The 72089-nt window shown below is 42.8% G+C and overlaps 1 protein-coding gene and 1 long non-coding RNA gene across 2 annotated transcripts; both read right to left on the reverse strand.

Moving 5' to 3' along the window:
- Positions 1 to 8153: 8153 nt before the first annotated feature.
- On the reverse strand, positions 8154 to 50238 carry LOC308095924 (NACHT, LRR and PYD domains-containing protein 3-like). The gene is made up of 7 exons (XM_080443091.1): positions 49043 to 50238; positions 45564 to 45737; positions 43549 to 43722; positions 41891 to 42064; positions 40761 to 40934; positions 9227 to 9400; positions 8154 to 8936 (listed from the first exon to the last, which is right to left on the reverse strand). Exons 1-7 carry the CDS (start codon positions 50215 to 50217, stop codon positions 8804 to 8806), a joined length of 2178 nt encoding a protein of 725 aa, XP_080299217.1. The 5' UTR covers positions 50218 to 50238; the 3' UTR covers positions 8154 to 8803.
- Positions 50239 to 58522: 8284 nt separating this feature from the next.
- Positions 58523 to 62357, reverse strand: LOC308095414. Its single transcript, XR_013934069.1, has 3 exons — positions 62339 to 62357; positions 61849 to 62091; positions 58523 to 58568 (listed from the first exon to the last, which is right to left on the reverse strand). It is a non-coding gene; the product is annotated as an uncharacterized lncRNA (long non-coding RNA).
- Between the last annotated feature and the right edge of the window lie 9732 nt (positions 62358 to 72089).

The following is a 72089-nucleotide window of genomic DNA, read 5'->3' on the forward strand; positions in this document are numbered from 1 at the left end:
GGAACGTGGTCACACACATGAAAAAAAAAAATCATATATGCCAGCAGTTAGCAGTTCTCAAACTATGGGTTGCGACCAAAAGTGGGAAGGTGCGGTGTACAGTCGTGCATGGACAACTGAAAAAAAGAATAACGAAAAAAATGATGACCCCCACTTTATATGCCAGGGCTACTATGACTTTGCAGCCCTGGCATATAAATGTGATTTGATTCATTCAGGTCAGGTAACCTGGAGACTCGTAATGGATACGTTTGTTATCAGAAGCGTTTCTGCGCGCTTTCTGGGACCACAAGGTCGGGACAAAAACCTGTTTGGCCTCACAGATAAAATGGCGAGCTGGGTTAAAAATTGCGGTTGTGGCACTCCAGGATAATCAGCGGAGATTTTGGGGCATTTGGTCTGCTTGATGACATTTTGTAGGAACGGAACGTTACAAAAAAGGATCTGAAGCCCAGCATCTGTACCCACTAGCCACATACAGGGGCTCATTGGACTATTTCGGAACTACCAGAGAGCACGGACAATTGGATCAGCAATAATCGTTATCATAACAATCGTTACGCACAACGCAACCAGCAGCTCGTTATGAGTCAGTCATTGATCTTTCACGTGACACGCTATTGAAAAACAATTTCGTGTCAGCTAAATGGGAGGGTAGTTTGCAAACTCATGCAAACTATATATGTTATCATGCATCCACATCACTTCTACTGCCTGGAACACACCTGCTCTCCTTTTCATATGGCTTTCAGCCTCCATGTTTGCATAAAGCACAACAAATTTGAAGACTAATTGATGCTGACATGATAATGTTGGAGAGTGAACATGGATAATGATAATGCAACCGTCATGTACCATATCTGTCTCTGTGTCTCTCTTCGCGTCTCTCTCTCTCTCTCTCCCCCTCACATACACATACACATACACATACACATACACATACACACACACACATACACATACACATACACATACACATACACATACACATACACATAGGGCCGGACTGGGACCGAAATTCAGCCCTGGCATTTTGGTCCGAACCGGCCCAACACCCCGGGCCGTTTTGTCAACGGGTGGGGGGGGGGGTTCGTTTTGTCAAGGGGGGGGGGGGGGTTTCACTGTTTCAGCCCAGCCCTGCACATGAACTCTGCAGCCGCACTGAGGCCCCTGCTGGAAAGCATCCCAGCCCAAACATTAACGTAACTAATAATCGGGCCGCGCGACCCGGACATGACCGTAATAATCCTAAAACGGGAGCGAAATTTGTTTCAATATGTGATCATCCTCAGTCTGGATTTCAATCAGCTCTTGATTATCAGATCTAAAACATAGCACAAGTAGTCAAAGGCTTATCTCTTTTGATATGTTTAGCCTATGTTCAATTTAGATATTTGCTGCATGTTTCAGTGTTTGTGACCAGGTAGATAGTTTTGAAGACCTTTTTCGATGCAAAGAAAAGCATGCAGGTCTCAATAATGCACACATCATTTGTAGATAAATGTTATGGATGATATGAATATCAACTTGTGTGTCTGATAGAAGCACAACTAATTACTTTACTACTGATAAGTACTAAAACAATCATTTCCACTGAGTAACCATGGTAGCCTTGGTACTTAGAAATTAAACCATTTTCAATGTTGGAAGTCCAGGGACCCACGGTTGGATTCTTGCATCTGTACACATATGGCATACAGAAAGATGTAGCATACATTTTACAGTGCACTTGTGTGACTACTACTACTACTAATAATAATAATAACAATAAAAAATATAGCTGCAAGCAGCAATAAGCGGTTTCGAGGGATAAGGCAGAGGCAGGAAGAGGCAGGCAGAGAGAGAGAGAGAGCGAGAGAGAGAGAGAGAGAGAGAGAGAGAGAGAGAGAGAGAGAGAGAGAGAGAGAGAGAGAAAGAGAGAGAGGCAGTGAGAGAGAGAGAGAGAGAGAGAGAGAGAGAGAGAGGCAGAGAAAGAGAGAGGCAGAGAGAGAGAGAGAGAGAGGCAGAGAGAGAGAGAGAGAGGCAGTTAGAGAGAGAGAGAGAGGCAGAGAAAGAGAGAGGCAGAGAGAGAGAGAGGCAGAGAGAGAGAGAGAGAGGCAGTTAGAGAGGGAGAGAGAGAGAGGCAGAGAGAGAGAGAGAGAGATGCCGTGAGAGAGAGAGAAGAAGTGAACATGCATTAATTAACAAAGTCAGGATTTTTGTTCAGTATATTATATTTGGACTGGTTAAATTGGGGTTTGAACCAGGGACCTATAGACTTGCGGGTAGACAGTGTAAAGGATAAGGATAATTCCTTGAACAGGTCCGTTCATGAAAGTCCTTGCGGTCTTGTTTCCAATGAGGGCCTGTGAGCAATTAGGGGTTAAGAGTCTTGCTCAGGGACAAATTTCATTTCATCGACACATTTGCTGGCCTGGCCTGGAATCGTACCTGGGGCAACCAGGGCCTCTGGCTCCCTAGGCGGGCTCACTAACCACTCAACTATGGCCGCAGTACTGACTGAGCCATTGGATAGACAGAATTGGATTGGATGTGTGGTAAGTTATCATACAGCATGGGTTGCTTATTATATACATACAAGCTCATAACGCGTCACATTGTAGATCGGCTGTATGTGGTTACTGTAGGTGTTGTATTAATAACATCTGCAAAGTAACAAGTAACTAAAGCTGTCATATGCTGTAATTGTAGTAGAGTAGAAGTAACAAAAATGGAAAGTAAAGTAAAAGTACCTAAAAATTGTACTGTGCATTGTAAGCACTGGCATTGGTACTTGAGTAAATGTACATAGTTACTTTTCACCACCATTGAGGAGCCAATGACTGACAGGCTATGTATCACCAGGTGCACTGATTGCTAGAGTGCAGAGGGACATGGGTTGATATTAATGGTCTTAACTCAAAATGTATATGTTACAGGGTGAATGGAGAACCAGGTAGATTGAAGAAGGCGCGTTCGTTTTTACCACCCACCCAGCAATTCTGTAGAAGCAACACTAGAGGGAGCCACAAGCCAGGCTTGTGCACAAACATAATATGGCTGCGACCACACACACACAGTCACACACACACACACACACACACACACACACACACACACACACACACACACACGCGCTCATGCTTTTTTTGGTTTATTGAAAGCAGGACTGTTAAGATACTTTTATTGTGTTCTGGCTTTTGTTTTACTTTCTCCCTGACACACACACACACACACACACACACACACACACACACACACACACACACACACACACACACACACACACACACACACACACACACACACACAGTGATCCATGAAAAGAACTATTCTGTCCCTATCGGTTTACAACTCAAACGGCGCTGAGTCGACAAGTGGAGCATCGGCCGGTCAGCGCGGGCACTCGCGCCTGGAGGCGCGAGGGCGCGCTTCCTCGGCCTCAAGCTCCACTTGTCGGCGCGCCTCCGTCGTGGACAAGCGTGTGCGTGTGCACGCGTGTTCAGCGTTCCCCTAGCGTAGCTTCCTGGTTGCTATGTGGGGGGGAACAACAAAAGACAGGTCCGCGTCGGCACATCAAAGCCCCACCTCTCCGCGTTCTCCTTCTCCTCCTCGGAGGAGGAGGACGGTTTATTTCGCGAGGAGGAGCTCCTCCTCGCGAAATAAACCGTCCTCCTTCTCAGAAGGAGGACGGTTTATTTCGCGAGGAGGAGCTCCTCCTCGCCTCACGTAATAAACCCCCGCCTCGCAGTGCCGCGTCCTCCTTCTCCTCCTCCTCCTCGCGAGCCTCGCTAATAAACCCTATCTCGAAAACCCCTGCCTCGCCCCGAAGCCCCGTGCCTAAAAACGAGCGCTCTGTCTTCAATCTACCTGGTTCTCCATTCACCCTGTGACATATATATCACACAGCTTAGATTTTTTTATTAAATCGGAGGGTGATGTAAAAAAAATCAGTAGTGTAAAAGTTGCACGTTCATTGAATGTCAATGTATAAAGTTTATCGTGTCGGGGTAGCTCAGTTGGAAGAGCTCTTGACTCTGAACCGCAAGGTCATGGGATAGAATCCTGGCAAAGGCAACACTGTTTCACTAACTACTGTAGATCACTGGTTCACAAAACATTTACCAATAAAGTTTTTTTTTTGTCTCCTCGGAATGGAAACTAGTAAAAAATAGTCGATATACAAGCTCACAACACGTTGCTATCTGAAAAGTTGTGAGATTGTAGATCGGCTATTTTCACAAGAAAGTATGTCATACATAAAAAACAACTACTCTCAAAAAAGCATTTCATGTTATTGTTATCTTTAACAATTGCAAATGTATTCATTGATACAGTCTTGTTGTGTGCAATGCAATGATAATGAAGTCTACATGAGGTAGGATTCTAACCAGCAACCCCGTGGTTTCAAGGCAGATGATTAAGCCATTGGACCAACAGACCTGAACTGCTGAAAAGGGAGTTCACACAGATGACACACTTTCACGCAAATTGCTCAGAAATCCTGGGTTTAAATGTTTTTCAAACTGCTCAAAATTGCAGACACTCTAAGGGTGGAGCTTACTGGTCAAAGTGATAGATGTGTTCCTCATGAGTCAAGGCACATGTGTAAGCAGGTTTAATGGCTGTCGGCCAAACGAGGCATGACTTTTGCCTGTTTAAAGTTTGCATTTTCAATTTGCAAATTGCTATAGCGCCCCCCTTTGACCAATTGGAGTAAGATTGGTTTCAGTGATACTTGGAATGACCCTCTACATTATTGCAAAGTTTCAAACAAATGTGAGTCTGCATGAACGTGTTAGGGGCAGACGAATAATTGTCATAAAACTGCAATATTAATTGGCTCATAAAAGCTTCATTTTTTAACTTTTTTGAAAATCCGCTTTGTGCGTTTGTCGGCATAGGTCCAAAGTTCATGTGTAAAACGTTTCGTGCAGATTGCTCAAAGATCCCAGGAGGAGATAGATTTTTACTGTTTGTCATATAATTCAAAATGGTGGGAGATCTAAAGGTCAGAGGTCAAAATGTGAAAGTTGTTAGGCATGAGGAGACGCATGTGTGTATCAAGGTTTCATGGCTGTAGGTCAAACAGGGCATGAGTTGTACCTGTTCAAAGTTGGCATATTTCAATTGAGTGCTACAGCGCCACCCTTTGGCCAATGGTTGTGAGTTTCGGGTCTTCGCCGTTTGGCATAGCCCTCTACCTCTCTAACTATTGCCGAGTTTCGTAAAAAGTGACCACGCGGTTGGGCCAGAACTGAAAAAACGGCGGAAGAAAGCCTACAATCTCAATAAGGCTTCGAGCCTGATAGGCCTCGAAACCTTAATAATAGGCTCTTAATTTAACTATATATATACATTTGGAAACTTTTTGAATTGGAGTTTGCTCACAATGTGTCTTCATAGAAAGACGTGAAACACAAGCCTAAAGTCGCTTATAATAAGCAGACATGGCAACATATAGACAGCGAGAGAGAGAACATAGGCTATACGCTGCTAGACTATAAACAGCTGCAAACAGTGCTTAGATGAAATACAGCATTTAGAGGTTAGATTTACGGGAGCAACACAGTTATTTTATTATTATTTCATCATTAGTATTGGACTAATGGAGAGAAGTCCCTTGGCCAGGCTGAAAGTGAAATGCAAATCATCCATTAAATAGAACAATGATGGTCTGCGGGCCAGTGGTCAGGGTCTCGAGGTGTGAACGGCTCTGTGCCTGGGGGAGAAAGGGGTGAGGCCGGTCAAAATGCCCGAAACATAACGTCTGCGATGGTATATGTGTATCTAATCTCATATTTACCAAACGTTTCAGATTAAAAAAAAAAACAGAGATGATTTGAATCGAATATTTAGGAAAAGTCATGAAAGGGGAACTTTCTCAGAGATTCATGAGAGAAGATAATCCACTTTAATTTAAATTCTCAAAATCGGTCAGATTGATGGGTTATATAAATACTTTGTTACAAGTAAAAGTCCGGAATTCAAAATTTACTTAAGTAAAAGTACAAAAGTATTGGTATCAATATGTACTTAAAGTACCAAAAGTAGAAAGTACTCATTATGCAAAATGCATTTCACAAGTTTTCAAATGTATAAAATGTATACAAATATTTAGAAAATAGCAGATCTACAAGCTCACAATGTGTCGCATCGCGACGCATTGTGAGCTTGTAGATCTGCTATTTTCAAATGGCCAAAATGTATATAGGGCTGAAGTTGGTAATGTATGTTTTGTAATAATAATAATCTACAAAGTAACTAGTAACTAAAATTACAATATTTTCCTCTGAGATGTAGTGGAGTAGAAGTAAAAGTACTGAAACTTTGTATTTAAATACAGTACTTGAGTAAATGTACTTTCCACCCTGCATTTGATAATGTCTGTGTTTGGAGAAAACTTTTTTGCCGTCAGTTGAAATCCATATGAGTAAAATGTCCGGGGTGAATGTTGATCACACCGCTAGAACCCCATTTTATTATAAGTGTATATACATCTTATAACATATCAATAAGTGTGTTTGCAATGCTATTATTACAACTTATATAGCCTTATTCACATGTAATAAGGTTAGTAATTAAGTGCCTTATTAACTGTAAAATATGATAACCTTATTGGCAGTTTAAAAAAAAACATCACCATTTAAAAAACGCCAAAGTGGATTATACACAAAAAAAGATGAGGCGTGTTTCCATTGTGGTCCACTTTGAGACATAGAACAACACGCAACAAACTGTTAAAACAACCATAAAACAAAGATTGGTTAATGACAAATGTTAATTAATGCTTATTACAAGCACCTTAATTGTTGATGGTATTATTATCAACATTCATCCATATTTGTTTGGAGCTGTATTTGTAAAAAAAACAAACACTTAATGTCACGTATTAAATGACATGTATATATACTGTAGGTACAGTGATAAGTGGAAACAGAGAAGCATACAGTAGCACACACTCAATGTAACTCCATTTATATACTTTTAAGGATCAACATTTTGACAAGTTGAAGGTTTTGAACAGTGATCTTCATCAGGGTGTGTAGACTGCTGTACAAACACTGACAGTGGTTTTAATGACAAAGGTTTTGAACAGTGGTCAGGGTGTGTAGACCCCCCACCCTGACATGCACTTGGAATTGTAGGAGTTGAGGCGTTACATTTAGTTTGACTCGATTCCACAGACTAATATTGTGAAAATAGCTGATCTATTTTATTCACCTCTTCCTTGGGTGATTTTTTTTTGTTATCCCACGATTTTGTAACCCTATTTTTTACACCCAGTGCCAATTGTCTATGTAATCCTGGGCACTACCTTCCCTCTGCCAACCTAGGGAGGCCAGGGCCTAGGGTACCTACCCTAGGAGACACGGGGAGAACATACAAACTCAAGGCCCTTTCGCCAACCCCACATCACCGATCGGATTAAAATATCCGATCGGTGGCCATTTTATTTTAGTTATAATGTACTAGAGTGCAATACACCTCCGAGCCGATAGGGTCACGTAGTTGAAAGCATATGAAGAAAATAAGGGGGAAATGGCCACCAATCGGATTAAAATGCTTTTTATTTAACAATTCAGAATATTCGGGTACTTCTGAGGAAACGTACATAATTGTAAAATCCGTAGCCATGGGGTAAGCACTTTATATTTGGAATATGAACGTTCATGTAGATGTACGGACCAAAAAGGGAGAAAGTTTAAATACCAAGTTGAGCTCATCCATGATGGTCGGTCACGATATGACAGTCATGTTTCAGGGCTATAAACTCATACATGATCGGTTTTGCTGTTCTCAAATACATTACCCACAATAAATAAAATACTGGAGCACAGCCTGGGTACTTTGAAGGCAGTAAGCTAATCAAAATAGAAAAGATTGTAACTTCCTCTTGCAATGAACAGCCAACTAATTTCCAAATGGACTGCAGGTTATGTAAAAAAAACGAATACAATTACTAGATCATGATGTACCATGGAATGACAAAAGAACAAGCTGACAAAGTGTAAAAATCAATCAAATCAATCTTTATTTTTATTTAATCCTTTCTGTGCTGTTTCATCATGCTCCTCCTACTTCCTCATCTAGGAATGGAGTCTGGGAGTTGGGGGAAAGATTTAACTGGTCAGTGAAACAATAAATACAGGACCGAGATTTGCCGCTGCTGACGGGGGCGGGTCCGGGAGTTGGGGGAAAGATTTAACTGGTCAGTGAAACAGTAAATCCAGCAGGGAATTAAGGACCACAAGCAGTGACTGCAGGACTGTGATTGGCTGCCCAGAAGAGACAAAGAAGTTACTGCAGGTGCCACCGTGCCCCTCTTGGGTGATATTTGACAATTTGGTCAATGTTTGATTTTTTTTAATAGTATAGTTTGTTCATTACTTTTGATGCAGTAATTGTCAAAAGTAAATAGTGTGCAGATACACTTTCAGTATACTGCATGTTGGTTTGTTTACTGTTGCGTGAGAAAACAATGTTGCACATTAAGCTAATCATCTGCAAATCCCCCCCAAACAATATATTATTTTGGGGTCCTGACCCACAGTCTGAGAACCATTGGTCTATCTGGGTGCGTCTCCACCAACTGAGGTGAGGAAAACGGCACAAGACATGCATGCGTGTGTGCCTGTACAGCACTTGACCAGGTGGCCCAGCAGGTGGGCTGCAGGCCAAGCAAATCATGGTCCTCATTGACACCACATTTAACCCTGTGTGTGCTGCTGACTTACTAATGACACACCTGCTACTGTGACTCTCCTCCCACATCAGCTCACATCACAGCTACAGAGTTCTCACATTGATGTTTTGGACAGTTTTAGACATAGACAACCTTGCCAGACCTTAGCCTGATGGACTCATAATACTCAGTAATTATCTCACAGGATGGTTTGGAGCTGAGATTTTCTAACTCCAATTTGTATTCCTCTGTGAGGTAGGTGCGCCCCAACCTGAAACAAAGAATACAAGAGAATGGAAAATAGAAAAGGATTATTTGTATATTCATGAAGAAAACTAAAGCTAAACACACATTGTTATAGTTATAACATTTTAGAACGCAACATCACTATGAACTGATTCATATCAGTCAGATCAGACTCATATCCATGATGTGATGTCAGTCAATTTGACTGGACCAATCTACAACATATATTTACAAGCCAAAGAAAAGACACCAGGGAGAGAGACAGACAGGCTTGAGGAAAAAGACAGGACTGTGACAAACTTCAGGACTACTGACCAGAGATGCTTCAGTCTACAATGTGGACTCTTCAGTCCAACAAAGAGACGCTTAGCGCCTGCATCTTGCAGCTTGTTACCCTGCAGGTTCAGGTGTGTCAGACTAGAGGAGTTGGAGCTGATAACGGAGGCCAGATCTTCACAGCATCTCTCTGTGAGTCCACAGTACTCCAACCTGAATGGAGATGAACACATGAAAATGTTATTCTGTCTTATTAACTGTCTTTGGTCAAGTCCTTTTTATTTGTATAACACAATTAATACCAGATACACTCAGTGTGCTTCATATTAAAATGACAAATAATTCTAAATAAACAGATAAAGTGCAGCCACTAACCCATCCAAGCACACACACACATAAAGCATTTATAAACCACTAATCCACAATCCAAACCATACATTTCACGTCACTTCATACAGCACGCACACACAAACACACATTCAGGCGCGCACATGCAACTTGCTTACACATGTGCCTTCACTCATGAGGAACACACATCTATCACTTTGACGGGGTCATACCTATGTTCCCCGGACCTATGTTCCCCCACTAAGGTTATGGTTAGGGTTAGGTTTAGGTTAGGTCCTATATTCCCCGCTCTCCTAGGAAAGCGGGGAACATAGAACCTGGGGACAGTAAGCTCCGCCCTTAGATTTTCCGCCATTTTGAGCAGTTTGAAAAACACTTAAACCTGTGTTTCTTTAATGAATTTTGAGCAATGGCTGATTGCTTAACCATCTCCCTTGCAACCACAGGGTCGCCGGTTCAAGTCCCACCTCATGCAGACTTCCATTTCAATTGCATTCCACACAACATGACTGTATCAATGAATCCATGTGCAATTGTTAAAGATAACATGAAATGCTTATTTGAGAGTAGTTATTTTCAATGTATGACGTACTTCATTGTGAAAATAGCCGATCTACAATCTCACAACTTTTTCGATAGCAATGCTTTGTGAGCTTGTAGATCGGCTACTTTCACTAGTTTTGGTACCGAGGAGACATCACATTTCTCTATTGGTAAATGCTTTGTGAACCACTGATCTTAGTGTTAGTGATACAGGGGCTCCGTTCATGACAGAAGGCAAGAGTCCATGATCTTCAACAGACACCATGAAGCCTTAGCGGTGCCGGGAGAGGGATAGTCTGGTTACCTAACGTGCAATCACGCTTCAGCATTTCCTAATTCCCCCATAAGATGGGAAAGCTACACTCTCATTGACTGCTGTTTTCAAATCACACCTCCTCATTTCCATTTAATGGAAATGCTCGATTCTAATTAGCTGGGGAAAAGATGGAGGTGGAGATAAAGAATTTGGAGACACCTGATTCGTTTTTCTGCAACCAACCAGCAAGCGTTCCTTCCAGCTTCTCTCATCTTATTTTTTTCAAGCACAGGTGTGTTGATTGGGCTACAGCTGAACTTATGGTGAACTCTGCTTGCAAGTTGCTATGACATCAAAGGGGCTCCAATGGAGCTGAAACCTTGCCCTTTTCCAGTAAAGCAGAATTTAATAGCAATTATTTCATTCATGTCTTTGTATGTTTGAAAAGAAGATGTGTATATTTTGCAATAAATCTGCACTTTATTTCTACAGCTGTACTTTTGACTTGTTTCTACCAAAGATATCTGTAAAAATAGCAGTCAAGCAAATATATTTGCTTTTGTGTGTGTGTGTGTGTGTGTGTGTGTGTGTGTGTGTGTGTGTGTGTGTGTGTGTGTGTGTGTGTGTGTGTGTGTATGTGTGAGTGTGCGCGCTACACGCTGCATACAACTCAGTCCATAATTATAATATGGTGTATATATATATATATATATATATATATGCATACACTATAATTATGGACTGAGTCATACACACACACACACACACACACGCACACGCACACGCACACACACACACACACACACAGTAGCACAAGACTGTATAATCTGTCACACACTTCATATAAAGATCAGTCCATAATAATTCAGCTCTGTTCATCATACAATTAAAATATCACTACAGTAAAGTATTTAACAATACAAAATATAACCGCTTGGCTGTATGGCAATCTCAACAAGACACTGACCTCTTTGTGTCACTAATTAAATTATATTTGAAAGATTCATATCACTTGGTAAGACTTTGGGTGGGTTAGAGAGATGTTCCGGTCGGGAATCGAACTGGTGACCTTTCGATCCACAGCTCCCCCTTCCTCCTCCCCCACAGCTTCTCCTCCCCCCTCCTTCCCCTTTTTTCCCCTTTTTTCCTCTTCTTCCCCCCCTCACCCAGGCTATTGTTCCCCAGCTTTAGCTCAATGCGAAGAGAGGTAGCCTGTGAGTCCATAAGTCGCTGGTTCGATCCCTGTCCCCAACAATGTGTTGAGGTGATCATCATTTGGAATTCTTAGTTTTACAAATAGTTTCTTGAGGTTAGGTTAGGCGTTGTTTTACTGAGGTTAAGGTTAGTGAGGGTGGGTGTAGAAAAGAGTCATCTAGTCAGTAACCTTCCCCCCATTCCCATGGATTGGATCCCTGGATCACCTGCTCTCACTCGTCACCAATCACACCTGTTTTCACTCACAACTTTTTAGTGGCCTAGTATATATGTCACAGGTAAATTGGCATTCCAGGTAAATTGGAAGCGGAGCGCTTGTTTTTAGGCGTGGGGCGGGGCTGCGATGAGGGGCTTTTCGAGACAGGGTTTTTTACGCGAGGAGGCGCGATGCGGGGCTTTGATACGAGGCGGCGTGAAGAGGAGGTGCGAAGCGGGGCTTTGATACGAGGCGGCGCGAGGAGGAGGAGGAGGCGCGATGCGGGGCTTTGATGCGACGCAGACGGACTGCACATGATAATAGTTATTGTCCATGACGGAGGAGCGCCGACTCAGCAGAGCTTGAGGCCGAGGAGGCACGCCCTCGCGCCTCCAGGCGCGAGTGCCCGCGCCGACCGGCCGAAGGTCTGCTGAGTCGAATCAGCGCCGTCCGAGTTGTAACCCGATAGGGGGAGAATATATATTTTTATGGGTTCATACAGTCTATGGTTACTATCCAGTGTCCACGACGACACACGCACACGCGTGCGCACACATGCGTGCACATGCACACGCACACACGCATGTTCATGCGTGTGGATTCAGTGTGCATTCATTGCCCTCTTGCGTTGTTTCTACAGAATTGCCTGGGGGGGGCGGTGAAAACAAGCGCCCCTTTTCCAATTTACCTGGAATGCCAATTTACCTGTAACATATATACCCTGCCTGTCCTTCAGTTTTGCTTGGCAGCAGCAGTAGTAACAACTCCACTGGAGAGCCCTCTGTCCTGGAGTCTCAGCCGGCCTGGGTCATGCGTCACTGAAGTGAGTTCACTTGTTCATGGTTGCATGTTGCAATTTGTGGGTTATGTGTTGTTTGCCATGAAACTCATAGATAGGTGTGTGTGTGTGTGTGTGTGTGTGTGTGTGTGTGTGTGTGTGTGTGTGTGTGTGTGTGTGTGTGTGTGTGTGTGTGTGTGTGTGTGTGTGTGTGTGTGTGTGTGTGTAATGAACATAGCACATAAGTACTTATTATATAATTCAGGGAAATACAATAATCAGAACAGCGATAATACGGGGCCAGTGAATGCAGAGAGAAAAAAGAAAGAAGCAATGATAAGTCATATGCACAATAAGCCATAGAAACATAGAAGACTGAACTTGAGAGAAAGAAGACCATGCAATTAACATGAGCATTTCAAGCCCTCACTAACCCTAACCTCAGTAAAACAACGCCTAAGCCTATCCTCAAGAAACACTATGTGTAAACTAATAATGCCAAATTATGATCACCTCAATACATTGTCAGGGACAGGGATCGAACCAGTGACCTACGGACTCGAAGGCTGCCTATCTTCTCATTGAGCTAGATATATGGCCTCCCTGACAGTGTCTGTTGATATTTTTTATTTATTTAAGTATTTCCGTCCATTATGAATCAAGCCTCTGTGTCCTGAACTACTCTAGATCACTGGTTCACAAACCATTTACCAATAAAGACATTTTTTGTCTCCTCGGAACGAAAACTAGTGAAAGTAGCTGATCTACAAGCTCACAAAACATTGCTATCTGAAAAGTTGTGATATTGTAGATCGGCTATTTTCACAATGAAGTATGTCATACATTGCAAAAACATACTCTCCCAAAGAAGCATTTCATGTTACATTTTTTACACAGTTGCACATGCATTAATTTATACAATAATGTTGTGTGCAATGCAATTTAAATGAAGTTTGTATTAAGTGAGGCTTAAACTGACAACCTTGACGTTGTAAGGCAGACGCTTTAGCGAGAAGCCATGGCAACAGACCTGATGTAGTGAAAAAGGAGAACAGACAGATGATACCGTTTCACGCAAATAGCTCAAAAATCCTAGCCTGGTAAACCCCCCTCCCTCCGGAAATCTCATTTGCATTTGAAACAAAATGTGTGTCGCAAGCTTCTTCCATTTGACAGAGTCAGGTTACAAAAATCCTGGGTTTAAGTGTTCTTCAAACTTCTCAAAATTGCAGAAAATCTAAGGGCGGAGCTTACTGGTCAAAGTGATACATGTGTTCCTCATATAAAACCTCATTACACTTGTGTCTTGACACATGAGTCATGTGTCAAGACACAAGTGTAAGCAAGTTTTATGGCTGTCGGCCAAACGAGGCATGCGTTATGCCTGTTTAAAGTTTGCATGTTCAAAAAATTGCTATCGCCAATTGGAGTAAGATTGGTTTCAGTGATATTTGGAATGACCCTCTACATTACTGCAAAGTTTCAAAGAAATGTGAGTGATGTATGTTAGGCACAGATGAATAATTTTCATAAAACTGCAATAGTTAAAATCTATCTCCTCCTGGGATTTTTGAGTAATCTGCACAAAACTTTTTACACATGAACTTTGGACCTCTGCCGACAAAACGTTAGTGGCGGATTTTCCATAAGTGAAAGAATGAAGCTTTTAAGAGCCAATGAATGTTTTTAATAGAATTCAAAATGGTGGGAGATCTAAAGGTCAGAGGTCAAAAAAATTGGCGGGCATGAAGAGACGCATACGTGTATCGAAGTTTCATGGCTGTAGGTCAAACAGGGCATGAGTTCTACCTGTTCAAAGTTGGCACTTTCAATTGAGTGCTATAGCGCCACCCTTTGACGAATGAGTGTGAAAATTATTTCTTGTTTTTCATTACCATCTACCATATGGCCAAGTTTCGTAAAAAGCGTATGCACGGTTAAGCCAGAACTGGCAAAAACGGCAGAAGAAGAAGAAAAAGAAGAATAATGCCAATAACAAAACGGAGCCTTGCTCTGCAGAGCCTGGCCCCGTACTTGGTTTATTGTAGTGTTAAATGTTGAATTGTATAATAATCATGTGTTTCTATCTTTCATAGTGTAAAACCATGACCGTGAAGCCTCACCACCTCCTTGCCCAATCATAAAATGCTCATTTGTGCAACGGAACAATAAATGGCTTGAACGGAACTCGGTTGTCCCACATTCTTGTAGATGTGCCATGGTGATGTTCAATATTCTGTGAACCAAAGTAGAGCTCTATCTTACAGTGGGTGAGGGGGGGCATTGCACAAAACATGACCATCCTCCTATAATTTGAGTAATGTCTGTCTGTAGTGGTGAGACCAAAATTTGTTCTGCCGGTTCTCCTCAGTGGCTGGAGCAATTGATCTGAATTTGCACACAGCCATTGACCATTACCATGTGCACGGAACAGCGAAGCCTGTTTTTCAATTTCACCAAATCTCAGCTGTTTATTAACGTTTTTGTGTAAAAGAATGTCGCCATGGTTACGGGGCTGCTCAGCTGTGGGAGGGCCCCGCGAGCTATGGGACGAACTGCCTCCCGGGTTGCCAGATCATGTGCTCCATATCGCTTTTTGCCTATCATGCCTCGAACCCGTTTATTGCTGCTTGCAGCTATATTTTCTACTGAAAGTGGACAGGGGCGTCTTTCCCGCGAAAATGACGTCATCTGGCCGGAAACGGAAATGCACCGGTTTCCTGTTTGGCCCGGAACTACCCTGCAGTAAAAAAATTATTTCGCGCTTATTTTATGGCATTATAGGATTTGAAGATGGAAAAAGAAAGCACAGCTCACAGTAACTAGAGCTCCACTGGCTAAGAGAAACGATCCACAGATAAAACAATTAAAATAACGCTTTTTGAAATGCTTACGCCTTCCGGTGAAAACACATGGAATTCTGGGTAATGCAGGAAGGAACACTAGACCTGCAATGACGGTAGTGACCAGCAGAGGTATTCAGTGTAACGATAGTTCATGTAGACACGGAAGGCAGAATGTTTATATACTTCATTCACACTCCCCGGACCCCCCCCATTCGCTAACAAGCTTATACAGTTGTACTCCTTTAAGTCATACGTTCAACCTCTTGTCATTCTCATTCGCTACAAGCTAACTCACTCACGCCCTCATACCCACAGTGCAACTCTGGCGGTTCATTTAAGCAGCCTCTGTTCTCTGTTCATTCTACGTGCTTCGCTGTCAGTGCCGGTTGTACAGCTGTCAGTGTCAAAATTCTTCCACCTCCCCGGCCTCCTCCCTGGCATCTGGTTGTTGGTGGGATAGTTCTGTAGATGGCGTTGTGTTATGGTGATGGTTGTATGTAGTGCTTACTTGTGCCACTAGTGGGTGAGTGACACTTCTAGTTGTAAATTATAGTACCCAAGGCACTATAGTGGAATCTGGGCTAGTCTAGTTTTAGTGTAGGTTCGACTGCTGGAGCTGTGGGGAATACTTAGTGAGACTCAGACACAAAATGTTAACTGATTGCCGGCTATTTATATTGAAAGATCATAAACATATAAAACAAACAAACATACATACAGGGGAATACAAATAGGTTTTGGTACCAAACACTGTGGCAATTGCTTGGCCACTTTCAATTCTCACAGTTCACTGTGTCTCTCTAAATTGGGTGCACCCTTCTAACTTGAACCTTCAGTAGTCACCTTTAAATTCAAGATAGTTTCTGTTCCAGTTCAATCAAATGACAAAATCAAAATAGGACAATTGCATCAAACAAAACATCCACCCTTTAAATAAAGTAATTATTTCCACTCAGTCACAATTCCCAATTTGAGGAGTATCAGTATCAGTATACGTGTTAAGGGGTCAGAGTTCCAAGGATAAACCAGGAGGGTAGGTATCAGTATACGTGTCAGAGTTCCAGGTGGGTTCCAATACCTAGGAGGTAAGTATCTGGGTTCCAAGTTCCAGGGGAAGTGTGTATGTGTGTGTGAGGGTGAGTGGGAGAGAGGGGGAATTGGGAGTACTGCAGCTGAGAGTGGGGGAGTCTGCAGAAGTAGGCCTACCACACCGTAGAGTGCAGTAGAACTGTCCAGTGATCGCTGTCAATCACTCTCTAGATCCTGGTGGGTTAGCTCGCCATCAATTGGAACGGTCACTGGAAAAGATCCAATCCAACAAAAAACCTGACCTGTCATCAGACAGGGCCAGAGAAATCCAATCAGTATCATAGTATATCTACTGTCTGTTCTCTATTAAGTTCTTAACCATGAAATAACATTACATGATCTTTTTAAATTAAAACAATAAATAAAATACTGTATGCAACACTACGTGCATACTGTGTGGACGGGTAAGCGTGTTACGTCACTTCCTGTACTGTCTGAGCTAGCGAGACGTATATCGTTTAGCTGCGCAAGACACTAACATTGATATTATTGTATTATTGTGATTTAAACACACACTGCCACTGCTAACTACTACCCTATTTCTCTACTGTGTGGCGACTTTATCGCTGCTTGGGCTGATTGTCTAGCTAAGGGACTAACTTTGCCGTTGGTTGTTGGCTTTACAATTATCCTAGCTTTAGCTTTAGCTTAGCGGCTACCCTGGGCTGCTGGGCTATGGCTTCTCACTCCTTCCCCCCCGGTTCCCGTCTCGCTCTCATCCTCTCTACTGTGCTGTTTGCCACATGTATAGTTACAACTCCGACGACTTTATTGAATGTACGGATGTATGTAACAAGTGCTGTGTGTTTGCAGCGCTGGAGGAGAGGCTCTGGCGGCTAGAGGAAACCATAGCTAGCGGTGCTCACTTTAGCCTAGCTCTGCTCCCGTGCAACAGGGAACAGGGGGACATTACCAGTCACGTTCACCGATCGTGACTGATCATAGTCCCCACACGCACCCTACGACCCAAGATGGTTGGGTGACTGCTCCTGGTCGTAAGCGTAGTAATAAACAAAAGCACACGGGACACCAACCACTTCACGTTTCAAACAGATTTTCCCCACTCGCTGCTACACCCGTTGAGTTTAGCAGTGAGACGTCAGCCCCACTCTGTGACACGCCCCCTCAGTGTGTCACTGAGAATACAACTCTGGTTATTGGTAGTTCTATAATGAGAAACGTGAAGTTAGTGACACCAGGGACCATAGTCAAATGCATCCCCGGGGCCAGAGCGGGCGACATCGAATCAGATTTAAAAATGCTGGCTAAAAGTAAACATAAACGTTATGATACAATTGTAATCCACTGCGGTGGCAATGACACACGACTTAAGAGATCAGAGATCACGAAGATAAATATTGAGTCTGTGTGCACATACGCAAAGACAATGTCGGACTCCGTAGTTTTCTCTGGTCCCCTGCCAAATATGATTGGTGATGAGATGTACAGCCGTATGTCTTCATTCAACCGCTGGTTATCAAGGTGGTGTCCAGATAATAACGTGGGCTTTATAAATCATTGGCAAACTTTCGAGGGGAAAACTGGTCTGATGGGGAGAGACTGCATACATCCAACTTGGGATGGTGCGGCGCTCATCTCTAGAAATATAGACGAGTTTATCAATAAACAATGACCACCCAGAGTTGCAGTCCTACACGCTTCTCTGTGCTTCCACCAGAGTAGCCACCTACCCTACAAATCAGAACAATTGAAACTACTCGACCCCCTAGGCATGTGAAACCAAGGGTTTGAGGAGCTGTGCATAAAAACTTGGCACATATCAAAATTAATCAGTAGTGCCACAAAACAAAATTATTAAATGTGGACTCCTGAACATTAGATCTCTACGCTATAAAGGTGTATTGGTAAATGAAATCATATCAGACAACCATCTTGATCTACTTTGTCTTACCGAAACATGGCTGGGTGAGCAAGAATACGTCAGTCTAAATACAGCCACCCCACCAAGTCACACAAATGCTCATATTCCTCGAGACACCGGACAGATTGGAGGTGGAGTTGCAGCCATTTTCAACTCAAGCTCCAGACCCCAGACCCAGGCTGACTTACAAAACGTTTGAAAGTCTGGTTCTCACTCTTTCGCACCCAAGCAGGAAATCATTACAGCCTCTATTATTTGTTACAGTGTACCGCCCTCCTGGGGCCTACACTGAATTTCTATCTGAATTCTCAGAGTTTCTATCACGCCTAGTCCTAGACTCTGATAGAATCATTTTGGCTGCCGATATGAACATCCACGTGGATGTAGTAACCGATAGCCTCAGTAAAGCGTTTATTACATTAATTGAGTCAATCGGTTTCTCTCAGTGTGTAGATAAACCTACTCACAAGTTCAACCATACCCTCGACCTTGTTTTGGTCTATGGTATTGAAATTGAACATCTCATAGTCTTCCCATATAATGAGAACCTCTCCGACCACTATTTAATAACCTTTGATTTTACATTAATTGATTACTCACCATTGGACAAAAATGTATTTGGTAGAAATCTATCCGATAGTGCTGTGGGCAAATTTAAGGAAGCAATACCATCAGCCATCAACTATGGCTGATGGTATATTCCAACACAATTGAAGATCTCTATACTTATAGCCCCTCTCAGGTCGATCACCTTGTTAATAGTGTCACAGGCTCCCTTCAGACAACGCTTGACTCTGTTGCTCCTTTAAGAAAGAGGGTAATAAAGCAACAGAGGCTAGCCCCATGGTATAACAATGGAACTAAAAATCTCAAGCGAACGTCACGTAAGCTTGAAAGGATATGGCGTTCAACCAAACAGAAAGAATCCTGTATAGCCTGGCAGAACAGCCTTAAAATATATAGGAAGGCTCTCTGCAATGCCAGAGCCACCTATTATTCATCTTTAATAGAGGAAAACAAAAACAACCATAGGTTCCTTTTTGACACTCTAGCCAAATTGACAAAAAGTCATGACTCTACTGATCCACGTATTCCTATATCCCTTAGCAGCAATGATTTCATGAATTTTTTCAATGGTAAAATCAATACTATCAGAGATAGTATTGATAACCTACTGCTCTCGGCCCCTGCTGGACCACCCTCCGATGTGGTATCCTCAGAAGTGGCTGTGCGACACAGTGTATATTTGGACAGTTTCTCTCCGGTCGAGCTCTCCGAATTCACTTTAATGATCACATCTTCCAAACCAACGACCTGTCTCTTGGATCCAGTCCCAACTAGATTACTTAAAGAGGTCCTGACCCCGGTTGGTGCATCCCTACTCGATATGATCAATATGTCTCTGGTGACGGGCTACGTACCACAGTCCTTTAAGGTAGCTGTCATCAAACCTCTCCTCAAGAAGCCTACTCTCGACTCAGGCATTTTGGCTAACTATAGACCTATATCGAACCTCCCATTTCTCTCTAAAATCCTTGAGAAAGCAGTCGCCAAGCAGTTATGTGACTTTTTACATAACAATAAGCTATTTGAAGCTTTTCAGTCAGGATTCAGAGCACACCATAGCACTGAGACGGCATTGGTGAAGATCACAAATGACCTCCTGATTGCATCCGATAACAACCTTCTCTCTGTACTGGTTTTGTTGGACCTCAGTGCTGCATTTGATACTATTGATCACCATATTTTGTTACAGAGACTAGAGCATTTGGTTGGCATTAAGGGTGCTGCATTGAACTGGTTTGAGTCCTATCTGTCTGACAGATTTCAATTTGTAAGCGTTAACGATACACCCTCATTACGCGAAAAGGTTAAATACGGAGTCCCACAAGGCTCTGTACTTGGACCAATACTATTTACTCTATATATGCTTCCTTTAGGTGAGATAATTAGGAAACACTCTATACATTTCCACTGTTATGCAGATGATACACAATTATATCTATCGATGAAGCCAGATGAAACAGATCAACTGGCTAAACTTCAAGCATGTCTTATAGACATCAAGAGTTGGATGACCCGTAATTACCTACTCCTCAACTCGGACAAAACTGAAGTTATTGTACTTGGCCCTAAGCACCTCAGAGATAAATTAGCCGATAAGAATTTTACCCTAGATGGTATTACCTTGACCTCCAGGGCCACTGTAAAGAATCTGGGAGTCACGTTTGACCAAGATATGTCCTTTCAATCCCACATAAAACAAATTTCAAGAAATGCCTTTTTTCACCTGCGTAATATTGCAAAAGTTAGGCACATTCTGTCCCAAAATGATGCAGAAAAACTTCACGTGTTCACGCATTTGTTACTTCTAGGCTGGACTATTGCAACGCTTTATTATCAGGCTGCCCAAGTAAGTCCCTAAATAGCCTGCAGCTAGTCCAGAATGCCGCTGCGCGCATACTGACAGGAACCAGAAGAAGAGATCATATCACTCCTTCATTGGCCTCTTTGCACTGGCTCCCGGTTAAATACAGAATAGAGTTTAAAGTTCTCCTGCTCACATACAAAGCTCTCAATGGACAGGCACCAGTATATCTCAAAGAACTCATCGAGCCCTATAAACCAGCCAGAACACCATTGCGTCCACAGTATGAAAAAAATGCTTATGGCTCCAGGAAACCCCCAAAAAGTTAGAACAGGAGGCAGAGCATTTAAGTTTCAGGCACCTCAGCTGTGGAACCTTCTCCCAGTCTCAGTCCGTGAAGCAGACACACTCTGTATATTTAAGACTAGACTAAAAACCTTTCTCTATGATAAAGCCTATAGCTGAAGTGTATAGACTCAGTCACCCTATAGTCATCCTCTCTCCCCTCCCCTCCCCACCTCCCCCCTTTTTCCTCTCTCCTCTCGTCCTCTCTCTTCTCGTCCTCCCTTTGGTGGTGTGGGTTTGTGTCCCATTGGTACAATCGTAATTAACCCTGTACGGATTCACGCTCTAGTAAGGCCTGCCACTAATTCTACAACCGGGGACCCGCTCCCCAGAGTTTCTTTTATTTCCCACGTCGCAGGTCCATGGACTGTCACTACGGACCCCCAGCTGCGGCTCAAGACTGTGACTGCGGACCGGGCCTCTCCATGGAGCACGACCGTGGATTTCTACTACACTGCACTATACCACTACACTATACTGTATATTATGTTAACATTCTTATATTATACCATTATATACTGCATACACACTATTGCTTACTATATTATATTATCATATACTATCTTACACTATTATATTTGCTACTATTGTTATTGTTACTACTTGCACTGTATCTCTTTCTGTCTCTCCTCTGTCTGTCTCTCCCTCTCTCTCTCTTCTTTCCCCCGACACGGTCGAGGCAGAAGGCCGCCACCCTAGAGCCTAGGGTCTGCCTGACGTTTGTTCCAGTTAAGAGGGAGTTTTTCGTTGCCACTGTCACAAAATTGCTTGCTCAGGGTGGGATGTCGGGTCTCTTCTCTACATGTAAAGTGTCTTGAGACAACTTGTTGTGATTTGACACTTTAATAAAATTGAATTGAATTGAATTGAATACTGTATGCAACACTGTGCATTTTTAAATCTTTGTACATACTTTTTAAACAAACATATGTATTTTAAATAAAAACATCTTCACATGAATTCAAATACACTCTTGTATAAAGTGCGATGCAAAATGGCTTACATACATTTTGTAATCAACACTTGAAAACAAACTCAATTTATAACTATTACACAGAATGTGTAATAGTTGACCGTGTAGACCGGCATCTCTCCAGCTTTCTTGATGATGACATAGACATCATCCTCCCACCTGTTTGCTAGTTTGTGCTTACCACGTATCTTGACATTACAGACAAGTACTCTATCACCCACTTCCAGGGTTGACTATGTGACTCGTTTATCAAATCGGTTCTTGTTGCGTTCAGCATTCTTCTGGGCGTTAGAGGTTGCAATCCTGTAACTCTCTTCCAACCAGCACTTCAAGTCACTGACATATTGGGAATAAGACTTTCCACTAGTATTGATGGGTAAACCAAAGGCTAAGTCGATTGGAAGCCTTGGTTGTCTCCCGAACATTAATTCATAATGAGAGAATCCTGTCACCTCGTTTTTAGTGCAATTATAAGCATGAACAAGAGGCTTGACAAAGTCCTTCCAGTGCTGTTTATCCTGTTGACTTAGTGTCCCAAGCATTTGGAGGAGAGTACGGTTGAATCTCTCGACCGGGTTACCTCTGGGATGGTATGGTATAGTTCGCACCTTCTTCATGCCCGTTATCCCACAGAGTTCTTTTATGGTCTTTGACTCAAAGTCAGGGCCTTGGTCACTATGTAAACGCTCAGGAAACCCATAGTGAACAATTACGTTTTTCCAAAGACTCTTTGCTACAGTACGTGCTCGCTGGTTTGGAGTCGGTATTGCTACCGCGTACTTAGTGAAGTGGTCAGTGATGACTAATATATCTTTAGTGTTGGACCGGTCTGGTTCCAAGGATAAGTAGTCCATACACCAGTTCAAGAGGTCTACTGGTCTTTATGTTAATTAGTGGAGCGGCTCTCTCAGGTAGGGACTTGCGAAGAACAACGCTCACAGGTTCTGATCATCTTTTCAATGGCTACGTACATTTTTGGCCAGTAAAATCTGGCTTGTGCCAGATCCACTGTCCGCTCAACTCCCATGTGGCCCATGTCGTTGTGGAGGCTCTTAAGTGCTACTGCTCTCAGCTCCTCAGGAAGCACAAGCTGGAAAACGATATTGGGTCCATCTTGCCTCTTTCGATACAGCACTCCATTCCGCAGTTCCAGGCGGTTCAGCTCACGTAGCAGTAAGGGAAGTTCAGGTAGTTCTTCCCTTACTGCTTCTCTGTGTTTTGCATATATAATGAGTTTTCTCAGACGGGTGGCTGGCATCTCCCTTAGAGATAGGGTGAGAAGTTCGGTCACCCGGGAGAGACTCGGAGTAGAGTCGCTGCTCCTTCGCTTGGAAAGGAGCCAGCTTAGGTGGTTCGGGCATCTAGTACGGATGCCTCCCGAGCGTCTCTGAGCTCTCTGCTGGAACTGTTGCCCCCACGACCCGACTCCGGATAAGTGGTTGAATATGGATGGATGGATGGATAGATCTCAACTTCTCCTCTCTGTGTTCTGTGCTGTCTGTTCTGTGCAACAGTGGCTTTTTTCTGGCTGTCTCCAACCTCAACAGCTGAACTGACTCTAGCTTGATTGGGGGTTTGGTTTGATTAGTGCAGGACTGCAGGTGTGTGTAACTACCTGCCTTTGAAGGTCAGCCTGACCTGATTGACAGCTAATTGGCCAGAACCACTAGACAGAAGTCACTTTAATGTCATGTGTAGCCCACTCCATATCATGTGTGTTACATGTACATTAAGGGTTTAATGTTGTGTTATGTTATAATTGCTTAATAACTGTTATATTTATAACTGTTGTGTCATAACTGTTGTGTGATGTTATAACTGTATTACGCTCTGCTCAGGGGGTTTGTGATTGAAGATCTGTGACATTTTGCACAGGAAATCTTTTAATATCACATGAGCAGAGTCACACCGCCACACTTGAATGCAATATCATTGCATATATGGTAATGGTTAATATGTTAATAAATGGTAAATGTTTCATTAACTGTCTGGTTATTTCTGAGCTGAAGTGTACTACGACTTTTAAGGACCTACACCATGAATTTTTACTTTTCCTTATTTTTTTTGGTCTCCCCTACCTCTCTTCTATCCCAAAAACCGGAGAACGGTGTGTGGAGCGGGTGGAGGGGAGGGGAGAGGCAGTCACGGGCTCTCCCGTGTCTACCCGACTTGACTTTTTATTTTGACTAAATAATCAGTGTATATAGAATAATGTAGCTCCAGTATAGCTAAGCATCAAACCATGAAATAAACGATCTGTCTGTCTACCTGCTCTGGCCGTGGAGTGAACGGGACTCCTGTCTCCTCTGCCCCGACACAGCAGCAGCTGAGCGGGGAGACCAGAGCCGACGGACCGCAGAACCAGGAAATACTGCCACATGACTTTTGAGTGGTGCCAAGCACTCCGAGAACTGACCGAGTGTGTTTGTCTGTACAGTATGTCCGTATGTATGAGCACGGCAACAACAGCCGCAGCTGATTGCAACACAAAGTTGCAACGAGTTACACTAATTAAACACTAACAGGAGACAGTGCAACACATGCACCACTTAAAGACATGCGCGCACACACACACACACACACACACACACACACAGGCTGGCTCAGCGCACGTGCATGTGAAGCGCGCATGTGTGCGCGCAAACACCTGTGCAACACTACTAAAAAGACCGATCTACAATTTGAGTAAAAGTACTTTAAGTACTTAAAAGTAACTAAAGTGACTAAAAAGGTAACTACAGTGGGTAAAAAGTAATCAAAGTCAGTAAAAAATACTTTAAAGTAAATACATCGAGTAAAAATACTTGAAAGTACTTAAAATTTGTAAAAAATACTAATCACAAAGATGCAACCAGTTACACTAATTAAACACTAACAGGAGACAGTGCAACATACAGTATGCGCCACTTAAAATATTCTATACATTTTTTATCCATGAATAGGTTATGTAGTAACTAAATATAGAGTTATTTCTCATCTACAGCTGCTATTTTACATTTTAGATTTCAAAATGGCCTCCTCTTGGCCTGTTTTGTCTCTGCTTTTTGTTTGGTGTGTACGCAGCATAAAAGTTCATGTACTCAAGTACTGTACTTATAGGTGCAATTGTGAGGTATTTGTAATGTACTCGAGTATTTCCAATTTCCAATACTTTTACTTCTACTCCACTACATCTCAGAGGCAAATATTGTACTTTTACTCCACTACAAGTATTTGAAAACTTTAGTTTCTAGTTACTTTGTAGATTTTGATTGTTATTACGAAACATACAGGAACCACTTCAGCCCTATATCGGCCATTTGAAAATAGCCGATCTACAAGCTCACAATGCGTGGCGATGCGACACATTGTGAGCTTGTAGATCTGCTATTTTCAAAAGATTTGTAAACATTTGAAAACTTGAAATGGCACATTTTGTATAATGAGTACTTTTACTTTTGGTACTTTAAGTACATTTTGATGCAAATACTTTTATACTTTGACTCAAGTACATTTTGAATTCCGGACTTTACTTGTAACAGAGTATTTCTACATTGCGGTATTGATACTTTCACTAAAGTACTTTAGTGTGTGTGTATGTGGGGGGGGGGGGGGGGGTTATTATAATGAGCAGGAGTAGCTGGGATGAGGGTGGGGCGGAGAAAATAATTAGCCAAATCAGGAAAATGTGGTATTGCAGCTGAAAAAGCTTTATAAGCCTGATACAATTGCGTTGAGAATGAGTGTATCTGAGTGGTGAATTAGGCTCAAACCTTTTGAAAACTTCTGTGTTGAATTGGCTGTTTTCCAAAATGTTAAAAAAATATATATTTGGAAAATGTTTTTAAGTAAATAAAAATATATATGATTAGAACATGCTTAAATATTTGACAATTAAGGTCTAATATTTCTAAAATTACTACAAAACCTGTATATCTAGTCATTTTTTGACATAAACCAGGACAGGACTGATGTGTTCACGTCTTTTTGTGCCAGTAAGAAGTCGGGCCGCAGCATTTTGGACCAGCTGTAGGCACCTGAGAGATGACTGCTCTATGAATTGCAGTAATCGAGTCGTGAGGAAATAAAGGCATGAATAGCTATTTCTAAATGTTGCCCAAGGAGATAGGCCTTAACCTTGGCGAGAAGTCGGAGTTGAAAGAAGCTGGCTTTGACGACGGAACCGATTGATTTTTGGCAGAGGAGCATATATTGGATACGAGGGTGTCCAGGGTATTGGGGGCAGAGGTCGTGCTAGACCGGTAATTGCCGGTTTCTAGTCGAATACTCCATGATATATTCACTTATGGGATATCAGCGCCCTCCGGCGATGCACAGAGCTACATACCATAAACTCCCGAGCCATCCATTGGCTGTGACGGGTATGTCACGTGTCCAGAACCGGCGTAAGGGTATAAAACCGGCACGAGACTAAGTAAACGCCCTCTTTCAGCACTCTGCAGCTAATGCGACACGCTAAAGAACCTACTAAAAAAACATAACTATCAATTTACTTTCCCAGTTTAAGAAAAAACAGCTTTGGCCCACAGCGGTGGTACCCGTACCTACCCAAGGGTTTTTTCCTAAAAAAGTAATTTAAAATAGCAACTCCCGTAGCTATTTCTTCTCTTCATTTTCTACAAACAAAGTTTTCCTCCTTGTGTGCTAAACACCGGTTAGCTCCCTAGCTTCACAGCTACAGTTAGCTTACCGTCTTCGTCTGTTTTGTTGGCCTAGCCTAGCCTAGCCTAGCATCTACCCGACGCTTGCCGCATGATGGAGGAACCACGTTCTTGCGGGTTGATGGACTGCCACCAGCTGATCGCCGGAGACGACCCACATGGCTTCTGCATATCGTGCCTCGGGCTCCAGCACGCCTTTTCGGCGGTGCATTTCCCCAACGCACCAGGGCACTGTGAGGACTGCGTCTTTTTCTCCTCTCTAAATCTCCACGCCCGTCTGACCAAAGCCAGGCCACATCAGCCGTGAATCACGGCAACCCAGCAACCGCACGGGCTGCGTCTGATGGATCCAGTCAGATGCAGCCTGCTAGCGGCCCTTCCCCTCCTTCCTACCCTCCCCCACCGCAGGCCTACAGAGATGGCGCCTCATCTCCAGTGGACAGCGACTACTCTGTCGACGTGGACAGCATGGACGAGGGGGAAGACGAGAGCGGACTCCCTTCTTACCAGGAGGAACGAGAGGAGGCTCGCTCTTCTGACCCAATGCCTATCATCCTCCCCGAGGCCTCCGGAGATCACCTCGAGCTAGCCTGGCCCGCTAGGCAGGAGCTAGAGTCCGACCCAGCTAAACGTGACGACTCGGTGTCGGCGATTGTGGACCGGGCGCTGGTCAGGTGTGGCCTCGTGCGGCCGACGGAGGAGCGGGACGCTTCCTCCGCTCCTGTCGCCGAATACCAGGGGATGGCTCCCCAGGATGCCCGCCCGACACGGTGACCCTGTCCCCTGAACCTCTCTTCACCAGCCCCAAAGAGAAGGCCCTTTCGGTGGCCGTTAAGAAAGCTTATAAATCGGCAGCGCTGGCTGCGCGCGCCATGAACATGGTGGCTATCCTCCACGGCTCGACAGCCAAGCACCTGGAGGAACTAAAAGCGAGGGCGGAGTGGAAGGACGACGCAGAGGAGCTAGAGGCCCTGCAGCAGCTCACAATCCGGGTCTCAGCCCACGCCACCGCCTGGATCGGCAGGTCCATGGCGGACTGTGCAGCCATTGAACGAGCGAGGTGGCTCGACCTCGCTCGTTCAATCCGAAGTCGCCGACGCGAGAAAGAAAGTCATGGCGCTCCCCCTGGACCCAGGGAACCTGTTCCTGGGGGCTTCAGAGTTTCTCCGCACCTCCACAGAATCTAGGAAGGACAGTGTCATGGACGGCTCCCCGAACAAAAAGAGACTTTGTACATTCCATTGCAAACCTGTAAATGTGCCAATTTTTTCTGTGTTGAAAGAAATAAATGTGCCTCATGTTACAAAACCGCTCTTTATTTCACCTGCCCTAGGGGGTTGGAGCAGCGTGGTCCCCTTACCGGAGGCCATTCTGCTCCAACACTCTCAAATCATAAGCCCACAATGCCTGGTTTGCCCGAGCGGAAATCCAGACATTGCTGGGACAAAGAATGTGCATGCATTAAATCTTTTGAAGGTAATAAAAAAATCCATTGACGCCTTTGTCCACAAGAGGGCGCACAAGCGCCAGTGGAATAACGTCACGCCGGTGCGGCCTCCCGTCCTGCAGAGGGCGCCAAAGCGCCACTGCGGGACGGAAGGCTTTTTGCCTAGAACAACAGACCTCAGTTGCCACGGTGATGGAGGAACGAGAGGTCCCAATGATTTACCAGCACAAATGCACTATGCCTCGTTCGCCTCTGGAGGGCGACAGATCTCCTCCTACGCGGAGGGCAACTCTGTCGACACCTCGGGTGAGACCAACAGGCTCAGACAAGATGGCGCCGCTGTTGGCGTCGCCGGTTCCCATGACAACGGTAAAACGATCCCCACTGCTTCCAGCGAGCGCTACAAGTTTGGCACAGCTGTTTCCAGTAGCAGCATCGCCGGTTACCATGGCAACAGGCACGCGACCCCTAATGCTTCTAACGGACACCACGAGAAAGGCACCGTTAGTTCCAGTAGCAGCGTCGCTGGTTCCCATGGCAACCGACACACGCTCCGAGCCGATGACGTCATTCCCCAACCCGCTCGCTCGGTGTATAGAGCAATGGAAGAAGTGTCAACCGAACCCTTGGGTATTACGCACGATACAGAAGGGTTACAGGTTACAATTCTCCAGCAAGCCCCCCATGTCAGACAAAGTTGTGTTTTCTCGTGCGACGGGCCAAGCAGCCAGCACTTTAAGAGAGGAAGTTACCTCTCTTGTGAGCAAAGGCGCTATCAGAGAGTTACTCCCGAATCAGAACCGACTGGGTTTTTATTCGAAATATTTTCTGGTGAAAAAGAAGGGGGGGGGGTGTTCGACCCATTTTGAATCTGAAAGGTCTCAACAAATTCTTGACGGTTTTCAACTTTCGAATGTTGACAACAGCGGGGCTGTTGCGGACGGTGCGTCAGGGCGACTGGTGGACGAGCATCGATTTGAAAGATGCTTATTTCCACGTCCCAATTTACCCCCCGCACCGGAAGTTCCTGCGCTTCGGTTTCGAGGGGAAGGTGTACGAATACATGGTCCTCCCCTTCGGCATGTCCTTAAGCCCCAGGGTGTTTGTGAAATGCACCGACGCAGCCATAGCCCCGCTGAGGCGGAGGGGAATCAGGCTGTCGACTTATATCAACGACTGGCTTCTGGCTGCAGGCTCGAGGGAGGAGGTGATGCGGCACACAGAGGTGGCGGTCTCTCACCTGACCTCGCTAGGTTTCATTATCAACACCCAAAAGAGCGTTTTGGTACCATCCCAGCAGACCACCTTCATAGGGATCGCGCTGGACTCAACCACGCTCATGGCACGTCTATCTCAGGAAAGGATAGACAGCTTTCTGGCATGTGTGAGGTCTTTCCTTGTGGGGCGCCGTGTCAGCTACAGGCTGTGCATGCAGGCGGCAGGTCTCATGGCTTCGTCTATACACCTGATCCGACTGGGCAGGCTCCACATGAGACCGTTTCAGAGGTGGATGCGGAGTCTCAGAATTCCGCTCACCATGGGCTCTCGGAAGGTCCTGGTGTCTCCATGGTGCGTGGTTTCACTCAGACCGTGTTCACAAGCAACTTTTCTGTCCGAATGGGTCAGTATAGGTGCTGTGTTATCAAGGAAGGTCATCACTACGGACGCCAGCCTAATGGGGTGGGGTGCAGTCCACGAAGGCCATTCAACCAGGGGGGTGTGGGACCTCAGTCTACAGATGGCCCACATCAATTACCTGGAGTTACTGGCGGTGTTTCTCGCTCTCGAGCACTTCGAGACTCGCATCCGTGGTTGCCATGTCATGATCAGGACAGACAACACCACGACCATGAGCTATGTCAACAAGCAGGGAGGCTTGGCCTCCCAGGTGTTGGACGACCTGGCGTGCAAGATAACGCTCTGGGGCGACCCACGCCTCGCTTCGATACGAGCGTTTCATGTGCCAAGCCTCCTGAACAGCGGGGCGGACCTGCTGTCCAGGGGCAGGCTGTGGTACGAGAACTGGTCCCTCAGTCCGTGGGTGGCAGGCTTGATCTGGGCCAGGTTTGGCCGGGCCCAGATCGACTTGTTTGCCTCCAAAGAGAACGTGAAGTGTTCTCGTTTTTTCTCGGTGACGAGGGGGGACTCTTCTCTGGGTCTGGACGCCCTAGCACACAGTTGGCCGGACGTACTGCTTTATGCGTTCCCGCCATTGAACCTGATCCTTCCAACGCTGGAGAGGGTCAGGCTCCAGGGACTGTCAGTACTGCTAGTGGCCCCAGCATGGGGCGTTTGGAGGTCAGAGATAACTCCTCTCCTCTACGCCGAACCTTGGCCCCTCCCCCTACACAGGGACCTGCTGCGGCAGGGAGGGGGAGAAATATTTCACGAGCGGCCTCAGGACCTAGACCTGTGGGTTTGGCCCGTGAAAGGGAGACTTTGAATTCATGCGGCTTGCCTCCTGATGTGGTGGCTACCATCCAGGGTGCAAGGGCCGTCTCTACGAGGGCTGCATACGACATCAGATGGGACATGTTTGTGTCATGGTGTCTGGAGCAGTCGCCGCCGGTGGTGGCTTTCCAGGCCCCGGTGCGCAGCATCCTCGTTTTTCTGCAAAGCAGGTTGAACCAGGGTCTGGCTTTCTCAACGGTCAAAGTTTATCAGGCGGCCATTTCCGCTTGTCACCAAGGTTTCGATGACAAGACGGTTGGCCAGCACCCTCTGGTGCGTAGTTTTATGAAAGGGGCCAGGCGGGCTAGGCCGGTTACTAGACCTCTTTTCCCGACCTGGGACTTGGTGGTGGTGCTGGATGCACTGTGCCTTCCCCCGTTCGAACCTTTGGAGTGTGCGATTTTGAAAATCATTAGTCTCAAAACGGTCCTGTTGGTGGCTTTGTCCACTGCTAAACGGGTCAGTGACTTGCATGCACTCTCGGTGAGTCCGGAATGCCTCGGCGGAGGATAGGCGGTTGCACTGTCTCTGCCCGGTGAGAGCCTTAAAACTCTACTGTCAGAAAACAGCGGCCAGCCGTTCGTCAACACAGCTGTTTGTCTCCTTTGAAGGTCAAAGGGGGGCTGTGGCCAAGGCGACGCTTTCTAGATGGATTTTGGATGCCATTAGGCTGGCCTATGTCAGTAATGTCACTCCGGTTCCGGATGGTCTGAAAGCTCACTCTACTAGAGTCGTGGCTACGTCCTGGGCCCTCTCCATGGGAGTTCTGGTCCAGGAGATATGCGCGGCTGCGAACTGGTCGTCCCCGTCAACCTTTGCGGCCTTCTACAGCCTGGACGTGACGGCGTCTTCAATGGCGCACGCAGTTCTGGGTGTGGCAGCTGTCTCTAGTTAAAAGGCGGGGGCGGTTGGACAGGCATGGTCCTGTTCTCTCTCCCCGGGTGGTAGGGTCCCAGGGGAGGGGGGCTCTGTTTCCTCGTGTTTGCTTATGGGACAGACTAGTGTCTGTTCATTAGTGGAATGAGGCAGACTTGGTCTGTCAGGGTTTACCTGTTTGCTTTTGGGACAGACTAGTGTCTGTTCATTAGTGAAATGAGGCAGACTGAGTCTGTCAGGGTCTACCTTTTCTGTCTATTTCCCGCACCCTGGCCCGGTGGGCTGGGGCGCCGGTAGGGCCGAAGGTCACGCCCGAGGGGCGGGGCAGAGGGGCGTGCAGGACTGTGAGGGTTTTGTATGACTATAGCCCAGGGGGGTTTATATAATCCCATAAGTGAATATATCATGGAGTATTCGACTAGAATTTCGGTTTCCGGTTTCTTTAGAATACGGAGTGATATATTCACTTATGGGATTTCAGCGCCCTCCGGCGATGCACAGAGCTACATACCATAAACTCCCGAGCCATCCATTGGCTGTGACGGGTATATCACGTGTCCGGAACCGGCGTAAGGGTATAAAACCGGCACGAGACTAAGTAAACGCCCTCTTTAACAACAGCTCTCTGCACGCTAATGCGCACAAAAAGGGGTGTTAGGTGAATATATCACTCTGTATTCTAAAGAAACCGGGGTTACCTACGTAACCTCGAGTTTTGACCGATTTTTTAGGGCAAAGACCGGTAAATAAAATTCCCGTCGGACATCCGGACTGGTAAAACATAAAACACGGCCATTCATTATTATCACCGCACCGCACATCAAACACATTTCAAATCAGTCTGTCATACAAGCTCACTGTTGCAGACACTTTGCCTCTAGATGTCGCTGTCGGATTGAGTGTAGTAGAGTAGACTTGTCACGTGCCGAAAATAGCAGATCTACAAGCTCACAACACATTGCGCACCTGACGTGTTGTGAGCTTGTAGATCTGCTGTGTTTGGAGCGACTCCAGAAAGCGACGTTACGTCATCAAAACACCGATCACGTGCCTAAAATAGCAGATCTACAAGCTCACAACACATTGCGCACCTGACGTGTTGTGAGCTTGTAGATCTGCTGTGTTTGGAGCGACTCCAGAGAGCGACGTTACGCCATCAAAACACCGGTCAATGGCATGTGGTGGTGGTCCGCTGGTGGTCCGCGTAGACTACACGATTAAGACAATTTAGAATGGCGAAACAATCGTCTTTTAGTGCATTTTTCGGTTGCAAAATGAACAGAAAGAATGAAAAGCAGCCCCGTTTATCTGATGCAGAGCAAGAAGAAGTAGAAGATGAGCCCCCTGCGGCTGCAATACCTGCGCTGCCTGCAGGAAGCAAAAGAGGTTTCAAGGCTGAATGGAAAGAGACATACAAATGGTTAAGATGTGAAAAACATGATGGCGAAGTTGAGAAAATGTTCTGCTCGTACTGTGAGAAAACTGGTAGGAAGAATGGGTTCACAAAGGGATCTTGAAACATGAGATCTTCAGCGCTTTCTGAACACAGTAAAGGTAACGACCATATTGTTGCTGTGGAGTTAATGCGCCAGCAGCAGTGTTGTTTTTGGCAGGCATTTTAGATTTAGTCTTAGTCTTAGTCTTTTGGACGAAATGCTTGTTAGTTTTAGTCACATTTTAGTCATTTCTATCCTTGATAGTTTTAGTCTAGTTTTAGTCGACGAAAACTCAAAAAGGTTTAAGTCTAGTTTTAGTCGACGAAAACTCAAAATGGTTTTAGTCTAGGTTTAGTCGACGAAAACTCAAAATGGTTTTAGTCTAGTTTTAGTCCACGAAAACTCAAAATGGTTTTAGTCTAGTTTTAGTCGACGAAAACTCAAATGGTTTTAGTCTAGTTTTAGTCATTGGTTTTAGTCAAACAAATAAAATAAAATAATGTATTTAAACTAATTTAATTAGGTCAATATACATATTGTATTTAAGATATGACTGCTAACAGTATTATCATAAAATATATCCCATTTTTAGGGGATAACACAATTAGTCTAGGACCTGGCTAAGATATGTATGCACTTAATTTAGGAGAGAATATCTCAACTGTTCTTGGCTAATATGACCCCAGGGAACAACTTAGGAACTTTGACTAATGCTCTATCCGGGACGAAATACCCGAAAATGACCACGCCCTTTTTAAAATGACCATAACCGGTGCACTATTTCCAACATGGTAAACCGTTGGAGCTACAGATTTACTGAGATGCTCAAAATGTTCAGAATACTATATATATATATATGTGTGTAAGAACGCTCCCCCCTCCCCACTTGTTCTGTAAAGAACAATAGGCAAGCAATTGAAGCCATGGCCATGTAAATTAACATAAGGTGTCCTCTTCTACGTCGTCAAATACTGCATAAAAAGAGCCACAGGTAAAAAGCTTCTGATTTTTTTATTTATTATTATTGTACAAGTCTCTTCAATAAAAAAAGACTAAACTGAGTTCATTGTCTGAGTTTCATTGTTGAAGGTATGCCTGCATAAAAAGAATGTTGTGTACAGTGATCTATAGCTGAAACCTGAGAACAATGGGCACACATTAGCTAACAGAAACAAAAAATGTAAATGTTATTGGCCGTTCTCATGAGAACATTATCATAACCACACACATTACCTCACACATTACCAGGTAATGAATTTAATTGTTCTATTTCAAATTCTACTTAAAATGGTTTATTATAATAATAATAATAATAATAATAATAATAATAATAATAATAATAATAATAATAATAAGACAAGACAAGACAAGACAACAGATTGAAAAACAATGCTGTATAACTGAATTCGTGTGAGCGTGCATGTGCGTCCGCAACTGGTTCCTGCCCACCTCAAGTCACCATTTGACCAATCTTGCCCGGACACCAAAATGAGTTCGACACCCCTGATTTAACTCAATAGAATGAGTAGAACTCATTCCTAATGATACAGCTAGTACAGTATGTGCAACAATGCTCAGCATAAAATGTAATACTATATAGTATTACTATTCTATACACCATTGATTAGTATGATATCATACTAGTCAAAGGTGCATAGAATTGTTTATAATATGTTTATATCACATTATGGTCTTGGTCTTACAACAGCAATAGCTTTACTGGCACCTGCAAGATCCAGTAAGGTTCACAAGTCTTAGTAATGGAGTCCCAGTACCAGCCCAACCTATTGAAATCTCGGATATTTTGTTGGACGGAGGTTGTCTGATCCAATAGAAGCTGGTCTGAAGCAGGTTTTACATGCTGAATCATGCAGCTTGGGTGAGAGGAATGTTCGTGAGGAACTGAGAAAAGCCACTGTCAGGATTCATCAACTCTGCTTTGGCCACAGCTCTTGCTGTATATGATGATGACCATACACTCCAATCTTTGGACATGGACATTGGAGTTGATCTTTTCAGGCTCCAAGGTGAGGGTGACCAGGGTTTCTTTGAGATACCTGCACTCCTTTTCCCATAGTCAGGGAAGGCTGATGTTGGTCAGATGGTACCAGGTCCCTTGAGAACCTTCCTCCCACCCAAGTGTCAGAACCTGGGAACCTTACTGGACCCATCTGGCAGATGCCAGTAAAGCGTGCGCTATTGTCCTCCTCTGTGGCTGCAAAAGTCATTTGGTGGACACAGCAAATGCTGCAAAGCTGGAGTCTGTTGCACTGTGTGTGTGTGTGTGTGTGTGTGTGTGTGTGTGTGTGTGTGTGTGTGTGTGTGTGTGTGTGTGTGTGTGTGTGTGTGTGTGTGTGTGTGTGTGTGGTGCAGTACTGTATGTATCAGTTATTGCAGAGCTGTTCTGTTGTTGTAGTAGACAAATTCCTAGCAACCATTTGTTGTTTAGCAATTAACCTTTCTGATTCTAATTTAAACATATTGTTCAAATTCCATACACCTTTGACTATTATGATAGTGTTCAATGTATGCTGAGCTGAGTTTGATCTTAATTTGATCTCATTCCTACAACTACTGTATACACTCAATCTGGATGAAACGTTACATAACATGTTTGGTATAGTGGCCATATTTGTAATAAGCAAGTGAGTGATCTAGATGGATTCAATCATAAATATGAGCATTCCAATGTGTTTCTAATGCTCAAAAAGCATAAAGTAGACACCAAGTTTGCCAAAAATGACAAAGATTAAGGTAAGTAAAACTAATTTTCAAAACTAATATTCCTTTGAAATATGTAAAATAGAGGTCCAGCCACATCCAGTCATAAAGATACGCATTCCAACATGTTTCTAATTGTCAAAAAACATGATTCAGACACCAAGTTTGCATTTATAGCTCATCTGGTTCAAAAGTTGTAGCCAAAACCGTTTTTAGCTGTTCTGTCATAACATTTCAAATTAGAAATATTACACGTTTCCCTAAACATAAGTATTCTGAACATTTTGAGCATCTCAGTAAATCTGTAGCTCCAAGGGTTTAGCAGATGTTAGCAGAAGTAGTGCACCGGTTATGGTCATTTTAAAAAGGGCGTGGTCATTTTCGGGTATTTCGTCCCGGATAGAGAATTAGTCAAAGTTCCTAAGTTGTTCGCTGGGGTCATATTAGCCAAGAACAGTTGAGATATTCTCTCCTAAATTAAGTGCATACATATCTTAGCCAGGTCCTATACTAAATAGGATACAACGTGTGTTACAACACATACTGTAATTCACACAAAATACTGCATGTTCGGAAAATAGAATAGCCTAGATCAGGTTCTCATTATCAACTTTTTTTTTTACCAGTACCAGCCAGAAAATATTTGTCTCTCCAAGTACCACCATTATGACTGATGTTAAAATACAGTAGCTTACACCTGCCCCATCCTATTCATATGCACAATTCACACAGGAGGCAAATGTATTCCTACTAAAAATGTTGTATTTTTGACAGTTGTGTACATTATGGTAGCACTAAACTGGCACTTAAACTCATGCAGTTGAAAGAAAAACGTCTTAATAGCTTAATAACCACATGGTACCCTCTTTCTAAGCAATGGAAAAATTAGAATGTACATATACTGTACTGTACATAGTGTATGTAAGAACTAGGTATATTAAGTTACTGTACTGTTGAGTTCCAAGGATTTACTCGTCACGTCACAGTCATAGGCATGATGCAAACAACCATTGAACCCCTACTTCACTGACGTACCCCCTTTTGCACTTGCTTTCACTTGCCCCTGTCCAGCCAAAAAAGCCTGCATGTTTTACTCATAACAATCCATAGCCTTGATACAAGGCTAAACAATCCAAGTTAGCTTAAGCCATTGGTTCTCAAAGTGGGGTCCGGGGACCCCCAGGGGTCCTTGAGGGAGTTCCAGGGGGTCCCCAGCTAAATGATGGATAGTTAGGAACCAAATGGACCCTTATGGGTCTGTAACTCTGAGAGTGTACAAATGGAACCAAATGGACCCTAACGGGTTCATTTGGTTCCATTTGTACACTCTCAGAGTTAAATGAACATTGATTTTACAGTATGAATTGGGGTCCCAGAGATAGAAATGCCATAAAATAGGGGTCCGTAGTAGGGGTGTTCGATATTGAAAAATATACTATCACGATATTTTTCAATATTTTTCATGTTCGTTTTTAGGATTATTATTATTGTATGATTATTAATAACATATGATGATTAATTATATTATATGATTATAACATTTTATAAGATATGATCATGGGGCACGTATAATCATTATATTATATAATATAATGAATCATCATATCTTATTAATTAATGTGTTCACAGACAGACAGGTTACATACAGATAGATAGATAGATAGATGGATATAATATTCGTTTTTATGCTGCTGATAGATAGATAGATAGATATAGATATAATATTAGTTTTTATGCTGCTGATAGATAGATAGATATAGATATAATATTCGTTTGTATGCTGCTGCTGATAGATATATAGATATAATATTAGTTTTTATGCTGCTGATAGATAGATAGATATATAGATATAATATCAGTTTTTATGCTGCTGATAGATAGATAGATGTAGATATAATATTAGTTTTTTATGCTGCTAATAGATAGATAGATAATATTAGTTTTTATGCTGCTGATAGATAGATATCTATTCCTTTTTATCCAGCTGTTGCATCATGTGACATTCAGTGTAGGCTGCTTATGGTGAGTTAGTAGTGTAACAGACTGCTTCAGACAGAACATCTGACAGTCAGTGGTGGAATGTAACTAAGTACATGTACTTAAGTACAAATTTGAGGAATTTTCACTTTACTGGATTATCTTAAATGTTCAGTACTTTTACTTCTACTCCACTACATCTCAGAGGCAAATATTGTTCTTTTACTCCACTACAATTTAGTTACTTTGTAGATTTGTATTATTACAAAACACGCATTAACCACTTTATCCCTATATACTTCAGCTATTTGAAAATAGCCGATCTACAAGCTCACGCGTGGCTTTGCGACCCGTTGTGAGCTTGTGAGTATTTCTGCATTGCAGTACTGATACTTTTATTCAAGTACTTTTTCCACCACTGCTGACAGTAGCCAAGTAATATTACACCTACCTACCTACTAAGAGTAGACTAGCAGGTCACACAATGGATCATTGATATGCATATGCATCCAGCCAGGTCGGTCATTCCTATGTTAATTCATGGTGTTGATAAGCTTTTGTAAGCGAGGTACGAATTGTTGTTTTTAATCGATACGCGAAGTCCGTCCATGTGCGTGCGTGCACTCTTTATGCGGGGACGGGACACCTTCGCTGTTTCACCTGCGTTTGGTTAAAAGTTATATCGAGTGACGTTCGAACATTGCAAACTTTGCAATTAACTTTAGTTTGCACCGTGTCGGTTTTGGAATATCCAAAGAGCCTGACTCTCCGTCCATTACTGCTGTTGTGCAGACTGACAAGACAAGAGCTGCGATCGCCTCGCTGCCAAGAAGAAAGGGGGCGGGGACTTTGGGAGCATGTGTGATGAACACAACAGATCTTCAAGCAATCAATGCGGTCCGGACGTGCGGTCGAGACGCGTTGTTAGCTTGTAGATCTGCTATTTTTGGCAAACGAAACCGTCGTACTACAGAAGTATAAATGAAGGAATAGAACTGCAAATCATAGACTGTGCACTCAAAGGATCTCAATGGAAACAAGACCGCAAGGACCTTTTTTGGACCTTTTAAGACAAGTATTTTGCCTAATAAAATAAAATTGAAATATTGAAATAATATCGCTATAATATTTTGATCTCTTCATGCATTTTGAACGTCCCACCCAATACAAATTTCGTCTCGTCATCGTCTCGTCGACGAAAACACACATTCGTCTCGTCATATTTTAGTCATCAAAGTGCTATGTTCAGCACGTCAACGTTACGTTTTCGTCATGAAAAAAAGGGGCGTTGACTAAATCATATCGTCTTCGTCATCGTTGACGAAAACAACACTGGCCAGCAGGCAGCGATGAAACAGCACTCTGATACGGCTTTACAAGCGTCCAGCAACACACTCGATTCGCAGCTGAAAGTAGCTTTCTACATGACCAAACCTGATGTTCCCTGTCATCAATTTGAACCACTGACTGAGCTGCTGAAAGTTGTCAAAGCCCCTGATTTCTTAACGGCAAAGGGCATTTACAAACACTACGACTCCTTTGATGACATGGAAAAATCACTGGAGTCTGTCATTATGAAAGAGATGGATGAAAAAATACAGAAGAGTGACTTCATCGGTGTCATAATTGATGAGACTGTCAATATAACAGTGGATCCAAAACTGATTATCTGAAACTGGAAAATGCAGGGAAAGTTGAGACCTGTTTTCTTGGGAATTATACTGTTGAAGCTGGATATGCACAATGCATATATGACATGGTAGTGGGTGCACAAGCAATTTATTTTTATATTAATGAAATTAATAGGCCTATGTATGTTATGGCCTCTGCTTGATAAAATCAGCATTGTTGTCTTGAATTGCCTTCGTTACGTGCCTTTGCTGTCAATGTGAAGAAAAATACAGAATAAAGGCCAATAAGAAAATATGTGAACATTGTTATTCAAATGTGTTAAAATTAACAAATGCAAAATCAAAACAGCTTGTTTTGATGATAAAATCATTACACACGCACAGCTACACACATAGCTATACGCACATCAAATGTGCACCTGTACACGGTCTAGGCCTAATTAATCTGGTTGTGCAAGATGAAGTTCTTATATTCCTTGATTTTCAAATAGTTTTCTATCAAAAATATAGTAATAGGCCTACTATGCTGTATCATAATATGTTGTTAGGCTGTATAGCTACATGCACCTGCATGTCAATCATGCATCGAAAATGGATGACCGTTTTTTTATTCAAATGTCCGGTAAACTTTAATCACGTCGGACAGCCTGTCCGGCCGGAAAAAATCCTAGCGCGACCCCTGATTGTGGGGTGTGACGGTGTTGTGGCCAAATAATATGATCTCAGTTTTGTTTTGGTTGAGTGTCAGGAAGTTGTTGTCCATCCAGGTTTTTACATCCTGTAAACAGTCGAGTAGTGGTTGAAAATAATTGTTTGAGTCCAGTTTGATGGGTAAATAGATCTGGACGTCATTGGCGAAGGAGATGTTATGTTTGGGGTCATATCTATGTTCCCCGGGTTCTATGTTCCCCACTAAGGTTATGGTTAGGGTTAGGTTTAGGTTAGGTCCTATATTCCCCGCTCTCCTAGGAAAGCGGGGAACATAGAACCTGGGGAACATAGAACCTGGGGAACATAGGTACGGTCCCGTTATGTTTAGTGAAAATGGACCCGAGGGGTAGCATATACAGCAGAAACCCCACAGGACCCCACATGTGAGGGGGGCCGAGGGTGATGAGAATTCCCCCAATTTGACAGCCAAGGTCCTAACATACAGTGCGACTTGAACCAGGACAGGTCGGTGCCTGTGATACCAACCTGGTGTTCAAGACGGAGAATCCTGTGATCAACAGTGTCGAACACCGCTGAGAAGTCAAGGAGCGGGGGTACCATAATCAACAGTTAAAATTAAGTAATTAAAAACCCTAAGGAGAGCCGTCTCGGTACTGTGGCCTGGTTTCAAACCTGACTGGAATTTCTCGTGGAGGTTGTGGGTGATTAGTTTGTGTTTTTTAGTTTTTATCACGTGATGTCAGTCAATTTGACTGGACCAATCTGCAACATAGATTTACAAGCCAAAGAAACAACACCAGGGAGAGAGACAGACAGGCTTGAAGAAAAAGACAGGACTGTGACAAACTTCAGGACTACTGACCGGAGATCCTCCAGTTTACAATGTGGACTCTTCAGTCCATCACAGAGAGGCGTAGTGCCTGCATCTTGCAGCTTGTTACCATGCAGGGAGAGGTATGTCAGACTGGAGGAGTTGGAGCTGATAACGTAGGCCAGATCGTCACAGCATCTCTCTGTGAGTCCACAGTCCCTCAAACTGAATGGAGATGAACACATGAAAATGTTATTCTGTCCTATTAACTGTCTTTGGTCAAGTCCATTTTATTTGAATAACACATTTCATACCAGATAAACTCAGTGTGCTTCACATTAAAATAACAAATAATTATAAATAAACAGACATACAAAGTGCAGCCACCACCCCATCCAACCACAGACACACTTAAAGCATTTATAAACCACTAATCCACAATCCAAATCATTCACATTTCACTTCACTTCATACAACATGTACACACAAACACAGGTACTTATGCACACACGCCCTACATTAAGACCAGACACCAGCGCACGCACGCTTACACACGCACGCACACGCACACGCACGCACACACACACACACACACACACACACACACACACACACACACACACACACACACACACACACACATACACACACACACACACACACACACACACACACACACACACACAGTGGTGGAAAGTAACTAAGTACAAGTACTCAAGTACTGTACAAATATTGGGGTATTTTTTACTTTACTGGAGTATTTTTAATTATCAATACTTTTACGACTACTTTACTACTGTACATCTCAGAAGCAAATATTGTACTTTTACTCCACTACAACTGTGTTATTACAAAACATACAGTAACCACTTCAGTCCTATATACTTCTCTGCAAGCTCACAATGCACCACAATGCCACGCGTTGCAAGCTTGTAGATCTGCTATTTAAAAAATAGACAGGCAGATGTGGTACATTTTACGGAAAAACTAATTGATTTTTTGTTTGGTAAATACATGAAGTCTGAACATTTTGGAAGGTGAAAATGTATTAGTTTAATTAGTTTATGTACTTGTGAACAATCTGCAACATAGATTTACAAGCCAAAGAAAAGACACCAGGGAGAGAGACAGACAGGCTTGAAATAAAAGACAGGACTGTGACAAACTTCAGGACTACTGACCTGAGCTTCATCAGTTTACAATGTGGACTCTTCAGTCCAACACAGAGACGCTTAGCGCCTGCATCTTGCAGCTTGTTACCCGGCAGGTTCAGGTGTGTCAGACTAGAGGATTTGGAGCTGAGAACTGAGGCCAGATCTTCACAGCATCTCTCTGTGAGTCCACAGTCGCTTAACCTGAACGGAGATGAGCACATGAACATGTTATTCTGTCGCATTAACTGTCTTTGGAAAAGTCCACTTTATTTGTATAACACATTTCATACCAGATAAACTAAGTTTGCTTCATATTAAATAAATAATAATAAATAAACAGATATACAAACTGCAGCCATCCAACCACAAGCACACATAAAGCATTTATAAACCACTAATCCACAATCCAAAACATACATTTCACTTCACTTCATACAGCATGCACACACAAACGCACGCACGGGTCGCACGCATGCACACACATACACGCGCATGCACACGCACATGCACATACAAATGCTGTTGGTGAAATGGAACATTCTGCATAATGAGTACTTTTACTTTGAGTTTTTAAGTCTATTTTGATCCCAATACTTTTACTTGTAACAGAGTATTTCTACATTGTGGTATTGATACTTTTTTTTGTAAGTGATATTTTTGGGTTAAAACAAAAAGTATTTTGTTAAAAGGTTAAAGCACTATATTCTGATATTAATCATTGCTATAGAGTGTTTGTTCAGTAACAGGAGTCTCCCCGTCTCTCCAGCTCTTTAATAAACAGAAAATATATTTTCCGGTAGGTGTCAAAATCTCAGCCAATCAGGAGAAAGCACCCATTTTTAAGCTTCATTTTTATAGTGTTCCAGTTCCAATCTTGCCTGCTCATTTCTTAGTGTCATCACTTCCGATTTCACTTGTTTAATCTATATCCTGATTGAGTTCTCTATCCTGATTGGATAAAATTGGAAATGAAACTGAAACTGAAACGAAAATGCATTTTCTGTTTTATAAAGAGCTGGAGAGACAAGGGGACTCCTTTGACTGAACAAACACTCTATAGCAATGAGTACTATCAGAATATAGAGCTATTTAACACTTATTTTAACCAAAGAAAATCACTTACCCTACCTTTAAGCTAACATTTTGAGTACTTTTTTCCACCACTGCATGCACAGAAACGCACACGCACGCATGCACACACGCATGCAACTGACCACAGGCCTGGGAAAATAAGATGTTCTTCTTTTAACCACAGTTAAGCATTACATTACATTACAGTCATTTAGCAGACACTTTTATCCAAAGCTACTTACAATAAGTGCATTCAAAACAGGTAGGCAACAAAACTACTAATCACCAGAAGTCTTAAGTGCATACAGAGACAAACAGACAGACAGACAGACAGACAGACAGACAGACAGACAGACAGACAGACAGACAGACAGACAGACAGACAGACAGACAGACAGACAGGCGTGATACATTTTACGGAATGTTTTATGAAGTCTGAACATTTTGGAAGGTGAAAATGTATTAGTTTAATTTGTTTGTGTACTTGTGGACTCATATCCATCAAGTAATCAATCTGCAACATAGATTTACAAGCCAAAGAAAAGACACCAGGGAGAGAGAAAGACAGGCTTGAAATAAAAGACAGGACTGTGACAAACTTCAGGACTACTGACCCGAGAACCTTCAGTTTACAATTTGGACTCTTCAGTCTAACACAGAGACGCTTAGCTCCTGCATCTTGCAGCTTGGTACCGTACAGGTTCAGGTGTCTCAGTCTAGAGGAGTTGGAGCTGATAACGGAGGCCAGATCTTCACAGCATCTCTCTGTGAGTCCACAGTCCTTCAAACTGAATGGAGATGAACACATGAAAATGTTATTCTGTCTTATTAACTCTCTTTGGTCAAGTCCTTTTTATTTGTATAACACTCTGTTACGAGTAAAAGTCTGGAATTCAAAATGTACTTGAGTAGAGACACTATCAGAGTGTGTGGGGGGGGGGGTTGGGGGGGGGGGGGTATTATAATGAGTCAATGATGTGGGCGGGGAGTAGCTGGGATGAGGGTGGGGTGGAGAAAATAATTTGCATACAAACTGGCTAAATAGCGCCACGTGCCAAATCAGGACAATGTGGTATTGCAGCTGAAAATGCTTGATAAGCCTGAGACAATTGAGTTGGAATGAGTATATCTGAGTGGTGATTTAGGCTCAAACCTTTTGAAAAACGTTTGAGGGACATAAACAATATGATATTAAATATCAATTATTTTTTTTAATGCATGGTGTAGATCCAGAAACACACACACACACACACACACACACACACACACACACACACTCACACACACACACACACACACACACACACACACACACACACACACACACACACACACACACACACAGTATAGTGGTTAAACAGATGTTGATGCTATTATTATCACATTTTCCTGGGGACCCCCTGGAACCCCCCTCAGGGACCCCTGGGGTTTTACTTTATATTATGTGCTATGCTGGTCATGGAACAAGGATGGTGTCTTGTAGGCCCACATGGACTGGGCCCCTAATTAATAAATACATTAATACAGACAGACAGACAGACAGACAGACAGACAGGATAAATGGAGAGATTATGCGGAAAAACTACTAGATTGTTTGTTTGGTAAAAATAAAATAAATACATACTTCACAATACAGCATGCACACACACACACAAACGGACGCACACGCACGCACGCACGCACGTACGCACGCACGCACGCACGCACGCACGCACGCACGCACGCATAACTGACCACAGGCCTGGGAAAATAAGATGTTCTTCTTTTAACCACATTAACCCAGGAGTCCATATTTTGGGCACATGAAAATGCTTAATGGCCACGGACCTCCATCTGAAAATATTTTGTGCCATTGACCTCCATACATGGTTTATTTTGTTAAAGTTGCAACGTGGTGTGAGCTTGTAGATTTCAAATAGCCGACATAAAGTTAAAGTGGTTGAACAGTTGTTGGTGCTATTGGTACTACACAAGGATGGTGTCTTGTAGGTCCTCATGGACTGGGCCTCTAATTAATAAATACATGAATAATCTAACTACATTTTAATCTATTAATTTTGTAATTACCAATTAACATATTTCTCTGTCAGTGAATACGGACGGACAGACAGACAGACAGACAGACAGACAGACAGACAGACAGACAGACAGACAGACAGACAGACAGACAGACAGACAGACAGACAGACAGAATTTTTGCGGACAAACTACTCGATTTTTTTGTTTGGTAAACATAAAATAATTATGAAGTCTGTAATGACCTATTAACATATTTCTCTGTCAGTGAATACAGACAGACAGACAGACAGACAGACAGGCAGACAGGCAGACAGACAGACAGACAGACAGACAGACAGACAGACAGACAGATAGACAGAATTTTTGTGGACAAACTACATGATTTTTTTGTTTTGTAAACATAAAATAAATATGAATTCTGAACAATTTGGAAGGTGAAAATGTGTTAGTTTAATTAGTTTGTTTATTTTTGGACTCATATCCATGACGTGATGTCAGTCAATTTGACTGGACCAATCTGCAACATAGATTTACAAGCCAAAGAAAAGACACCAGGGAGAGAGACAGACAGGCTTGAAGAAAAAGACAGGACAACTTCACGACTACTGACCTGAGCTTCTTCAGTTTACAATGTGGACTCTTCAGTCCAACACAGAGATGCTTAGCGCCTGCATCCTGCAGCTTGTTATCCTGCAGGTCCAGGTGTGTCAGACTAGAGGAGTTGGAGCTGATAACGGATGCCAGATCTTCACAGCATCTCTCTGTGAGTCCACAGTCCCTCAAACTGAATGGATATGAACACATGAAAATGTTATTCTGTCTTATTAACTGTCTTTGGTCAAGTCCTTTTTATTTGTCTAACACTTTTCATACCAGATAAGCTTGCTTCATATTAAAATAACAAATAATTATAAATAAACAGATACACAAAGTGTAGCCACCACCACATCCAACCACAATCACACATAAAGTATTTATAAACCACTAATACACAATCCAAACCATACATTTCTCACACACACACACACACACACACACACACACACACACACACACACACACACACACACACACACACACACACACACACACACACACACACACACACACACACACACACACACTGGTGTAAAGTAACTAAGTGTGTTAATTACAATTGTGAGGTATTTTTTTCTTTTTCTATATTTTTACTTCTACTCCACTACATCTCAGAAGCAAATGTTGTACTTTTACTCCACTACAACTATGTGAAACATTGATTTACTAGTTACTTTCCAGATTATTAACACATTGAGTGCCAAAACCGGGAATCTCCGGTTTTGCAAATATACCCGTATTTATTTTTTCCACACGGGGCGCTGTAACGCAACTTTGGAATCATTCACGGAGTCTGTGAAAAATGTAAAGGCCGGATGTGGATCCGTGCCAAAAAACCTACCTCCCGTCCTCTCCCATTATAACTCCTTGATAAAAAGCTCAAAATCTCCATAACTTTTTTAACGTGATGGAAACGAGCCGTTTTCGATGGGTGATCACTCTGCAATGGCGGATCGTGTTCGAAATATTATTGTTCCAGGCGATAGTCGGGACCCTCCACCATCGTGCACGCACCCTTTGTTTACATCCGCGTCCTCGTTGTGGCGACTACAGTGCTAAACAGTGCAGCGTAAACGGTAAGAATGCCAGCACTAGATGTACCCTGTTTTAAAAAACCTCATTAAATGTGTTATTAAAAAACATACAGTAACCACTTCAGCCCTGTACACCTGTACTTTTCTACAAGCTCAAAATATTTGTATACATTTTGATAACTGGCAAAAATGGGACATTCTGCATGAGGAGTACTTTCACTTTAAGTATTTCCACCACGGCATACATGCACAAAAACACACACACTCTGCTGTTGTAGGTGTTGAGTGCCATATCAAACAATCTGTAAAAACTGTGGCTGCCCAGCTGTCAGAGCTGTTCTAGACCAGTGTTGTTCTCAAACCTTTCATGTCAAGTAACACCAAATTAAAAAGTAGTTTTTCCCCAACATGTTTTGAAAATATCTGATCTACAAGATCTATAGAGTGTCGCATCGCAACACCTTATAGGGTTGTAGATCTGCTATTTTGATGCTAAACTAATTTTGCTGGGGACGATATGGAACCTCCTCAAGGTCCCCCAGACCCCAGTTTGACCATTGTTCTGGAGCATTTTTTAAACAACTGGGCAGCCATGCAGTCCTTTCATGAGGAGGAGGAGGGACTAGGACATGTGGGTGGTGCTAAGGTGAAAACCAGGTATACCTAGGGCGGATTCAGACTATGGTCCCGGGTGCGCACCCCGGACCACTTGGCAGATATTGTGGTAGTGTGAATGTTGCGTATCGTTCCCCGGAACGGATCCGTACCAACATAAGGAATTGGACTGCTAATCATATATCATTTATATATTTGTATAACTACACATTATTTTAGCTGGGTTATACCTTCACATAGTTCTACTTGAATGTTGACAAGAAATAATAATCCCGCTAGTGTTTGAGTAGCGCAAGCCGTGGAAAAAACATAAACAACTAGAAAATGTGCTCCTCGGAGCACAAGTCTCCGCCAGCAGACCCGTGCTATTTTAATCAAATGAAATCACTAACCCTATCTTTAACCATAGTTCTCTAGGAATGTTCTAATTCTTACTTAAAATAGAACATGTATCTACTGTATCTAATGAGATACAGTAGGGTAAAATATATTTCCATCTCCTGTCTAAGCTATTTATATATTTATATTACATATTGTGATGTCACGTGAAACTGACCAATGTTAGGTGTTCTCAGAGGGACACACACACGCACGGACGGGTGAGGTTTCAAAGACCAACGCACACACTGCTTTGGTTGTGTATTGTTGTTCTGTTATTATTATAGCTCAAGACAAGGTCAGGAACACAGTCAAACTTTATTATTCACTCTAAACTCTGACAAGTGACTCTTCTTCTATGAATGACATTCTCTATCAATCTAAGGGACATTGAGGAGAAAATGTGAAAGTTGAATTAATAATTAAAGCTAAAAGCAGCGATGACCTGGCCCTCGGCGTTCTGTCTACGATACAAGCCTGTATGGCAATCAGCTGAAAAGTTAGGCTACATAGCTTAAGTGATCACAGCTTGTACCTATTGGCTGTCTAAGTGCACTTAGCATGTTTCGGAAGTTTAGCATCCAGGGAACTTGAATTATGGCTGTTTAATGCCCAGCCTATAGGAACACAAAGGGGGCGGGGCTTAAGCAATTTCAGCCTGTCCCTGTTGGCCATACTAAGTGGACCTAGGGACTTTCTAAGTTTTTGATGCTGGAAACTGGAGTTATGGCTGTTTAAAGCCCAGCCAATAGGAATACAGAGGGGCGGGGCTTAAGCAATTTCAGCCTGTCCCTGTTGGCCGTCTGAGTGCATCTAGGAAGTTTCGTAGGTGTTCAATGCTGGGAACTGGAGTTATGGCTGTTTAAAGCCCAGCCAATAGGAACACTGAGGGGGCGGGGCTTAAGCAATTTCAGCCTGTCCCTGTTGGCCGTCTAAGTGTACCTAGGGAGTTTTGTAGGTTTTCGATGCTGGGAACTGGAGTTATGGCTGTTTAAAGCCCAGCCAATAGGAATTGTAGATTGGCTATTTTCAGTTCCTGTTTGGCGTTGAAGTTTGACGCTTCGCCATGGTCACACCGTTTTACGAAAATTCTAGCTTTTGATAACTTTTCATCGTTAAGGTCTTTTGTGTATGCTGACCGAATTTGAGCCGGATCCGACAATCCGCCTAGGAGGAGTTTGTTAAAGTACAACCTGTGAAAATGGTGTGAAATGCACAGAAACGCCACTATAAATTCAAAATGGCCGACTTCCTGTTTGGTTTAGGTCATGGCTCCAAGAGAGTTTTTTGTAAGTCGGGACATGATACAGGTGTGTACCAATTTGCATGCACCTACAACAACTACGGCTAATATTAATAATATGTATGAAAACAATAATTGATACAGTAGCATACAAAGTATAATGCAATAACATGTACTTGATTTTGTCTGTTCTAATAAGTTGATATTGACATGACTACTAACTCAGCCTTTATGCAGTTCCTCAAAGCTGGGATCAGTCTCCGTAGCCCCTCCAAAGATGTTTTGTATGTGCTCAGCTTCAACTCATCCAGAACCTCCTCTGACATCTGCAGCATGTAGGCCAGAGCTGAACACTGGATCTCAGAGAGTTTCTCTGTCTTGTTCTTTGACTTCAGGTATTTTTGGATGTGCCGATATACTGACTGGTCCTTTATCTCCAACAGACAGTGGAAGATGTTGATACATCTGTCAGGAGAGGCATCAGTGTTCATCTTCTTCAAGTTCTGGATGACTTTCTGGACGCTCTCTGAACTGTTCTCTGTCTGACCCAGAAGGCCTCTTAACAGATGCTGATTGGACTCCAGTGAGAGGCCATGAAGGAAACGGACAAAGAGGTCCAGGTGGCCGTTTTCACTCTTCAGAGCTTTGAGCATGGCTTTCTTCAGGAGGCCTTCCAGGGACCTGAGCTCACCCTTGGATAATTTCAGACATGTCTGCTGGAAGAAAGACCCATCATGCAGGAATCCTTCCAATACCTCCATGTTTCTCTCTGTGAAACAGTGGAACAGGTAAACTGCAGCCAGAAATTCCTGAATGCTCAGATGAACAAAGCAGTAGATGGGTTCTTCCTTGAAATCACAGAGATCTTCTTTTTTGAAGATCGCTGTGCACATGGCTGAGTACAGTGGAGCTTCTTTAACACCAATTCCACATTTTTCCAGGTCTGTTTTGTAGAAGATGAGGTTACCTGTCTCCAGATGTTCAAAAGCCAGTCTGGCCAGCTTCAGAAGATCAGTTCTACCAGCCTGTGTCTCATACTTCTCCCCATCCCTCCTTGTCTGAATCGACAGGAAGCGGCAGTACATCTCAGTCTGGGTTTTGGGCAGCTCTTCTCTCTGGTCTGTCGTCAACATGTGCTTCAGAACTGTGGCAGTGATCGAACAGAAGAGTGGGATTTCACACATGATGTGGAGGCTCTTTGATTCAGTGATGAGTGAGATGATTCTGTTGGCCTGGTTCTCATCACTGAATCTAGTCTTGATGTATTCCACCTTTTTGTCATCAGTGAACCCTTTCACCTCTGTCACTATGTCAACAAAACGAGAAGGGATCTGTTTGGCTGCTTCAGGACGTGTGGTTATCCAGATGTGAGCACAGCGAAGCAGCTCCCCTTTCATGAGGTTTACCAGTAGGACCTCCAGTGAGGTGGGTCCAGAGCAGTCATGGTCAGTATTGAAATCTAGTGTCAGCCGACTTTCATCGAATCCATCGAGGACGAACAAAAGTTTGAAGAGACTCTTGTCGTACCTAGTGATACCTGACTCTTGCAGCGTTGTGAAGATGTAATTAAGAGCCTCTTCCGGGATGCATTTGGCTGCGTCGATGCATTTGTGAATTAGCTGTGCCAAACTAAACCTTTTTCCATGCAGAAGATTTAGCTGGCGGAATTGGAAGACAAATATGAGATGGGGAAGTTGCATTTCTGTTGTTGCCCAATCCGAGATAAACTTGTGCACAAGGAAGGTTTTGCCAACTCCTGCGATACCAATGGACATCACTGTTCTTATAGAAATGTTTTGTCCAGAAGGCGATTTAAAGATTTCACTGAGTTGGATCTCCTGGCCTGCTTTCTTCATCCCCATCTGTGTGACCTCATTTTCACTGCAAACTTCTGTGCCCTCAACTTTTATGATGCTGACATATGTGTAGTTTTCAAATTCCTGCCTGTCCTTCATTTGGACTGTCCCTTCAGGTACACACGTAAAGGGCTCCTCAACATTTGTTTTGAACTTGTTTTGGTAGAATGACATCCAAAGTTGTACACTCTCTTGTGTTTTCACCAGCAAATCTGTGAGAAACAAAACAATTCCTTTTGATATTGGTAGACATTGTAGAAATGTTTATTTTAAGTTGATGAATAACAAAACACACTTGAATCTGAATGTAAAATCTCCAACTTGAACACTAACTGGTATTTTGAATTTTTGTCATGTTATATAGCATAGTATTGATGTTTATAAGACATTATTCCATTTAATAAACATGTTGGTAATGTGTTATGACATTACATCACTTCTCTATGTGCCTTTATAACTGACTAAGTTATGGTAGTTATAATGTGCTGTTCCACTGAGCATAATAATACATTATGACAAGCAGTAATAATACATTATAAACGTGGTTATAAGTCGTTATACATGAATATAAACATTTATAACAAGCATTATAATGCCTTATAAGGGCATTATAATGTTTTATAAATGAGCTTAGAAAGCATTATAGAGGCGACCTTCATAGAAAGTGTTACCAATTTGTTTTTACGAGACTCCCGAGACCCCTTGTGTGTAATGAGGCGATCTCCATGAGGACGACGATCAGGGATAATATTCCATGATTTTTCAAACGTCAGTAAAATCGTTTGTTTTCGCTGGCAGTAGAGTCACACTATAACACTATTAATCTGGCAAGAGTTAAGGTTCCCTCTGTAACTTTCCAGTTCCAACCCAGATTTGAATCCGGGTCTCATGCACAAGTGCAGCATTATATATTGTTTTACCACTGAGCTAATAGAGCATGTCTGCTTGCTCAGGAGAGGAATTGAATTTTGACCTTCAGGCAATTCAACCAGTCATGTCAATGTCTAAATAGAAGAGCAGGGAGACCAGATACAACCACCCCAATTGTATAAGTTATGTTGTATTAACATACTCTACCATAAAGATTGGACAAAATAGCGTTGCAATCACAGCAAAAGTTCTCATTACTCATTACTAGGAATTAGAAAGCGACACATTTTTCGTTTGGTAAATGTACTGTCGGATGTATTAGATCTCCTAGATAATGTGTAGACAAAACTCTTATTTGCATTTCAAAACTCTTTTAGATCGATACAAATCACACTAGAAGTAGCAGTTGCGGTTTACTTACGGATGCAGTTGAAACGTTCAATCGTTGGATTTCAAATCATCAATGCAACAGATACATTGTTACACCCCTACTCCCTTCCATCATGTGAATAAACTTGCTATTACTGCTTTCTAGAGTGTTTGCAGTTAAACCAGTCAATCAATGTACAACAGACTTTTCATCAGTAACATTTCTCTACCCAGATTAACTCACCAGAAGCTTCATTGCTAGCTGAGTCTTCTGATGGAAGTACAGGTCCTGCATAAGGAAGAGGAGGATTATGAAGTTGGCTCTGTGAGTGGACATTACATGCGATCCTTGTAATTATCCAGTGAGAATGACATTCATATATTGGCAGTAGAATTACCACATTTACCTTGTGAACAATATGTATGTTGGCCTGTGGGGCTTAAACTGATGCTGAAGTTGAATGGAACAATAGAAAGAGGAATTTTGATTTATTTTCATTTTTTAAACTAAGGTTCCAATTGTCCTTAAAGGAGTAGTTCACCAAAACAAATTACTTATTTTTTATCAATTACACACCCCATGAAGTCTTGAATTCATGGAGATGTTCTTAGTTTATGTCGCATTCATAAAGCAATAATTTGATGACCGGGTCTTTGGTCAATAGGGGACTCAGTACCGGAGGTGATCAATTTATTGGCTTAGGAATGCGACAAAAACTAAACAATCTCCATGAATTCAAGGCTTCATGGGGTGTGTAATTGATAGGGGTGAACTACTCCTTTAATGAAAGGCTGATTTATTTTTGTGAGTTTTCTTTCATGACAATACATTGTATTTAAATGTTTACTACATGTGTACACTATATATGTTACACTACATGTGGAAAATCGGTAAGATTGAGAAAGGAGCCCTCGTTTTTCGGCACACTCGGCGCGAGACGGAGCGAGCGGGGAGACGACGAGCCCTCTGCTAAAACTTGAGCGTAGCTTAGCCACCAGGGCGTCCTCCACGGGGGGCCGGGCTGGGACGGAACCCAGAGGAGCCACCGAACCAGGTTAACCGCGTTAGCTTAGCGGTTTAGCTATATTCCACAAAGGGTGAATTGTAGACAATTGATTGAAGAAGATCCGAGCATAAAAACTGCATTCCAGCAATATAGCCCAGGCCTGGCGTCACACCTCTAGCCCAGCAGGGCAAAAGCGCCCAGAGCACCAATCCCACACTTCTTCTCCAGCATAGAAATGCTGTCCTAAATGGTCATAATTATAGGGCATAGCAGTTTTGGCCATTTTATGGTTCCACTAAAACAAAAAAACATATTTTTTTCCCATAGAGATATCCAAAAATATTTATATCAATTATTTTAAGCCTAGAATCAAGCCATCCAGGCTCCTGGTGAATTATGACCATAAAATATTTGACTCTGGGAAAAATAAGTATTGAAAACCGCAAAACAAAGGGTATTTATTAAATATAGCATATTGTATAGTTAAATATTCTCTTTTTTTTCCAGAGAATCAAATGTTTTATAGTCATGATTCAACAGGAGCCTGGATGGCTTGACTCTAGGCTTAAAATAATTGACATAAATATTTTTGGAAATCTCTATGGGGAAAATGAATGGGCTTTGGATCGGTGGAACCACAAAATGGCCGCCACTGCTATGCCCTATAAGGATGTGCTAAAGGTAAGACACACCACAAGACATTGGCCGTCCCTTTGGATCCATCAGTGACGTGGAGAGGGGGGACGTGCTGCATGGGCAACAGCCTGTCCTCTTAATTACCCTGCCCAGGCTATCATCCTACGCCCCTTATCCTACACCCGTCCCCCCCTGCCCCCCAATACCCAAACCCTGGAGAGGACACTCCAGCTTCGCCTTCGGTGTCGACACAACACAGGAAGCAGTAGTCACCGGTTATAAGCAAATGCTCAGTTGGCGCAGAGCATAGCGCCAGGGACTGTTTCCGACGGTGGGAGGGATCATTGTATCCCATTGGACAGCTACCACCCACCTTAAGCTGGGCAGCGCTCAGCCAGTAAAGTGCTGTCCCGCCACGGTCTGCCTTCCTCATTGGGTGGATGGGGATTAGGAGAAATCCGACAAGCAGACTGAAAACATAGCACTCGGCAACAAAATAAAAACAAAACAAAAGAGACCAGCTCTAAAAGTGGGATGTTGGAACGTACGGACAATGATGACAGGCCTTTCTGAAAACCTCAAAGACACTAGCGACGCCAGGAAAACAGCCGTCATTAACAAATAGCTACAGAGACTCAAGGTAGACATAGCCACCCTTCAGGAAACATGCCTGGCAGACTCTGGTTCACTGAGGGAGAACGATTACACATTCTTCTGGCAGGGGAAGAGCTCCACTGAGCCCATAGGCCATGGAGTAGGCTTTGCAGTGAGAAACACCTTGCTGAAGATGATCAAACCAGCCAGCAATGGCTCAGCACTCCTCCTTACTCTCCGCCTCAACACCTCTGAAGGCCCAATCACCCTTGTCAGCGCCTATGCCCCCACACTTGTCTGCTACATCTGAGGTTAAGGAGAGTTTTATGAGAGCCTCACAGTCACCATCAGGGGCGTTCCCAGCCAGGAACAACTCATCCTCCTTGGCGACTTCAACGCCAGAGTGGCAGCAGATCACGACTCATGGCCGTCATGCCTAGGACAGTTTGGTGTGGGCAAGGTGAATGAAAATTGTCAAAGACTACTTGAGTTCTGTGCGTATCACCATCTATGCATCACCAACTCGTTCTTCCAGACCAAGCCCCAGCACAAGGTTTCCTGGAGACACCCCCGCTCGAAGCACTGGCACCAGCTGGACCTGATCCTTGTCAGGCAATCCTCCCTCAGAATTGTGCTTCTCACACGCTCCTACCACAGCGCAGACTGTGACACGGATCACTCCTTGGTGTGCTGCAAGATCAGGCTAAGAAATTCCACTGAATCAAGGCAAAGGGAAACCCTCACATTAACACCAGCAAGATGTCTCAACCAGACCTTGTAGAAAAGAGAAAGAGAAGTTGGGGCCTCACCATTCAGTGAGACTGCCACTGCAAAATGGGAAACTCTGCGGGACATCATACACCGCACAGCCTTGGTCACCTTTGGGAAGATGACCTGTAAGACCAATGACTGGTTTGAGTCCAAGTCGTTTGAGATGACCCCTGTCATAACAGCCAAGCGCACCGCCCTCATGGAATATAAGCGGTCACCAAGTGAGAAGAACCTGCAGTCTCTCAGGGCTGCAAGGAGTAAGGTCCAGCAGACTGCCAGACGCTGTGCCTACGAGTACTGGACACAGCTCAGCGAAGCAGCTGCCTTATCAGGAAATATCAGGGGGATGTACAATGGCATCAAGATAGCGCTTGGACCAGCCCAGTGCAAGACAGCTCCCCTCAAATCCTCCACAGGAGAGACACTCACAGACGAGGGCCAGCAGATGGAGAGATGGGTGGAACACTACTCCGACCTCTACTCCAGACAAACAATCATGTCTCCCTCCGCCCTCGATGCCATTACATGCCTACCAACTATGGAGGAATTAGATGCAGAACCAACCTTAGAGGAGCTCAGCAAGGCCATAGACAGCTTGGTCGCAGGGAAGGCTCCAGGCAGCGACGGAAACCCCCCCGGACCTGAAAAAGCGCTGCAAGACCACCCTACTGCCTCCACTGTATGAGGTCCTGTGTCAGTGCTGGCAAAAAGGAGGTGTACCACAGGATATGAGAGATGCAAAAATCATCACCCTATATAAGAACAAGGGTGAGCGAAGTGACTGCAACAACTACAGAGGCATCTTCCTCCTCAACATTGTTGGCAAAGTCTACGCCCGAGTCATCTTGTCTCACCTACAAAAGCTGGCCGAATGTGTCTATCTAGAGTCCCAGTGTGGTTTCCGAGCTGGAAGGTCAACGGCAGACATGATCTTCTCCCTTACGCAACTTCAGGAGAAGTGCAGAGAACAGCAGATGCCCCTGTTTATCGCTTTCATTGACCTAACTAAGGCTTTCGGTCTGGTTAGCAGGGAAGGACTTTTCGAGATTCTTCCAAAGATAGGATGCCCACCAAAACTGCGCAGCCTGATCATATCCTTCCACAACAACATGAAGGGGACAGTGCAGTTCAACGGTAGCTCCTCCGAGCCCTTTGGCATACATAGCGGTGTCAAGCAAGGCTGCGCCCTGGCTCCCACACTATTTGGCATCCTCTTCACTCTGCTCCTGAAGCATGCCTTTGGTTCTGCAACAGAGGGGGTCTACATCCACATAAGATCAGATGGCAGTTTTTTCAATCTCACCGACTCAGAGCAAAGACCAAAATCCGCACAGCTCTAATCAGAGACATGCTGTTCGCAGATGACGCAGCTGTTGCAACCCACACTCAGCACGAGCCTCAGAAGCTGATGGACCACTTTTCCCAGGCCTGCAAAGACTTTGGACTGAGCATCAGCCTGAAAAAGACAGATGTTCTAGGACAGAACACTGAGGCCCCACCAGTCATCACCATCGACAACTATGAACTAGATGCTGTCCATCAGTTCACCTACCTCGGGTCAACTATCAGTGACAACCTCGCCCTGGACATTGAAATCGACCAGAGGATTGGGAAAGCAGCAACAACACTCTCCCGTCTCACCAAACGAGTGTGGAAAAACACAAAGCTGACAGTTAAAACCAAGATGGCAGTGTACAACGCCTGTGTTGTCAGCACGCTACTGTATGGCAGTGAGAGGTGGACAACCTATGCCAGGCAGGAGAGAAGACTCAACTCCTTCCATCTGAGAAGCCTCCACGCATCCTGGGCATATCCTGGAAAGACAATGTGTGCAACACTGATGTTTTGACACGTGCTGGTCTCCTCAGCATGTATACACATCTCAGACAGCGCAGGCTGCGCTGGCTGGGCCATGTGCATCGTATGGAGGACGGTCGCATTCCCAAAGACCTCCTCTACGGAGAACTGGCATGTGGGAGGAGAACAACAGGTCGTCCCCACCTGCGCTACAGAGATGTCTGTAAGAGAGACATGAAGGCCTTTGACATCAACACCAAGTCCTGGGAAACTCTTGCATCTGACCGCACAAAGTGGAGAAGTACCATATACCAACACCTCATGACAGGGGGGAAAAACCTGTCAGACGCAGCGACAGACAAGAGGGCCCGAAGAAAAGAACGGAACAACGAAGACAGACCAACAACCACATACATATGCGATCTCTGTGACCGAGACTGCCACTCCCGCATAGGGCTCTTCACTTCAGTCATGAGAGACGCTGATCCGGACCAGACCCGTAGGATGTGCGAAAAACAGGTTCGATAAACAGGTACACTGCATAGTTTTAACAGACTACGGGGAGTTTGTTTACGTGATCCTCCTCCTCGTTCACTGCGCAGCGCGCTCTACTCATGCTGTGAAAAGGCAGCACTGGAGAGGAGAGGGGGGAGTTGTTTGTTTTTGACGGACAGTTTGAGGATCCAATGGAGTTGGGAGTTTTCGTCAGAGGCGCTTTTTAATACTTTTCATTGGTTCAAATGTTTTGATTTTTTACACAGACGTAAAGGGTGTTCAATAGCGTTGATTTATGAAAAAAAAAGAAGATGAAAATGGAGTTAGCTGGTTCGTCCTGGACACCGACGATATATATATATATATATATATATATATATATATATATATATATATATATATACATATATATATATATATATATATATATATATATACATATATATATATATATATATATATATATATATATATATATATATATATATATATATATATAATATATTAACCTTAATGATAGGCATATTACTGCCTATCATTAAGGTCCCCTCTGTCACTTTCCAGTTCCATCCCAGATTTGAATCGGGTCTCATGCACAAGTGCAGAATTATATATTGTTTTACCACTGAGCTAATGTCTGCTTGCATGTCTGCTTGCTCAGGAGAGGAATTGAATTTTGACCTTCAGGCAATTCAGCCAGTCATGTCAAAACAGACAGGAACTAAATGTCTCAATAGAAGAGCAGGGAGACCAGATACAACCACCCCAATTGTATATGTTATGTTGTATTAACATACTCTACCATAAAGATTGGACAAAATAGCATTGCAATCACAGCAAACGTTCTTATTACTCATTACTAGAAATTAGAAAGCAACACATTTTTCGTTTGGTAAAATGTGTTCTGACCCTGGGGTTGGTTAATGTCTGTACTGTCGATGTACAAACTCATAAGGAGGTCACAGATTTATTAGATCTCCTAGATAATGTGTTGCTTCATAAACATTTCAACATAAAGAGACAAAACTCTTATTTGCATTTTAAAACTATTTTAGATCGATACAAATCACACTAGAAGTAGGTTTGAGCGGTTTACTTACGGATGCAGTTGGATTGTTGAATCGTTGAATTTCAAATTGAAGCATCAATGCAACAGATACATTGTGACACCCCTACTCCCTTCCATCATGTCAAAGATGTGAATAAACTTGCTATTACTGCTTTCTAGAGTGTTTGCATTTAAACCAGTCAATCAATGTACAACAGACTTCTCATCAGTAACATTTCTCTATACCAAGATTAACTCACCAGAGGCTTGATTGCTAGCTGAGTATTCTGATGGAAGTACAGGTCCTGCATAAGGAAGAGGAGGATTATGAAGTTGGCTCTGTGAGTTGACATTACATGCGATCCTTGTAATTATCCAGTGAGAATGACATTCATATATTGGCAGTAGAATTACCACATTTACCTTGTAAACAATATGTATGTTGGCCTGTGGAGCTTAAACTGATGCTGAAGTTGAATGGAACAATAGAAAGAGGCATTTTGGATTGTTTTCTTTTTCTTTAACAAAGGTTCCAATTGCCCTTAAAGGAGTAGTTCACCCACAAAATGACTTATTTTCTATCAATTACACACCCCATGAAGACTTGAATTCATTCACTATATATTATACAGTACATGTGGAAAATCGGTAAGATTGAGAAAGGAGCACTTGTTTTTCGGCACGCTCTGCGTGAGACGGAGCGAGCGGGGAGACTTTGAAACAAGCGAGCCCTCTGCTAAAACATGAGGGTAGCTTAGCCGCCAGGGCGTCCTCCGTGGCTGGGCCAGGCTGGGACGGAACCCAGAGTAGCCACCGAACCGGGTTAGCCGCGTCAGCTTAGCGGTTTAGCTATATTCCACAAAGGGTGAAGTGTAAAAAATGTATTGAAGATCCAAGCATTAAAACAGCATTTCCAGCAATATAGCCCAGACCTGGCGTCACACCCCTCTAGCCCAGCTGGGGAAAAGCACCCAGAGCACCAATCCCACACATAATTATAGGGCACAGCAGTAGCGGACATTTTCTGGTTCCAATAAAAAAAAAGACCAACATTTTTTCCCATAAAGATTTCCAAAAATATTTATATCAATTATTCTAAGCCTATAATCAAGCCTTCCAGGCTCCTGGTGAATCATGAACATAAAACAATTGACTCTGCAAAAAATAAGTATTGAAAACCGTAAAACAAAGGATATTTATTAAATATGGTCATGATTCACCAAGAGCCTGGATCGCTTGATTCTAGGCTTAAAATAATTGATAATGGGCTTTGGATCGGTGAAACCACAAAATGGCTGCCACTGCTATGCCCTATAAGGATGTGCTCTCAAGGTAGGACACACCACAAGACAGATTAAGCTGACTGGTTAATAACATATAATGTATGAAATCAGACAGAGAGTGGGCGTAAGCATGGGGGGATCAGCTGTCAACCCTTTCATGACTTTTACAACTTTAAAGGCTCAGACTGCCAAAGACAACTTTTACGATGTTTTTGTTTTCAGTCATTTTCACCAGATGGCGCTGTTCTCTAACACACAAATGACCATTTTCATCCTCAAGTCACAAAGATCCAGGAGATCACGTGTTCGAAAGATCTCCACCACCATTCCCTTCCTGCTGAGCATATCTTTTTTGAGGGTTTGAGGCCTATAAGGCTCGAAACCTCTTTGAAACTGTAGGGTTTTACTATTCTGGCCGAACCGTGTGGTCACTTTTTACGAAACTTGGCAATATGATAGAGGGCCATACATCTCGGCCAAGGCCCGAAACTCAAAACCATTGGCCAAAGGGTGACGCTGTAGCAATCAATAGAAAAATGCCAATTTTGAACAGGTACAACTCATGGCCTGTTTGACCTACAGCCATGAAACTTTAATACACACATGCGTCTCCTCATGCCTAACAACTTTCACACTCTGATTCTTCACCTCTGACCTTTAGATCTCCCACCATTTTGAATTATATGAAAAGCTCCTCCTGGGATTTTTTAGCAATCTGCACGAAACCTTATACACATGAGCTTTGGACCTATGCCAACAAACTGGGGAAGCGGATTTTCCATAAGTGAAAAAATGAAGCTTTTATGAGCCAATGAATATTGCAGTTTTATGAAAATTATTCGTCTGCCCCTAACACAAACATGCAGACTCACATTTGTTTGAAACTTTGCTGTAATGTAGAGGGTCATTCCAAGTATCACTGAAACCAATCTTACTCCAATTGGCCAAAGGGGGGCGCTATAGCAATTCTTTGAAAATGCAAACTTTAAACAGTTAAAAGTCATGCCTCGTTTGGCCGACAGCCATGCAACTTGCTTACACATGTGCCTTGACTCATGAGGAACACATCTATCACTTTGACCAGTAAGCTCCGCCCTTAGATTTTCCGCCATTTTGAGAATTTGAAAAACACTTAAACCTAGAATTTCTGAGCAATTTGTGTGAAACTGTGTCATCTGTGTGACCTCCTTTTTCACCGGTTCAGGTTTGTTGGTCCAATGGCTGGTTGCTTAACCATCTGCCTTGCAATCACAGGGTCGCCGATTCAAGTCCCACCTCATGCAGACTTCATTTCAATTGCATTCCACACAACATGACTGTATCAATGAATACACGTGCAATTGTTGAAGATAACATGTAATGCTTATTTGAGAGTAGTTATTTTAAATGTATGACGTACTTCCTTGTGAAAATAGCCGATCTACAAGCTCACAACTTTTTGGATAGCAACGCTTTGTGAGCTTGTAGATCGGCTACTTTCACTAGTTTTGTTACAGAGGAGACATCAAATTTCTCTATTGATAAATGCTTTGTGAACCACTGATCTTAGTTTTAGTGAAACAGGGGCTCGGTTCATGGCAGAAGGCAAGAGTCTATGATCTTCAACAGACACCGTCAGGCTGGATGAAGCCTTAGCTCAATCACTAGTGACAGCCTGTGAGTCCAAAGGTTGAACGTTCGATTCCTGTCTATGGCCATGGGTTGAGGTGTCCATGACTCATGAGTGAGGTCCTTAACCCTGGATTGCTAGCCACCATCCCTCAGCACTCTGCTCAGCTATTGAGAATGTCTTATTGTGCTATTGTTCCATATCGCTTTTTGCCTATCATGCCTCAAACCCGTTTATTGCTGCTTGCAGCTATATTTTCTCCTTGCATTTTTGATGAGACATGCTATATTCAACAAGCGACCGGGGAGTCGCAATTACTTTTTTTTCTTTCTCGCGGAAGCAAAGTGAAACCCTCCGTGTTTAGCAACCGTCAGGGGATCGACCATACTGGATAAAAATATTCTGTGACTAGTTGAAAAGGTAAGGAATTAATTGTTTTAGGATATGCGTGCTTACCCCTCGTTCCAGTCTATAAATCCTGCCACCATAATTCCAGGTGTCTAGTAATGTACCTGGCAGTTGTTCTTTTAAATTAAAGTAATGACACTTCTATAAATACATACACACACACACACACACACACACACACACACACACACACACACACACACACACACACACACACACACACACATATGTGTGTTTATACATACATAAAATCAAAGTATTATTCACTAGTACTTCTGAGCTTACCAAAACTCTCCAACAGGTTGAGTTCGTGTTGTTTAAGGGCATTGTAAAATTGTACTTGGACGCGTGTTCCCCCTGGAACTAGCAGCTTTGTGTACAATCTCCTCATTTGGTCCTGTGCCGTTTTCTCTGCTTGAATCCCATTATAGAGCTCAGGATGGACCATGGTTCCTAGACTGTCTAATATAGGCATGACCATGGAAACCCTTTGAATCAACTGAGCCTTCTGATGGGTCACGAAAAGTGCTGTTTGCAAGAGAAAAATAGAGTGGTTGAGATAAATGTGGTTGAGATAAATGTGTCACAGAAAATGTCATATCACTGAAAAATACAGCATTCTGCATTCATTCCCCTTCTCTATATCATCCCCACAGCATAACAACTGGTAGCCTATATTTATAGTTTTGGAATAAGATACAGAGTATACACCCTACCAAACAAAAGGTAGCACTACGTCAAGCAGTGAACTATTATTAATAAGAAAGAAAATCACCTAATGCTTCATCCATTTTTTCCGAAGTCAAGTCGTCACCATCCTGTTGTACACACAGTTTTGTACATAACAGTCATGTTATTTCAATCACATCATCCCGAGCAATATTAAACAACTGTATAATATAATGGACTACTTTCATTACCGTAAGTAATTAAATCCTTTCAAAGAAATTGTTTTGTCAAATGATACATTTGCAGTGGCCATGTAGTGACTGGGATAATTGACATTTATTGAGAAATAAACCCCCTCACACCCTGATGCAAAGCGGAGGGGTCTATCACCTTGTCCAGTTTAATTCTCAACAATGGCCAGCTCACTGTCAATTATCCCTTGCTTATGTATTGTATGGTTGTATTGTATTGGCTACAGTATGTTCAAAGACATATCTATCATTCACCTTAAAAAATAGATCTGTAATGTGTGTGTAAATATGAAAATTATGTATATCAAGTCAAGTTGGTCCAGCATTATTTGACACAGGAAAAATCGGTCAAACTTACCATAGTGTTGTTCAATCAAAGCAGCTGATTACAGATAATGTAATGTTCGTCTCCAATGTTCATAACGACCCTGCATCACCAGATCAGCATCTTGTCTTTTCTGTCAAGACTGAAATGATCATAAATAGATTGTTAATATCTTTGTTTCTAAAAAAAACTCTCACTTAGTCAGGGAGAGAAAAGAGAAACAACTAGAAAAGTGTGCTCCTCGGAGTTTAGGTCTCTGCCAAGCCGGGTTGCCTACCCAGGGCCCTGCAGATTTTGGAAGGCAGTCATAGCCAATTGGAATGGGATCTGAAAAATCGTACTCATGCATCTTGACCACATGACCTCAGAGATAATGTGTACCGATTTGTGTGAGTTTTGGACAAAATCTGACGGACGGACGGACATAAGCGGAAATATATACAGTACATTACTCTCCGGTCTTCGGCCGATCGGCTTAGTGGATACAAAGATGAGAAATGTCTTTGTTGTTTGAGAAAACAAAGCTAATCTGTGTTTGGTCTCAGTTGATATTGGTGATTGGCAGAGGCAGTTCTAGGCGGTGGCCATGGGCCTTGGGCCACTGCTCGAATGAGAAACCCATTGAGGTGCTGCCAGCCCAGGTGCCACCCTATTACACACTTTGGGTATTCGGAAATACGCTCCGAGAGCGCAAGCACAACAACAATGAACGCCGCGGCTTCTTTAGCACTACTCTATAGATTATTCAACACACATCTAAAACAGGTTATAATCAGACTCCATCTGGGGCCCCAGAGTGGGTTCACACAAGTCAGATTTAAGACTTTTTTTATGCCACTTAAAAATTTAATTTAAGACCAATTTATCATTATCAAAAAAGTACTCAATGACACCAATTACTCAGATTAAGGGTCAACTTTGTCATATTTAATAGAGTTCACCCTAAAGGGTGAAAACAATACACAACTAAAAAAGATCTCCACCAGGTCAGGTAGGTTATTGTGGGCCAGCAATGTTCGGAATTCGCCAATCAGGATGGAATATGAAAAATAAAACGGATCCATCTTGATCACTTGACTATAGAGATAATGGCCCCGATTCATAAAGGGATTTACGACCATATTTTGTACGTACTGGCATTTAGGACAAATCCTACACCTGCAGTCGGATTCATAAACGTTTTTTGGTCAGCCCCGAGGCTGTCTTACCAGGGCTGAAATGTGCGTATGTCTTTAGAATGCTTTATTCTTCATGCCAAAATCAATTACAACAGTGGCAAACCTCAAATAAAATATATATGTGACCAACATTTGTCAACACATATATATAAAAAATAAAAAATAAATGTCAAACGATGTATTGCTTGTAGCCTATGCATAATATAGACATGATGTAGATTCCACCGCTTTTTATTTATTTTCTAGGCTATCAGTTCCATTTAGAGCTGAATTATATAGGTCCCTCAGTGTGTTTGCCTGCGGGCCATCTGAGCCAAAGTGTCACGTAATAATGAAAATAGGCTATCATGCCTTAATGAAACTGCGGAGGGACTGACGCACCAGTGTCCGTGCCGCGGTATTAATTTGTAGGCTAATAGCCTACTGTAGACTACTCTACTGTATATTGATCACATGAACGCCACACACAACAGCCTAATAAATGTTACCATCTGATGAGGAAACTATAGTGATGAAAGCTGTGTCCAGAAGATCCATTCCCCATTCAGACGTAGGACAGTGATATATTAATCAAAAATGTACTAATTTAATCAATAAGTAATCAATAAGCTCTGGTCCATAATCGAATAGCAGCGTTCCACTTGTATGCCCTGGATTTATTTTCAACATCATCTTTTTACCTGGTAAACGTGAGCAATGTTATATCCTTTCCAGGTTATTAGTCTATTATTTGCTGGCGGGGTTAAACCTTGTAAACATTACACATTACGTTCAGCTGATCCATCGTGCAATAGTGGGACTCGCTTCCAGACAGATCAGAATGATGTTCAAGTTCTCTGTCAGTGTCAAGGCAATGCGCCCGACAGCTGTAAGTTTGGACGAGAAGTTAAACTTCTGCAACTCCGGTGTTGCCAGATTTTGTGAGAGAAATAAGCAACCAGGTCTATGAAAATAAGCCCAAAAGAAGCAACTGGCACTTAGGCCATTTAAGCACTTTAATTAAACCGTTGTGAGCTTGTAGATCTGCTATATTTAAAAAAAAATCTTGTAATAAAATGTGGAATATTTGGAAGATTTTTTAAACATTCTAACAACACAAATCTGCCTCCAGCTGGCACAAAACATTTTCAGATGGGGCTTATAGGGATAAATTAGCCTACATATTAACTTGGGGGTCCATGACATAAAAATATTTGAGAACCACCGGTTAAAACAATTGAACAATTGTGAAGCAAGCCCAAATAACCAACTACACTTTAGAAGCAAGCCCAAAAAACCGCACCCCCACTCTGTTACCAATATTTAAAAGCAACTTTACAGAAAAATAAGCGCAAATTCGCTTATAATAAGCGGACATGGCAACGCTGTGCCGTAAAGTGACGTTAAAGTTGGATGCTGTTGGATGCAGACTTCGAGATTAATCAGCTCCTACACCTGGTCATACGCACGTCTCTGTGATATACGAACCCCTTTGGGAATTGCACGTCCGTTTGTGACTACCAAAATACAAACTCCTTTACGAACTTTATTTACCCCATATTTACGACCCTCGTTATGAATCGGGGCCAAATGTCTACCTATTTGTGATGTTTGGACAACATTTGTAGGTAATAGTAATATAATGTATCCTTTTTTTGCAAAAATCGGCTTCCTGGTGGCGCTATAATAAGGCAATGTTAAAAGGGTGGCATTTGTTCCTCAACGTAGTGCGAATGTGCGTGCAAAGTTTCAACGCAATCGGACGCTGCGTTCATGATTTGTGGCATTTTGTCCAAAACGGTCCGTCTTGATCACATGACTATAGAGGTCGTGTGTACTGATTTGTGTGAAATTTGGATAAAAACTGAAGGAGTAATATTAAAAAAATTGCTTTACATAAGTCAGCCTCCTGGTGGCGCTATAAAAGGCAGATGTGAAAAATACAAGGAAAAGGTTTTTCCTAGGCCTCTAGGGAATGAGCATACAAAGTTGTGCACAGATCGGTGCAGTTATAGGTAAAAACAGGAATCGGCCTGTTATAGCGACACCATGAGGCTGATTTGAAGAAAAAAAAAGTTTTTTGTCCTGGGCCTAGTGGGAATGTGCATGCAAAATTTCAAAGAAATTGCACGCTGTGTTCATGATTTGAGGCATTTTGTTCAAAACCGAGCACTCCAGCAAACTTTGGAAGCTAATATTCATTCTTTTAAGGCAGATGTACTCCACATGTACTACTATTTTAGATTCCATTGCTCCTTTTAAAAACAAACACCCCAAAACCCTCTCTGAACCATGGCTCAACGAGTCCACTCATATCTTACGACGCACCTGCAGGCGGCTCACTGACAAACTCCTTTTCTCCCTTGAAATCTTTCGAAACTCCCTCTCCGACTATCATAAAGCAGTTAAAGCTGCAAAATCAGTGTGTGTGTGTGTGTGTGTGTGTGTGTGTGCGTGCGCGCGCGCGTTCATGCGTCCGTGGGTGCGTGCTTGTGTGTCAGAATAGAGTGTTGCCTTTTAGTTGGTGATATTTATTGATTTATTTTCCATTTTCAAATGTCAAATGACCTCTTCTGCTGTCACTCTGAGGATGGTGCTGAAATTAATATGGAATTAATGAAAAGAAAAGTGTGCTCCTCGGAACGCAGGTCTCCACCAGGACGGTAAAGTAATTAAAATGTACTATTTGCTATGGATAAATAGGGCTTCTGCTAATTCAGTGTTGTTAATATAATACATATAATGTTATTTCATTATATTTATGTTGAAAAAAAATTATTAGTACGATTTTATTCCCATCTAAAAAAACATGCTCAACCAAATGGTTGAATTGTCATTTAGTGGTTAAGGCAGTGGTGCTGAAATAATAAATGGACCAATTTGATGATCTGAGTGATGAAGAAGATGACCAAACAGATGATGCTGATCAACTCTCACAAGCAGAAGAGACTGGGGAACATTATGGGAGACATTGGCCCCGATTCATAACGAGGGTCGTAAATATGGGGTAAATAAAGTTCGTAAAGGAGGTCGTATTTTGGTAGTCACAAACGGACGTGCAATTCCCAAAGGGGTTCGTATATCACAGAGACGTGCGTATGACCAGGTGTAGGAGCTGATTAATCTCGAAGTCTGCATCCAACAGCATCCAACTTTAACGTCACTTTACGGCACAGTGTTGCCATGTCCGCTTATTATAAGCGAATTTGCGCTTATTTATCTGTAAAGTTGCTTGTAAATATTGGTAGCAGTGGTGTGCGGTTTTTTGGGCTTGTTTCTAAAGTGTGGTTGGTTATTTGGGCTTGCTTCACAATTGTTCAATTGTTTTAACCGGTGGTTCTCAAATATGTTTATGTCATGGACCCCCAATAGTTAATATGTAGGCTAATTTATCCCTATAAGCCCCATCTGAAAATGTTTTGTGCCAGCTGGAGGCAGATTTGTGTTGTTGGAATGTTTAAAAAATCTTCCAAATATTCCACATTTTATTACAAGATTTTGCTAAATATAGCAGATCTACAAGCTCACAACGGTTTAATTAAAGTGCTTATAATGGCTTAAGTGCCAGTTGCTTCTTCTGGGCTTATTTTCAGAGACCTGGTTGCTTATTTCTCTCACAAAATCTGGCAACACCGGTTACAGCTGTCGGCCGCATTGCCTTGACACTGACAGAGAACTTGAATATCATTCTGATCTGTCTGGAAGCGAGTCCCACTATTGCACGATGGATCAGCTGAACGTAATGTGTAATGTTTACAAGGTTTAACCCCGCCAGCAAATAATAGACTAATAACCTGGAAAGGATATAACATTGCTCACGTTTACCAGGTAAAAAGATGATGTTGAAATAAATCCAGGGCATACAAGTGGAACGCTGCTATCCGATTATGGACCAGAGCTTATTGATTACTTATTGATTAAATTAGTTAATTTTTGATTAATATATCACTGTCCTACGTCTGAATGGGGAATGGATCTTCTGGACACAGCTTTCATCACTATAGTTTCCTCATCAGATGGTAACATTTATTAGGCTGTTGTGTGTGGCGTTCATGTGATCAATATACAGTAGAGTAGCCTACAGTAGGCTATTAGCCTACCAATTAATACCGCGGCACGGACACTGGTGCGTCAGTCCCTCCGCAGTTTCATTAAGGCATGATAGCCTATTTTCATTATTACGTGACACTTTGGCTCAGATGGCCCGCAGGCAAACACACTGAGGGACCTATATAATTCAGCTCTAAATGGAACTGATAGCCTAGAAAATAAATAAAAAGCGGTGGAATCTACATCATGTCTATATTATGCATAGGCTACAAGCAATACATCGTTTGACATTTATTTTTTATTTTTTATATATATGTGTTGACAAATGTTGGTCACATATATATTTTATTTGAGGTTTGCCACTGTTGTAATTGATTTTGGCATGAAGAATAAAGCATTCTAAAGACATACGCACATTTCAGCCCTGGTAAGACAGCCTCAGGGCTGACCTGAGAACGTGCGCACCTGACGCACAAAACACAGGCCAAAAAACTTTTATGAATCCGACTGCAGGTGTAGGATTTGTCCTAAATGCCGGTAGGTACAAAATATGGTCGTAAATCCCTTTATGAATCGGGGCCATTGATCTTTCTGACATTCTGGTACAAGACCCCAGGCCCAGCCAAGTCGAGGCGATGGTACTTTCCCCTGTTTGGATACATCCTAAACCTGTGCATCTCAAATTCCTCGCTGGTCTACAAGTGGGATTGTGTTCTACTGAACGGGAAACCAATGTCTCTCAAAAGGTTCTGGCTGGCAATTGTCCACAGTTTGAAGCAAGTCAACAAACCAGCATTCATAGTTGGTTAGCCATCATCTTCCTCTCCACCACAGGTGCCTTTTCAGAAGAAACGCTAAACAAGACCATCACAACCACAACCAGATGTGCACTATGACAACTGTGGACATTGACCACTTCGCTGTGACAAGCAGGGACAACGCTTACTCTGTCCAAAGGGTGTGTCCAGATGAAGGTGCCAGAAATGCATGTTTGAATCCAAAATGGAAATGCTTCGTAGCGTACTACCAGATAAGACAGTGTATCTAATACCCCAAAACATTTGTGCTGTTGCACCACACTCAAATCAGGCACCCAGCAGCCATATTGGAAAAACTTTGGGCCCCTTCCAAAGATACTAATGAAGGCTCTGTTCCATTCTAGTCAAACACAGTCAGGGTGCTGATATTGTGCATGTTGGCTCACTGGAAAGACTCTGTTACACCAGTGGGTCTCAGAGTGTGGTCCTGGGACCCTCATGGTTTATTGAGAGGGTTCCAAATGGCCCGTTACAGGTGTGTAACACTGAGAGTGTACAAATAAGGGTACATTTGGTTCCATTTGTACTCTCTCAAAGTTTTGGGGGTCCTTGAAATTAAAACGTTTTAGAACCACTGTGCTACACTAAATGGACCAGAACCTTTATTAGCATCATTGGTAATGCCTGTGAAGCAAGTAAGGAAGAGGCCCAATTTCTTTCAAATATGTCTGCTGTGCATAGAGCCTATTAGTTTGGACTCAGGCCAGGTGTGATTGCCTAAACCACACCACACTGGTTTATTTCTACATAGGCTTGCACTTTTGAATGTATTTTGATACATTCGCTATGATAATGTATTTTGTTTTTGTTGATTATTTACATTTCCAACTTGTATACATAGTCATGTTCATAGACAGAGATATGTATGAATAGAAATTTCTCAGTGAATGCATATAAATCAATGTTAATGCATGAAACTTTTACCATTACCATAAAGTGACATCTCAACCGTTTGGTAGAGGCCTATATTTGGAAAACTGTTGGGTCTGTTAAATAAATTATAATTGATTGTTGTTACTATTGCCCCAAATAAATAAAAAATGCAAAGAAATAATTTTTCCAGTGCTTTTTTCTTGGGGTGACCTTTAAAGGGATATGGGGAGCTGCGTTATGATTCAAGGGATCCAGGGAAAACATTTTTTGATTGTACAACCTACAGTTCAAGAGTTATGGACCAAACCTGAAGTGGCCTGTTACAGCGACTGACACCATGAGGCCGTTTTGAAAGATTTGGGGCAGAGGTTCTTTGTCACAGGGCAGGCCGTACCCTATACACATAGACAATGATCAGGGTGCTCAGCTGCTTCCATTAACCACCATCCAGCTGGTTTGGAAGTGTAGGTCAAGTTGTGTCATTATAGTTTTCATCACATCAAAATGCATTGTTGAACACATGGACTACTCATGATTTTAACCCATTAAAGCCAGGAAAACATTGGCCCCGATTCATAAAGGGATTTACGACCATATTTTGTACCTACCGGCATTTAGGACAAATCCTACACCTGCAGTCGGATTCATAAAAGTTTTTTGGCCTGTGTTTTGTGCGTCAGGTGCGCACGTTCTCAGGTCAGCCCCGAGGCTGTCTTACCAGGGCTGAAATGTGCGTATGTCTTTAGAATGCTTTATTCTTCATGCCAAAATCAATTACAACAGTGGCAAACCTCAAATAAAATATATATGTGCCCAACATTTGTCAACACATATATATAAAAAATAAAAAATAAATGTCAAACGATGTATTGCTTGTAGCCTATGCATAATATAGACATGTAGATTCCACCGCTTTTTATTTATTTTCTAGGCTATCAGTTCCATTTAGAGCTGAATTATTAGATCCCTCAGTGAGCGGGCCATCTCAGCCAAAGTGTCACGTAATAATGAAAATAGGCTATCATGCCTTAATGAAACTGCGGAGGGACTGACGCACCAGTGTCCGTTCCGCGGTATTAATTGGTAGGCTAATAGCCTACTGTAGGCTACTCTACTGTATATTGATCACATGAACGCCACACACAACAGCCTAATAAATGTTACCATCTGATGAGGAAACTATAGTGATGAAAGCTGTGTCCAGAGGATCATTCCCCATTCAGACGTAGGACAGTGATATATTAATCAAAAATTAACTAATTTAATCAATAAGTAATCAATAAGCTCTGGTCCATAATCGGATAGCAACGTTCCACTTGTATGCCCTGGATTTATTTCAACATCATCTTTTTACCTGTTAAACGTGAGCAATGTTATATCCTTTCCAGGTTATTAGTCTATTATTTGCTGGCGGGGTTAAACCTTGTAAACATTACACATTACGTTCAGCTGATCCATCGTGCAATAGTGGGACTCGCTTCCAGACAGATCAGAATGAGGTTCAAGTTCTCTGTCAGTGTCAAGGCAATGCGGCCGACAGCTGTAACCGGTGTTGCCAGATTTTGTGAGAGAAATAAGCAACCAGGTCTCTGAAAATAAGCCCAGAAGAAGCAACTGGCAACTAGCAACTGGCCATTATAAGCACTTTAATTAAACCGTTGTGAGCTTGTAGATCTGCTATATTTAGCAAAATCTTGTAATAAAATGTGGAATATTTGGAAGATTTTTTAAACATTCCAACAACACAAATCTGCCTCCAGCTGGCACAAAACATTTTCAGATGGGGCTTATAGGGATAAATTAGCCTACATATTAACTTGGGGGTCCATGACATAAAAATATTTGAGAACCACCGGTTAAAACAATTGAACAATTGTGAAGCAAGCCCAAATAACCAACTACACTTAGAAACAAGCCCAAAAAAACCGCACACCACTGCTACCAATATTTACAAGCAACTTTACAGAAAAATAAGCGCAAATTCGCTTATAATAAGCGGACATGGCAACACTGTGCCGTAAAGTGACGTTAAAGTTGGATGCTGTTGGATGCAGACTTCGAGATTAATCAGCTCCTACACCTGGTCATACGCACGTCTCTGTGATATACGAACCCCTTTGGGAATTGCACGTCCGTTTGTGACTACCAAAATACGACCTCCTTTACGAACTTTATTTACCCCATATTTACGACCCTCGTTATGAATCGGGGCCATTGTAGTGAGGGAAATATGTAACAAAAAAAGGCTCAGTTGTTCACTTCCGGCAGAAAGTGTGAAAATTTGCATATGGCATGTTTGAAGTATGCCGATTTCAAATTTTGCCGGATCCAAGCACTTTTCCCATGGGATCTGGTCGTAAAATGAGAATTAAAGATGGCCGCC

The sequence above is a fragment of the Gymnoscopelus braueri genome (genome assembly GCF_963280865.1).
Source record: "Gymnoscopelus braueri genome assembly, chromosome: 11".
Taxonomy (NCBI): Eukaryota; Metazoa; Chordata; class Actinopteri; order Myctophiformes; family Myctophidae; genus Gymnoscopelus; species Gymnoscopelus braueri.

Excerpts from the sequence above, each read along its gene's own strand:
- LOC308095924 (XM_080443091.1), bottom strand. The coding sequence starts at position 50,217 with ATGAAAGGGGAGCTGCTTCGCTGTGCTCACATCTGGATAACCACACGT. Across the intron at positions 43,723-45,563 it reads TGTAAACTGAAGAAGCTCAG|TTTGAAGGACTGTGGACTCA; the intron begins GTCAGTAGTCGT and ends ATCTCCATTCAG. Across the intron at positions 8,937-9,226 it reads TGTAGACTGAAGCATCTCTG|GTTGGGGCGCACCTACCTCA; the intron begins GTCAGTAGTCCT and ends TCTTTGTTTCAG.